This window comes from Gopherus flavomarginatus, chromosome 3 (assembly GCF_025201925.1).
Source record: "Gopherus flavomarginatus isolate rGopFla2 chromosome 3, rGopFla2.mat.asm, whole genome shotgun sequence".
Classification (NCBI taxonomy): Eukaryota; Metazoa; Chordata; order Testudines; family Testudinidae; genus Gopherus; species Gopherus flavomarginatus.
In genome coordinates, this window is record NC_066619.1 from 29,780,660 (window position 1) to 29,838,836 (window position 58,177).

At 42.4% G+C, this 58,177-nt stretch overlaps 1 protein-coding gene across 1 annotated transcript; it reads right to left on the bottom strand.

The window, feature by feature from the left end:
* Positions 1-11,472: 11,472 nt before the first annotated feature.
* On the bottom strand, positions 11,473-48,690 carry C6 (complement C6). Its single transcript, XM_050946908.1, has 17 exons — positions 48,498-48,690; positions 47,352-47,508; positions 45,244-45,388; positions 44,351-44,492; positions 43,350-43,488; positions 40,689-40,889; positions 35,141-35,381; positions 33,393-33,515; positions 31,931-32,097; positions 30,527-30,752; positions 28,270-28,441; positions 26,451-26,562; positions 25,121-25,253; positions 23,833-24,024; positions 20,058-20,148; positions 16,376-16,617; positions 11,473-12,965 (listed from the first exon to the last, which is right to left on the bottom strand). Exons 1-17 carry the CDS (start codon positions 48,638-48,640, stop codon positions 12,784-12,786), a joined length of 2,808 nt encoding a protein of 935 aa, XP_050802865.1. The 5' UTR covers positions 48,641-48,690; the 3' UTR covers positions 11,473-12,783.
* Positions 48,691-58,177: the final 9,487 nt, after the last annotated feature.

A 58,177-nucleotide genomic window follows, 5' to 3' on the forward strand; every position in this document is an offset into this window, starting at 1 on the left:
AATAACCCAGGTTGTTTATTCTTATTTTCTGTCTATTGAGCAGAAGCTATATATTACTAACAAACACCACTGCCATCATGCTCTTATATAGTGCTTTTCTTTAGTAGATCATAGTGGTGGGTGAACCTCTAAAAGACTGGAAAGTCTGGTTAGCACAGATGAGAACCCAAATACTCAGATGCTATTCTCAAACTTGTGCTCATGGGACTGCAAAACTGGGTGGAAAATGAGGGGATTACAAGGGGTTTCTGACACTACTTGCTCACATTAGGCCAGATATATTATGAAAATAGCATCACTTTCCATTCTCAAAGCTGGTAGGGCACTAGTTTACAGCCTCTTCCTTTAGGATCTCACACTATCTGCTATAGCAGGTTGGCTTTATAGCCAGCATTAAGCTATGAGATGCTAACTCTGATTAAAGGAAACATACATGATCTTTCCAATCAACCGTTTTCTGATTCCTGACCTGCTGCCATCTTTACTTTTTCCCTATTGTCACAATTTCTGAACTTACAAATCAATTTGTCATGTGCACTGCCTGACCTATTGATTGTGTGTTAAATCCCAGTTCACATTCTGTGGTTTGGCCTGGTTCTGCTTCCAGAAATATTAAAGTTATTACAAGGAACCCAATGCGCATGAAGGAGACAGTTATATTTAGGAAAGGGGTTCTGTCCTTGTACTATTTTTATTAGCACATTTAAAGTCACAAACACTCCAACCCAGCAAGGAAGATAGCAATAGTATAAAATGAGTTTCTGAGCATCCATATAGTTACATGATCCCTTACAGAAAAACCTGAAGTATTACTTCTCCTCCTCCTCCTTGTTATCATCATCGGTTAGCAACCTGGCATTTCCCAAGGCACAAGGGCCTGGATACAGCTTTTATAATGTGCTATGCTGACACCCACTATGCCTAATGCGCATTTAGTAGAGGTTTCATCCCCTTTTCCTTATCTGTATTTCCTCGCCCTACTAACGTTGGGGTGTCCTTCTACAGGGTACTAGACCTTTTACCTTGAGCTTCTTGGCATATACATCAGTTAGTTACCATGGTATTCTTGTGGCTGGATGTATGCTGATGTTCATAACTTAAAATATCTAAAGCTGGTATAAACTGGCATCCTGTGGTTTCATGACATCAGTTTAGTCATGCTAGTTTCTTACAGAATTCTATCTTGGGATATCTTATGATCCAAGATTATTCCTGGTTAGCGGCTTATGCTAAGGCTTTTGAGACCTTATGCCTCAATTAGTTTAGCTAAGTTATTATCTTCAAGGGGTTGTAGGCTTATTATGTTATGGTCTTAAATGCAAAGTAATGCACATTGGAAAACATAATCCTGACTATACACGTAAAATGATGGGATCTAAATTAGCTGTTACCACTCAAGAAAGAGATCTTGGGGTCATTGTGGATAGTTCTCTGAAAACATCCACTCAATGTGCAGTGGCAGTCAAAAAAGCTAACAGAATGTTGGGAATCATTAAAAAAGGGATAGATAATAAAATAGAAAACATCGTATTGCCTCTATATAAATCCATGGTACTCCCACTTCTTGAATATTGCATGCAGATGTGGTCACTCCATCTCACAAAAGATATATTGGAATTGGAAAAGGTTCAGAAAAGGGCACCAAAATGATTAAGGATATGGAACAGCTTCCATATGAAGAGAGATTAATAAGAGTGGGACTTTTCAGCTTGGAAAAGAGATGACTAAGGATGGATACGATAGAGGTCTATAAAATCATAACTGATGTGGAGAAAGTAAAGAAGGAAGTATTATTTACTCCTTCTCATGACACAAGAACTACAGGTCACGAAATGAAATTAATAGGCAGCAGGTTTAAAACAAATAAAAGGAAGTATTTCTTCATACAACACACAGTCAACCTGTAGAACTCTTTGTCAGAGGACATTGCAAAGGCCAAGACTCTAATAGGGTTCAAAAAAGAACTAGATAAATTCATGGAGGATAGGTCCATCAATGGCTATTATCCAGAATGGGCAGGGATGGTGTCCCTAGCCTCTGTTTGACAGAAGCTGGGAATGGGAGACAGAAGATGGATCACTTGATTACCTGTTCTGTTAATTTCCTCTGAAACACCTGTCATTGTTCACTGTTGGAAGACAGGATACTGGGCTAGATGGACCTTTGGTCTGATCAAGTATGGCCTTTCTTACGTTCTAATTTATACGTATGCCTTACCAAGCTATAGAGGGATGGCTGCCCCACTCCCACAGGTAGGGGTTAAAAGCAGCCCTGGAGAGGGCTGTGTCTGGGAAAAGCTAGGCTGATTGGAAAATCAGCCACAGCTGGAGCCACGGCCCAATCAGACCACAGCTGGCCCTCTAAGAGGGCTGAGAGCAGCAGCTGCAGGAATCTTACTCTAGCCCTGGAGTGGGAAGGGCTAGCTGCCTGAGAGAAGGTACCTGAAGGGGAGCAGTGCTGGGGAAGGGCAAAGGGAGCTGGGGAGCTCCAACCCCCAGGCTGCAGGCCTTGGTAAAGGCCCAGAAAGGTACTGGGGCTGCAGAGGGGTCGCCTGGAAATACACAGAGGCAGCTAGTCATACCGCTTGCCAGTGATGAGTGGCCATTACAGACTGCAGTCTGCCTCAGTGAGCGAGGGCTAGATTATGGCACTGAGGCAAGGTGGAGATAGAGGGCTGGGGGTTCCCCTGGCAGGGGAGAACAGACTGTGGGTTACTGCTGGGGGCAGAACCCAGAGCAAAAATGGCACGGGGGTCCGGGAGGGACAAAGGGGCCCTAAGGCAGGCGAGACAGTGGCACGGAGAGAGCACTCCAGGCTGGAGGAGCTAATTCTCAGGACAACCAGCAGGAGGCGCTGTGCCAGTGAGTCTCACCTCACTACACAAGCAAATAAACTACATGCAGTCCAGTATCAAGATATTTTCTTGACATACAGGTGACCATTCATAGTCACCATTTCTCTACAACCACCCACCCATTTTATTCTTTACCTACTTGTTTAACACACAGGTCACATTCTGACCAAGGACCAAGGTCTCCAAGTTGGTAGTTGATAAGACAAGCCTGCTAGTTGCAGGTCTGAGAGTCCCACATTGCCCACAGTCATCCACAAGAATTTTGTATCTAGTAGGTATCAGTTCTTATTTGTCAGAAAAGAGATAAGGTAGGTAGTTATGGCATTATCATCAAGTACAGTATATGTGCTTTGCTCACAGTGGGAGCCAAGATTTAAAAAAGAGCCATGTTTTGTAAACCAGCTTCATTGTTCATCAGCTTCTAAGGGAAAGACAAGGAGAAATATAACAAGTTCTTGGTGATCACGTTTAGGTCAATGTACAGATTAATATTTAATCAATCATCAATAAGTCTGCATTTGCCAACACACTTATTAATTATGTCCAACTCTAATTCTTAATTCTTTTTCATGAGAATCTATAAGTCTCTTATATGCTTTAGGGAGGATCTGAAATTTATTTGCCATCTAAGTATTATGATAAATGAACAGTTCTTTTTATCAGGAAGATTATGGAAGCAACAATTGCCAAAGGGAAAGTGAGATTTTTAGCACAGACCTCTGGTTCTTTTAGGCTTGCTTATGCCAGAACAATTACTTCCCTGGCTGTTAACTTCATTTTTCTAGAGGCCTATTATGTCTGAATACATAAAAGCAGTGGAACAGCACACACCAACCTCTCTCTGCTCTATGCTCCATTATTGCAGGTTTTTGAACAGCTTGACCCATGGACTCCATGGATAATGGTCACAGTAGGACCCCTCAGAAGGATGACGGACACTAATATAATCTTGTCCATAGGTTTGAAGGTATCCAACTACAGAATATGAATATATGTTATTTCTTGTATTCTGATATTCAGAAGCTGTTAAACATGTTAAATGCCCCCCAAATCACTTGAGATACAGTCAAGTTAAAAGCACAAACAGGCTTTTAAACTTCATTTTTGCTTGTTAACAACAGCTAAAAATGAAACGTTGCCACATTCCTTTCTCTTTATCCAATGCTGCAGCTGCAAAAAATTATTATCTGGACAAAGAGGGTAAATGGAGAGATTTGCTTCTCCCATGAACATCATGCCCTGAACAACTCTGGAGGGTGATGGGCACTCTTTCCTAAGGGAAGAGTGCCTGGTGCCCGATAGAGCTGGAACTCCTCTATCTAGTCAGAGACATGAGAATATTTATCTGATATGTGAATTATGACAGTGTGAATAAAATTATTACTACAAGTCCACTATTTCCTATGGTATCTTGGACCGGGTGCCTGGGATGGACCACACTGAGAATGCCACACTCAGGGCAGATTGCAAGAAACAGGGTAGACAATCCTCCCCAAACTGGCAGTTTATTCTATAGTTAAGAGTCCAAGCCAGTATCAAAAGAGCTTCTGTAGCACCACCCTGGTTAACAAGAAGCCAAACAGTCCCCTTAAGGCATTCTAGCCCTTGGCTCCCATCCAGACAAACAGGTCTAATATAGTGAGAGGTTACTGAAAACTCAGTTCACCATATGTGAGGTTCTATTAATTCCAAAGGATCAGACACTTACCCCCAGGTCAACATGTACTTCAGATCTTACCCATATAGCACGCTGGCAGCCAGTTCTTAGTACATTTTAATTCACTAAAGATTTTACTAATGAAAGAAGAGAAGAGATTTATTGAATGGTTAAAGAATCATACACGCAAGTGATTTTCAGTGTTCATAGGTCAGGATCATAGCCGTGATGGAACAGACTGATGGCTTGCAAAAGTCTCTCTGGTAACTTCCAAAAGATTGGAGAGTTCTCAGTCCATAGTTCAAAATACTCTTTTTAGTTGTAAATCCACAGTCCAGAAAATTGGAGCAGGAATGAGGCAAGATGGAGATGTCTTAGGAGTCTTTTATCTCTTCTGTCATGTGCATGGAAATTTACTGTCCCAAACAAAGCCCTCAGCTCCTGTGTATGGTAAGTTACTGACAAAGATGGAGTCCAAGGTCACATGTCCATATCATATGCCCTTACATGTTTTGCTGAATCACAAGGGTGGCTCCTTGCTGTCTGAAGCATCTGCAGGAAGAGATATCTGGAGACTTGATTTGTCTTAATGGCCCATCAAGCTTCAATAGTCCAGTTCATCCTGACTGGGCTGGCTAGACAGGATGTAAAACTATCTTGAGGTTGTCACTCAAGAACAAAACACATGTTTGAGATACAAATACATAGCAAATATTCATAACTTCAGATACAAAGATGATACATGCATATAAACAGGATTGTTTTTTACTTGGCAGAGTACAATTTTGCCATTGATACCTTAGCATGACATATTTTGTATAAGATTAGTTGCAACTGTAGATCAGTGATAGCAACAATGATACAAATGGTCTTCAATCATACAGAAGTAGTGCTTTCTCATGGGAGGTGTCCCATTCACACCAATGATGTGAATATGTATTGCCCAATCTGAATAAGTGTGGCAGATTCTGGCATATCACTATTCATTGTTTATTCTGTAAGTGCATGTACATAACTATATATAGTAAGTAAACCATGCCATATAAATGAGTCTTTGCCCCAAAGAGTTCACAATATAAAGGCACAAATAGCTTGGGCCAAATGCGCTATGTAGCCCTTATTTAAATAGCCTAGTCCTATCCCATTGTTCTTCCACCTCAAGCAAACCACATGGTCCAACTGTCCTATCTCAAGAAAAACCCAGTGGTCTCACCAAATTGCACCACAAGGCCCCAGCCATGCAAACCGCAGATCAGTTCTCTACTCAGGCTATCTCCGCAGGTAGAGCTCTGTTGTCCTCCTTCCCTGACAGTAGGATAAGTATTCCTAAAATAGGCTCTCTGATCTCCATCCCCTCCACCAACAAGAACAGATCTGGAGAAGGCTTGTTCTTTTCACTGTAGATCTGGTCTCCAAGATGCAATAGGCTGGGTCACTTGCCCAACAGGTGGGTGTTCTCTGTGGTTCTTTTATGCTCCTTGGAATGCAGTGACAACAAACCTTTTCCCGTTGCTGGGACTGGAGAGAGGTGGGGTTGTCAGTCCTGATACTAAAGGAAATATTTGGGGAAGCAGCATAGCAGGTTCAGTTCCTTGTTTCAAGGATAGTCGCTTCTTCCTAACCAGCTTATCCTCCATCGAGGGGACCACTAGCTTGCTAGCTTTCCTGTTCCTTTCCATGTCTACTTGAGTGGCCACGCCAGTGGCATTTCTTTTATCTATTTCTCACTATAAATAGGGAAGTCTAGTGGTAGTGGCCTCCACTCACAGCCCATTGGCCTACTCACCGAATACCTACCTCAGGTGCTCACACTGACTGGGAAAGGAGCCACATGTGAGTGAACAAACATTCAAAAGTGTTGGGGCTGTGTTGGGTCTGCCAAGTCTTCTGCAGTAGAGAAATAATTAATTGCCCTAAATGGAACACTGGGTATTTCAGCTTGTTGAGAGAGCTACAGTTTAATCAGTGTTTTCATTCTAAACTGTATTATTCTCTTCCTCTAAAAGTACCTACAGAGGAAGAAGATTTCTAATAATAGCTGGCTCTTAGCTGGCCGAAAGTCAGAATCTCCATCTGGCAGGAAAATTTGAAATTAGAAGCCCTGGGAGTCAGAAGCCTTTTAGCTTGGGAGTTGGGGCTCCCAGCTCTGTGCCAAGAACCCTAGAAACTCAAAGAGCCCCCAGGGTTTCCAGGCTTCTAGGTCTGAGGCAGAGAGCATTGAAGCCCTGGAATCCCCAACTGTGAGACAGCCCACAAAGCGAGACTGCCCTGGAGATGCAGACACGAGGAACCTGGGGCTTACCAGCAGCTCACCAGGTGAGCTAGCAGGAAACCTGGCAGGTTTCTGAAGGAACTTTGCTTGTAGCTTGTCAAAGCTGATACATGCTTCTGGTCCTGCCATGAGGGCAGGAGACTTGATGAAAACATGGGGAGTCTGATGAATCAGCATTTTCTGATTAAATCCTGTTTTGCTAGAAATTTTATGCCCAGCTTTACTTTTCAGTCTAGCAAACACAAGGCTAAACAAAATCCAGTGGCTGGAAGGTAAAGCTAGAAGAATTCAGATGAGAAACAAAGGTACAGTTTCTTAAACAGAGAGGGTAAGTAACCATTGGAACAATTTACCTAGGGATATCTGTAGTAGATTCTCCATCGCTTGAGACCTTTAAATCAAGATTAACTGTCTTCCAAAAGACATGTTCCAACTCAATCAAAATTGTTGCAGGAATTACTGGAATTACAGGAATTACCCTCCGGCCAGGTCACTCAAGCATTCCCCCTTCAGGGGTAGGAAAGTATCTCTTCACAAACAGCCTGAGGCAGTCTTCCTACTCACTGCCCTGCCGGTGCCATTTCATCAATGGCTGGTACAGGGAGGTAGGCCCAGGTTCAGGGGCCCATTCATTGGCAGCCAAGATTTGACCTGCCCCATACCTTGCTACTTTTCCCCTCAGTCTTGTCTAACTCTCTGGCTCTCCCCCTTCTCTGAGCTTGCCAAGCCACCCTCCCTCCCCTCCCAGGGAGTACGTGCAGGCTTCGTGCCTCCTGGCCCTTTTGTTGCCAACTTCCTGTCTTATTTAGGCCCCTCCAGCTGAGTCTGCTTCCAATCAATTCCCTGCTCCCTGACTTCTCCTCCAGCTACAGCCTGTGAAATTAATTGGCCTGACTGGGCATCTTAACCCCTTCCAGTCCTATGTGGGGTGGACACGCTATCATAGTGGCCTATGTAAAATTACCTGGTTGACTTGACTTCCCAATACTGAGGTTTGTGCACTGCAAGAAGCACCATCTCAACCACCACACTAGTTACTTAGAAGTCCAAGCAGAGGCCAAGGGCTGAAAAAGCCAAGACATAACCTATTTTCTCTTCCTCTGATGTGGCTCCTGCAGATCAGATGGGTAAGGTGTGGGTAAACTTGCCCTAATGCTTTCTCTATTGTACTAATCCTGTGGCCTCAGCTACTAGGTCCGGAAAACACTTTGCATAAACACCATATTCACTACAGAATGCATTGCTCTTAAATGGTTTAGTCACACTATATGAAAGCGTGTGAAAACACATGATTAACTGGGATTTTCAAAACAGACTAAGGCAGGGGGTCTCAAACATCCTTCCACTGTGACCCCCTTCTGACACAAAAATTGCCACATGACCCCAGGAGCGGGTCCTGAAGCCTGAGCCCACTTGATCTCCGCAACCCCGGGAGGGCCAAAGCTGAAGCCCAATGGTTTCAGCGCCAGACAGGGGGCCTATAACTTGAGCCCTGCCATCCAGGGCTAAAGCCCCCAGGCTTTGGCTCCAGCCCTGAGCCGTGGAGCTCATGCTTTGGCCCCAGGCCCCAGCAAGTGTAAGCCAGCCATGGTGACCCAATTAAAACAGGGTTATGACCCACTTTGGGGTCCTGATCCACAGTTTGAGAACTGCTGGACTAAGGGATGGAATTTGGGCACCTAACTCCCTTAGGCTCCATTATCCAGCACACGCACATTACATATGAATGATCCCATTTAAAAGATGCAGACTTGCCCTTGTGTTTCACACAGAGACTGTGGGAAGCCAAGGAACATCAAGTCTGCTCGACAATTTACAGAAGGAGATGACTGCCTGCCAAGCAACTGGAATGTGGTTTCACAGGCATACATAACCCTACACAGCTCTGGGAGCAGTTTGAAAACATCCCTTCAAATTAAGAAACATAACTGACCCCTCTGATCAGACGGTTTGTTTGTTTTAGTTAATTTTTAACTGAACAAAAAATATTGTTTTGTAACTTTCTTTGTCAATTTAACTCCATAAGCAATGTCAACAGTCAGCACTAAGTGAGATGCATTTTAAGCCCATATTATTTAGGCCACAAGCAGAAGTGTGCTGGACAGGGATCTATGGAAAGACATAAAAGCCATTTTTGCTGAACTGGAAGATTTAAGAAACAACTCTGGTCAACTGAATATGTAAATCTTAGCTTGTCTGGAACTGCAGCAAGTTTAAATGCCATGGACCTTGTATTTAAAAAAATAATGGAGATTCTTGAGTGCAGCTTGTAGCTTTGCATTAGAAGCTGAGTAGGCTCAAAGGGGAACAAGCTAGGACTAACGTCTACTACAGCAACAGATGTATCCCATGCAAGTAAAAAGCAGCCCTCCATTACAGCCACAGAACAGGTCTACAGCACATGCTGCAAAAGGTAACCTTGCACATCTGCACATATATTGTAGCCATCCAGCCACAATTCCTGTTCTCTCGGATATTCTTATATTGAAAACACCTACCTTCATTGTCCCATATGCAGCACTTGAAATTAAAAAGTCAGGCACTCACAATCTGAGATATTCTAGGCATACAGAAAAATCACTAACTGTGGTAACGATGTGGTGGCTTGTTGGCAAATATGCTTTTTTTTTTTTTTTTTTTTTTTTTTAAATGGTGACCATTGTATCCTCATTCCACATGATAAGATTTTAACTTATCTGGGGGACTGCTTCCTGGAGCTGTACAAAAAATAAATATTATTCAGTTCTTTCCTATGTCCTGCTAGAGAAATCTGCCATTTATGTAGAACTCAAAAATGTGAAGGACTGTGCCAATTTCCCAGTGAATTCCTCTTGTTTTAAGCAGTTAAGTTGTGATGATAACTGTATTGTATGTGTTATACCTGCTCTGTCACAATACAAATTTAGAAACAAACAAAAAGGTGTTCTGGTGAACCTACTGTAGGCTCCTTTCACTTAGTTTGGAAAATACTTTACCCTTCTTTCCTACTGAGTGATGCTCACATAGGTTTTCTCTGTGCAATGGTGAAGCTGCTGTATAGGGACAGCTACCGGTGAAGCTGCTGTATAGGGACAGCTACCCTTTTGTGAATTTCTAGGTCTCAGAATCCATTGTCATCTTGACGGATTTTTTCCTATGTGCTGTCTATCCAGGTGTTCTTCCTTGTGCCCAATTATAAGGTAGGCCCCTGGGCACCGATCCATCAAAGCAGACATTTATCTGGAGCTTACAATGACAAAGTAAATGAAGCTTCTTCTGCTACTGATTGGGAAGTAACTGCCTCTCTAGTTATTTAATCTAAAATTATTACAAAGAAAGTATTTCTTCCAAAAGAGAAGAGAGATGCCTGTTGAAGGAAACAATAAAACTGAGCACAGTGTGGCAATTGTTGAGAAAGAAAGGAAGGTCTTGTGATTAAAGCACACCACTGGAACTCAGCATGACTGGGGTGAAATCCTGACTCTATTGGAGTCAATGGTAGAACTCCCACAAACCTCAGAAGGCCAGGATTTCACCCTTGGATTCTATTCATAGCTCTTCCTCTAACTTCCTCTGTATCTCGAGGCAAGTCGCTTAACCTCTCTGTGCCTTAACGTTCCATCAGTAAATGGATTCAACAACTGTTACACAGATCAGAAAGAGAGGGTGAGACTTAACGGCTTGTCTACATCACAAAGTTGCAGCGCTGGTGAGGGGGTTACAGCGCTGCAAGTTAGGAGGTGTACACATCTGCAGGGCATCACCAGCGCTGCAACTCCCTGTTTGCAGCGCTGGCCGTACTCCCGTTTTGTCTCGGGTGTAGAGGATCCAGCGCTGGTGATCCAGCGCTGGTAATCAAGTGTAGACACTTACCAGCGCTTTTCTTGACCTCCGTGGAATAAGCAGGTATCCCAGCATACCTGAGGAAGCCTCTGGTAATCAAGCTGGTCTCCTTCCCCGGTTTGCTCTCGCGTTCCCCGAACCCCGAGCAAGCAGGTCTCCTTCCCTGCGGTTTGCAGGGTGGTTCGGGGAACGCGAGAGCAAACCGCGGCGAAGCTGGTCTCCTTCCCCGGTTTGCTCTCGCGTTCCCCGAACCCCCCTTGAAGCCGCCCAACAGCGCTGCAGTGTGGCCACATCTAACACCACTTGCAGCGCTGGTTGCTGTAAGTGTGGCCACTCTGCAGCGCAGGCCCTATACAGCTGTACTAATACAGCTGTAACAACCAGCGCTGCAAAATTGTAGATGTAGACATACCCTAACAAACGTTTGTAAAGCACTTCAAGATTCTGAGATGGAAGGTGCTAGACAAGTGAAAGATTAGCAGTGTCTGAGCTCCTAAATATTTTAGAAATGCAAAAAAATAAATGAGGCAGGTGGATTGTGTCACATAGAGCATAGAAAATAATCACAACAAAAATGCAAGATGGCATTTCACTTAAAAATGTCTTGGGTCAGATTTATATATAAAAAGGGCAGCTTTAAGATTAAAAAGGCAGAAACATAAGCAGCAGATCCTCGCTCCCTGTAGAGAGTCCAGAAGGTAGAGGCAGCAGCCCTCCTGGAGTCTGCAAAAAGCACAAACCTCTACTAAAAAAAGATCACTGGATCTGTGATCACTCTGAGAGCCAACCAGTCTTAGTAATAATAGGAAATCTGTGAAAAGTCTTGAGACTATGGAGACACCTCGGACAAACTGGAAACAGACAAGGTCAAGACATGTAAGTATTTATTTTGAATTGCCTTTATTATAAATTTTAACACCACAACAAAATATTTTGGTCTATTTTGGCATAGGAGTCCTCCCTTCCTTTCCCTGGGGTTCTACGCAGCCACTACTGGGTTAGTGGTTGCTGAGGTTCCACAGCTCCCCTGCTCTTAGGAGCCAGTGCCTCCTTGGATGCAAAACTGCCATGCCATGTTTAGCCTCAGTGGCCACTAAAATATGACTCTGTTCCTGGATTAAGTCTGGAACTCAGCCCAGCTGAATGGCCAGATATAGGAGCCATACTGCATGATGCATCAGAGTTGCAATAAAATGGTGAGAACTGGCAAGTCTCATGAAGTTAGTTGGTTTTCTCAAAGCTTCAGCTCACGGAGTCAAGCGATTATGTTAGAAACTCAGCTCTTTCTGTTTGGAAAGTAAGTTTCTAGCTCTCTTGGGTGGAAAGGAAAGCTTGAGGCTCTGAACCTTAGAGGCTAAACATAAAACAAACAAACAAAAAACCCCAGAAGGCAAATAAAGAGAACTGCACATTTATTTAAAAAAATACCTGACTGTTCAGCCAGTCTCATGATTATGGGGAGGCCTGATTCAGGATTTTGGAATGACTGCAACTGGAAGTGCTGTATACTGCTCATTTCATTGTTTAAGGTCTTCAGCACTGGGGGCAGTGTCCCTCTGTTTGACTGACCATCATTAAAGGAAAAGTAAAGGTGCTGGGCCGCCCAGAATCCCCTTCCTGTCTGAGAACTCCAGTATGGAGCTCAGCCAGTGAGAAGACAGGGGCACTGGGTGGGCAGGGACAGAGGAGACAGCCCTCTGCCATCAACAAATCCCCTCAGGATTGGGGAGGAGAGAGTCCCAAAAACTAGGGCAAAGGACACAAACAGCATCACAGTTGATAGTAGGAAAGACCCTCAGTCCCAAAGCGCAAGGTAATTTTGAACAGATAATACGACAATTGCCATCCCTCTTTCCAGGAGCCACACAAGAATCTTACTGCAGCCCATGAGAGTAATTCTTGCAGCCCAACAGGGGTGCATGCATTGCCTGCAAGGTGGAGAGAGACACAAAGGTAAAATTGGGCATAGTAGGGTGTAGGAGGTAGAGGGCTCATTTGCATGAGATCCTCACCAACCTATGAGCATGTCTGTAATCCCAGCCACAGAGCTCTGGGGCTTTTTGCTGTTTTGATTTATTTGGGTAGTCAACCAATCTTTCCTCAGGAGAGGCTGTCCTATGTTGCAAGGCCTGAAGCATAAGGCCAAGTATATTTTTGGATGCATATGGCCCGAATACATTAATTCAAACAGTTTCCCTGATGCAGTACTTCTATTTTCATGCCGGCGCATTTCATTGCTCCCAGAGCACAGAGACTGGCTGTCCTTTTTCTACTTGTAGATTCCATTTGGATGCAATAAAGCTGGCTCTCAACCTTTGGACATTGGTAGGGTATCAGGCAGAAGCACTGTGACTGAGAATCTGTGAACAGACAAGTTTCAGTTTTAGTTGCAAATACAGCAGGTGTGTATGTGTGCATGTGTATTTTACAGTCTGGCAACATTTAAAAGAACTAGAAAGAGATAATGAAATTGCAAATTGACAGTATGACAATTCCAGACACCCTTGGATATTAGTGCAGTGGGAATAGACACAACAGAAGTTTCAAGAATGTATTTTCAAAACATTGGTCCCAAGAGCAAGTAAAATGTCAACCTCGCTGATCCATCTGTCTGTCTGGCCAGTTTTTATCAGCCCATGGATGTTTTGAACAAAGACATTATGTTGACTGTATGTTTCCAATTACTTTCAAATGCAGCAATACTGTGAAATGGATGCTTAAAACTTCTGTTGTGTCTGCTTATTTGTCATTAAACCTCCTTTTATGTATCCTAGGCTCTCCACTAGAGGCATACAGGTGACTGTGATTTCATTACTCATTTTTAACAGGAACATCTTCTAATTTCTGATATTCTACCCTAGAAATTTTCCATCTAAGAAAATAGTTCCCCCTTTCCTCACTTACAAATGTAAATATTTCATTTATTCCCATTTTATTTGTTTCTATATATTATTTACATATCTTCTGTCTCTGTAGTGATTCCCAATGCTCACCCTCAAGAATACCAAAGCTGGCCTCCATCCTATGTCTATTTTATGCTCATTGGAACGTATGTGGGTAACACTCACTGTCATGTGTTAGGGTGTATCTACTTTGTAGTCGGAGGTATGAGTACAACTCGAGTAACATACTTTAATCTAGTTAGTGTCTCTAAAAATAGTTGTGAGGACACAGCACCATGAGCTGTACAAGCCTGCCCAGAACCCTTACCCCTCTACCTGCTTTCCCAGCCCACACCACACTCTATGCCACCACATCCTCCCTGCTGCTTCTAGCCACGTTAGCTAGATCAAAGCTTGGATATGCCTACACAACCTGCAATCACACCTCCGATTGCAGTGTAGATGTACCCATAGTGAAGCTGAACCTTAGAAATGCAGGGCCAGCCAAGAAGTGATTTATATAGGAAGATTGCCAAGCAAGATTGAGGGTACTGGGAGATGAGGGAAGGGGAAGAGATCGGGGGTGGGGGAGGGCAGAGAGAAGGAAGAAATATGAAGAAGATGGAGTAAAGAAAAAACTTCACATTCTGGATAGCATAAAGAGCAGAGAGGGCAGCTTTTTTAATTCCATTAAGCATTGCCTTGGATTTATTGAGCCCTTACACTGGAAACAAACACTTTTTGATTAAATTTGTTTCTCTTCCAATCTTCTCCCCCTTCTACGCTCTCTATGCTGGGCCTCTGAGAGGTGCAGCACACAGTTTATACGCCAGGGCTTAAGGGGTACTATGGGGACTTTAAGACACCTGTGTGCCCTTCTGTCCTTGGGCTACTCTGCGTGGAGAGGAGGAGTGGAGAGGTGCCTTTAGTAACATACAGTCACAGGGGCCTGTCTAAATTATAGCAGCCTCTCTAGGGCTGCCCTATGGGCTGCAGTGATGCCTAGAACCCCAGCAGAGCTGCATGCTACAGCCTCACCCCTGACACACATAACATGGCCTTTAGGACTTCCCCTTGGTGAGGGTTTGCAAGAGGATCCTCAGGAGGCAGCCTCCCAGGTGTTCTTCCCCTCCCCTAGCCAGATATGGGGCTTTGGAGTCTCTTATTTGTGCCACTCCAGTTCTTTGACCCTGCATAAAGGAGCTGGAGCACCCAGTCTCTGAAAGCGAGTGGAGGAATGAATGTGGCTGCCACCCACCCCTTTTCTGGCAAGGCTGCTCTGCATGCTGTGTTAGCCAGCAAACATTTCACAAATTTACCAGAAAATCACTGCTGCTATCGCCCTGTTACTCAGTAAAGAGCAGAGTTGTGCAATAATGTTTGTACACCAATCCTCAGAGGGATTTCACAACGAACTCTGACTCTGTTCGTTAAAGCTCTTAATAAACGTGGATTTCATGCATATTATTTTAAAATTATACCATTAAGAAGCCATTATGTAAAACAATACAGTCATGACCAAGAGAAACATTGCAGCCTAAACCTATGCTACTCAGTAGTACAGTGATCTAATGTAGCTATTCCAAAAGATTATATAATGTTGCTTATATGGCATGAAACACAACGCTAGAGGCTGTGTTATCATAAGAACAAATAGAGGATCGTATTGGTGGCTTAATTTCCATTATTAATGCTACAGGTATGAATTGCCTTAAAAGGTCAAGTTCCTGTAGGTCTTCTTGTACCCCTGTTTGGTGACCAATGGGAAATGAACTTGGTGATCTCAGTTTGAGGTGCCACTCCCCCCCCAAAATCAGCATAAATTACACTGAGACAGATTCTGATCTTAGTTCCACATAAGTGAATCTAGAGTAACTCTATTGATTACCATACCTCAAAATTATGGAATAAGGCAAGCGAAGCCAAGACAGTTACTCTGGATTACACCGGGACAACAGAAAGGGGCCCACTGTGTTCATGATGTACTGAAGTATATCCATCAACATTACTTTTAATCACTGTTTTTAAATGCAAATACACAGTAGTTACAAATGTTTTCATTGACAAGAACCGGGGGCAGGATTCTCTTTGCCCAGCAACTTAAGTAGCCATTCACAACAATGCAGAATGAGTGTAAAATAATCAGCATGGTAATGTTTTACTCCCACTTTGAACTGGCTTAAATGATCACACAAGTTGCAGTGAACAGAGAATTAAGCCCTAAATGTCTAGGTTATATGGCACCCTTCACTGGTGTACCTGACCTCCACTGGAAAGGGGTTAATTTGCTAACCTTTTATTGCTGGAGACACGGGCTCAGACCTAGTTTAGGGATGCAGGAAAATAAATGTGGCCAAATTTAGCTTTAGAGTAAGCCACTGGATCTCCTGTTGGTGTTATGGGACTTACCTCATTGATCCCTCATGATGCTTGGATACAAGGTACTGTGTAAATAATAAATACTTACAGTTTTCAAATCATTTGACCCATCTGTATACAATATTCAGAGCCTTGTAGTCTTTAATCACACAGGAACAGACCCTGTTACTCTATCTGTTTCCTTTGTTGGGGCAGCACAAAATGGATAGAAAACTGACTCAGTTTGGCAGTCCCTTTGCATGGTGGGTTCCCCAAATGGCATACAGTTGGTGTGGTCAGCTCTACACTCCCTTGAAGTGCAAGAAGTGCTGAGGAATAGACCTGCAGCTGCTCTAATTCATGCCAGGGACAGAAAGCTACCTGTGCCTCCCTGCCCTTCTTAGCTAGGAGTAGCTCAGATACACCTTAGAATGTGGACCAGAATGACTGTGAATGTCACTCCTAGAGCAGTGGTGCGGATGTTAAATGTTCTATTCTGAGTTTAAGATCTCAATAAAGCACAGTCACACCTGAACACATTTCCCAGTCGTAGCATGTGTCATATCCACAGAGCTCTTTCTTTGAGCTTTTTGTTGAAAGCTTTGTCCTTTCAATGGCCCAGTTCAGGTTGGTATCACCATGACAGGGGCCAGAATGCAAGAAATAGAGTGGCTGCTTGTTAAGGCATTTTTCAGCTAAATACTGACAGCTGGACTTTGTAGAGGGACTTTCAGAAACTGCATGTAGTACGCAGACATCTTCAGAGTAGTGGCTGCCAAGAGACAAAAACAAAAATGTTACAGGAGGCTGGAGAAAATGAAGGAGGCATATGTCAAACCCTTGAAATTCCAGCAGCATAGAATGCATTGACATTGCCACTGTGCGGTTAAGTCAGGGCCATCATTAGAACCCAAACAGCTGCATGCAGGGCCGCCTTTAGGAAGCGCGGGGCCCAATTCGAACACTTTCGGCGGGGCCCTGGCAGGGATGACTTAAAAAGAAAAAAGTGTAAAAAAAAAAAAAAGGCCTTCCATTTCTTCCATGTATTATTTACTTTCCATAAATATATAAATAATAAAATTGTATATTATGTACATTGCATCATATATGCTGTTGATTGGTTATTAATGACTGCTGTTTCACATGTGTGGGTCCCCGCCACTCCCTGGGGGCGTGCACATGTGTGGGTCCCCGCTGCTTCCTGCCCCCCTCATTGAAGCAGGTGTGCAGGTTACTGGCCTGGGAACTGCACGGCAGCAGTGGACATGGGTTTGGTTCGAGGCAGGGCAGGGGCTGACTGGAGGTAGGGTCTGGCTGCAGGCAGGGCAAGGGGTGCGGGGCTGGCTGGAGACAGGGGAGTGTGGGGCGGGCTGGCTTCAGGCAGGGCCACAGGGGGGTGCAGCAGGGGCTGGCAGGGCTGGAGACAGGAGTATGGGACTGGCTGGCTTCACGCAGGGGCGTGCAGCAGGGGTTGGCTGGAGACAGGGCAGGGCGGGCAGTGCAGGGCTGGTGCGGGCAGGGGTGTGTGGCAGAGGTTGGCTGGAGACAGGGCAGGGGGTTTGGTAGGGGCTGGCTGTGGGCAGGGGGTGCAGAGCTGGCTGCAGGCAGCGGGGGGCAGGGCTGGTGCGGGCAGGGCAGGGGGTGCAGCACAGGCAGCTGGAGCCCCGGCCCTTTAAAAAGCCCCCCGCTATTCCAGGGCTCTGGGGACTATTTAAAGGGCCCGGGACTCTCCTGCTTCTACCCCACCCCAGACTTTTTAAATAGCCGTGGGAGCCCTGGGGAATGCATGGGGGCGGCAGGGCACCGGCGGCTATTTAAAGGACCAGCATGGCAGAGGCAGCTGGAGCCCTGGCCCTTTAAATAGCCCCCAGAGCCCTCCGCTACCTCAGGGCTCTGGGGGCTATTTAAAGGGCCCGGGGCTCCAGCAGGGGGCACGGGGCTTGCTGCGCTCCAGCTGGAGCTCCAGCCAGAAGAGCAGGGCCGCAGGGCTTGCGGCGCTCCAGCCGGAGCTCTAGCCGGGGCCATGGGACTTACCGCGCTCAGCCAGAGCTCCAGCAAGGAGAGCGGGGCCACGGGGCTTGTTGTGCTCTGGCCAGAGCTCCAGCCAGGAGAGCGAGGCCGCAGGGCTTGTCGCGCTCCGGCCAGAGCTCCAGCCAGGAGAGCGGGGCCGCAGGGCTTGTCGCGCTCCGGCCAGAGCTCCAGCCAGGAGAGCGGGGCCGCAGGGCTTGTCGCGCTCCGGCCAGAGCTCCAGCCAGGAGAGCGGGGCCGCAGGGCTTGTCGCGCTCCGGCCAGAGCTCCAGCCAGGAGAGCGGGGCCGCAGGGCTTGTCGCGCTCCGGCCAGAGCTCCAGCCAGGAGAGCAGGGTCGAGGGGCTTGCAGTGCTCTGGTCAGAGCTCCAGCTGAGAAAGCGGGGCTGTGGGGCAGTAGCGCTCCCGCTGGCGCTTTGGCCAGGGGAGCGGGGCCATGGAAGACCCCGGAGCAGACTGCAGCCAGGGTAAGTAAAAAAATTTAAAAGGGGCCTAAAGCACGGGGCCCAATTCCCAGGAATCAGCCTAAAGCCGGCCCTGGCTGCATGTCTATCTTAGGTACTTATACAGCCCCCTATACCACAGTATCTGAGCACATCCCAGTCTTTGATGTAGTTTTTCCTACAACACTCCTGTGAGGTAGGGAACTGCTAGTCTCCTCATTTTACAGATGGGAAACTGAGGCACAGAAAGACTTGTCCCAAGATCACACAAGACATCTATGGCAAAGCAGGAATTGAACCCATGGTCTTCCATGGCCCTACCTACTTTTCTAACACAGATCAATCCTTCCTCTCCTAAGTGTCTCCATGCCAGTCCACCACGCAGACATCCTTAGTCTAGCTTGCAAATAATTAGATGCTAAAAATTCTCCAAGACAACAATTTGTTTCCTTGCTGCCTCTGGGGCCTGAGCAGTTGATGTTGTGTAAACAGACAGCATTTCTCTCTAAAACTAAACTAGCAGTGTTCTTGGCTTACTTTAAGCCTGGTGCTCTTCTATGCTTTTTGTGTTATGGTGATGTTCCAAAAATTAAAGCTTAGGTCTAGAGTTTAGGGGAATCCATTTTTCCTCATTTCTTTTCTAAAGTGACTGGGTCTCCATACCATCATTCCCTGATTTGTGATTCCTCTTTGGAGCTGGTAGAGGCTCCCTGTCCCTGTTTGTCCTCTCTTCCCACAGATGGCTTAACAAGCCCACAGTTATTTATATCTGGGATGACAGCACAAGTGATTTCCTCCAAATGCAAACAAATGCAGCATCAGAGTAGGTTATAAAAGGACCAGTAATTAAAAAAAACTCCTGTGACCAAACACATCGGTCTAACAAAGTTTGAGGTTGTTGCTGTTTTTTTTAGCCAGTTAGAATACGACAAACTGGATAATTAGTTACACTCAAATTAATCAGTCTGACAGAAGTGAACCATCATCACTGGGCCAGTTTCTCAGATGCTGCAAATCAATATATCTCCCTGGACTTCAGAGGAGCCAGGTCAATTCACACCAAATGTGTTTGGGAGAATCCAGAAGGAATACAGGTGTTGTATTCATATAATTGGCCCTAGGAAGATGAGGCAAACCGGTTTGGGGAGAAAAAAAAAATCAATCACCAGAAGACCCTTCACTTATCCCTGCAAAAATTCACAGGACTTCAGCAAGTCTGGCTGCTGACTTCAAACGTGGCACAACCCAGGGCTTCCCTGGAGTCTGAGGCCTTCAGTGTATTCTGCCCCACACCCACCTGATGGAAGTCCCAAACACAAGAGGCATAAAACCAAAGAGCTGACCCAATGGTAACTATCAAAACCAGACCTGGTGAGACTCCACATGGGTAACACAGGCTGATAGGAAAGCTAGGTGGCTGACCTCTTAGAAGTCAGTGGCTGGAAAGAAGTTAGGTGAGGGCGAGGGAAGAATGGAAGCTTGTGGGTCCAGACGGTGGGAGATGGCATTGTGGCATGTTGACCACTGGATGCCATTGTTGATCTGCAGAAAAACAGCTGCTAGCTATAAAAATGGCTGTATTTTGGACACCATCTTGTGCCTGTTTTGCTAATGTCTGGTGCAGGCTGCTAGAATGCCATGGCTAGTCTCATTTTTAACTTTCCCTGTTGTTTCATGTTCACAATGAATCACTCCACCGTAGTGCGACTATGGCTTTATATCCAAATACTGTATATACCTTACCCACAATCCTGTGCTGGAGACATGCAAACACACTGAGATCCAACCTGTTTTTGTCCTGGGCTGCAGTTACCTCTAACTTTAGTTTGCTCATCTGAAAAAGAAAGACGGTATTGTCAGAGCTACTTCCTGAAATAACTGATAAAAAGATGAACAGAAACTAGAAATGTGCTATCACAGCTAGAGTGGGTTTATTTTAATTTAGCCTGACCTCCCATAACAAGAGGTGATGCGCATTGTTCTTCAGTTAGCAGGGACACCCAGGTCTAATTCAAACATTTAAAAACAATCCAAGTGTGAACAGAAATCACACCACACAAAGGACAGAACTGCAAAAAGTTCAGAACATCAAGGTGAAGGGGATGGGGTGGGAGCTCTGTAGTCAGCACCTACATAGAAAACATAAAAGAGCTTTTCCACACCTAGTTGTAAAGCACAAAGTCAGTTCAGCCAAAAGATTCTTCCCCTGAGCTGAAATAGTACCCAAATCGTGGTGCCATTTTCCCTTGCTGTTATTATCTATTGGCTTATTTTACAAGACTTACGGTTATTTTTGAATATATTTATTTACATTGTTCTCATCACTTTGGTATTTTTGGAGAATTACAGAAATTAACATGCATGACTGTTGCCAACAACTGACACAAACCAAACTGCCTCTACCACTCTCGCCCCTGAACAGTTAAAGAAAGCAAAAGTTAGAGTGAACAAGTATATCTCACAAAAATCCTCAGACTCAGACTCTGATGGATTGTAGGATACAGCAAATTCTGAAATGAAAGGCTATCCACTGAAAATATCCTGCTGCTCATGTGCCGGACTTCCCCTCTGGAGAGGCACAGGAAAGGGCATTCCAGTGGAACTCAGCTGGCATAAAAAGATATAGGCAATCCCCAAGATGGCCATATCTTCAGGTCTTTATAGAAGATAACATCTTTAAGCTGTACCTAGAAGTTGTCTGGGAACAATTTCAATTAAAAGAATGCAGGTGTCATGCATCTACTCTAGTCTGCACTTCCGAAGAGGTAGGTAGGTAGGTAGGTAGATTTCTGCTGAGTTCAAGAAGCTTCCAAGTGGGTTCTTAAGTAGATTCCAATGTAAAGAGCACATTACAAAGGTCTGGCTTGGTGGTGCTGTAAGCTCGATGGATGGAAGTTGGTTAACCTTGAGGAAGGTCTTGAAATCTTGTTTCATGGCATTTCCTCAAAATGTTCAGGCCATGTCTTGACAAAGGGATAGTTAACCGTGGTGAAGCTCGCAGACAGGAAAGGTTGAAATTTTGAGGCCAGCTCTGCTGTCTGAGAACTACAAGTAGGTATGTGCAATAGTCCTCTCCTGTTTTTCTGAACACTGTAGAGCAAGAAATGCAAGAAAGAAGCATGAACTGAGAAGTAAAGGGAAAGATCCAGTTCATTTAACCACTTACTTTCAGACCTTTGCAACAGTTTCTTTGAAGCCACAGGCAACAGCAACAGTAAGTGCAGATGGTCCTTTGGAATGGAAAGAAACCATTATTCATGGCAGGCTTCCAGTCAACCATGTAACATCTTCCATAATTGCCATTTGGGATGGCTCACTCTTAGACCATTTTGCAAGAACAGGATGTGGGCCAGGGCTAGGCTTAACTTTCAAGGCTTTAACTTGATTGGAAACAAGTTTGGAAAAAACAAATGCACAACTACAAAGTGTAGAATAAGTAGCTAGGTGTAGTACTAGTGAAAAAGGATATTGGATTTATAGTGGATCACACAATGAATATGAGCCAACAAGGAAATTCAGTTATTAAAAAGGTTAATATTATTCTGGGGTGCATTAATAGGAGCGTCATATGTAAGATATGGAAGGTAATTGTCCCACTCTACTTGGTGCTGGTGAGGCCTTAGGTGGAGTTCTATGTCCAATTCTGTGTGTCACGCTTCAGGAAAAATGTGAACAAACTGGAAAGAGTACGTAGCGGTACAACAGAAATAACACAAAGTTTAGAAAACTTGATCTATGAGAAAAGGTTAATGAACTGGGCATGTTTAGTCTTGAGAAAAGAAGACTGAGGGGGGACATAATAACAGTTATCAAATATGTTAACGACTGTTATAAAGAGGACTGTGATCAATTGCTCTCCATGTCCTTTTGAGGTAGGACAAGTAGTAATGGGCTAATCTGCAGCAAGGGAGATATAGATATAGTTTAGATATTAAGAAAAAAACTTTCTAACTATATGGGTAGTTAAATTCTGGAATTGGCTTCCAAAGGAGATTGTGGAATTGCCATCATTGGAGGTTTTTCAGAACAGGTTAGACAAACATCTGTCAGGGATGGTCTAGCTTTACTTGATCCTGCCTCAGAGCAAGGGGGTGGATTTGATGACTTCTCGAGGTCCCTTCCAGCCCTACATTTCTATGTTTCTATAATTACAGGCCTTATTTTTTCTCCTTTAAAAAATGCACTTCTAAATATTAGACGTCACATGAAATACCACCCATGTTAAGTATTAAGAAGTTCAAGGCTCCTCAGCCTGCAAGGATCTGGGTTAGATGTAAAAGAACATATCCTTACAACAGGGTCAGTGGTGGTGACATTCCCTGTTTAAGAAAATAGACAAGTGCCCTTGAAGAGATGGGAGGAGCAAAATGGCGTGAAATAAAATTCACTAACACAACCCTGTTGGAGAGCGCTAAGCACCTGGCAAAGGAATTTGTCTGGCTGAGAAGAAAAGTTGTTGAGCATATAAAGAAAATGATGAGCAGTCTAGTGTAGCCAGAGAGACAAAACATAATGTGCAGCAGAGAATGGTGAACAAGACAGTAAGCAATCACCTTCATCGCACGTTTGCTTTCCAGACTAGGCAAGCTCCATAAGAACACATCTGGGGATGGGTGAGGATTAGGAGAGTACCACACATGATAATATATGAAATAGGTCAGACAATACTAACGAAACTATTGCATGGTAATGGAGACCTTGTTAGCTACAGCCCAGTCTCTAATCTCCCTTTATGAGCAAGCTAATGGAAAAGGTAGCCAAAACAGTGTCAGGTGCCAGTAACCTGTACCCATCTCAGTCAGGCTTCAGGGCAAGGCATGGTATTTAGAGAATGCATTGCTGTGGTGGATGATCTCCTCTTGTCCACAGAAGCAGTGGAAGCATGTCTTTGTGGCATTTGATATGGGCAATTGCCACATGTGCCTGTACTTTCTCCAAAAAGCTGCAAGGATGAACCCAAAAACGGCTCAGTGCTTCCTCTCATCAAAAGCAGAGGGCCATTATGAACAACTGTTCCTTTGGCTCCAAAGCCTGCATGTGCACAGTCTCACAAGGCCTGATCTATATTGATCTATATGAAGCTCCAGGGAGAACTGGTAAGATAACTCAAGCTGAGGTTTCAGCACCATGCAGGTGACATCCAGTTCTACATTTCCTTTGCTTCAAACATAAATACCACCATCTCCTAGCTTTCACAATGCCTAGTAGGTACAGTTGAAGAAAAAAGTCTATCTGCAGCCTAACAACTTCACTGCTAATAAGTGATAGGTTATAACTCAGTCATAAGTATGAACTCGATGTAGGAATAACTGTATGAAATTCTATGGCCTGTGTTATGCAGGAGGTTAGACTGGATGATTATAATAATCCTTTCTGGCTTTAAAATTTGCCACACATCATGCAATGCTCCACAGTTAGTTAAATCTGATTTGAGTTACACTGTTAAAAAAAAAGATTGATCCCACCCTGTTATCTGAAATGAAAAGATACTAGTCAGAGGCAGACCAGGGGTACTAACCTTTTTCACACGTAAGTGATCTCAGTATAGGAGGTGTCCATGATACCTCTTTCCTACAAATGTACTGCTTTCCACCAGTGACAATGAAGCCAGCTGGGCAGCGTAGCTGGATGGTTTCCCCGACCTTGTATTCATTTTTTAATGGGGAGATTGTGACACCCTCAGACACTGATGGTTTAGGGCACATTGATACTATAGTAAAGAGACAATTCAAATAAGTATATCATTTTGTGGTACTAAACACAGTAATTAAAGTGGGTAAGATATATCCATTTAAAAATGTTGTGATCATTTTCACAAACACGCTGACCTCTTTCATTTGATATTCTAAAATTTGGCTTTAAAAAAAAAAAGCCCACAATTTTGAGTTTTGAAAAATTTTGACCTGCTCTCATGGTAACATTCCATCTATTACATTTGTCTATCAGTTACTAAAAAGGAATAAGAAAAAGTGTTTATAAAGTATATATAATAGTGTAATAAAACTTGTAGAATACTGGTACAGCATGCTACAAATATTAAAAAGAGGCAATTAGAGAATCTTATCCAACTATTTACAATATGTAATTATTAATAAAGTGAATGGTGGTAGAAACGTTGTAAATATATTAAATAAGAAATTCATGCTGAAATATACAACCTGAAGATTCAAATCAATGCAAATACATTGAGTTCTTGCCAACTCTTTGAATCTCTCTCACTGATAGATTCAGAATAAGTTTTAGCTTTACTTGTTGATTACACTGTAATCACATCAGGATATGGGTTTTATGGCTGAGATTTCCAAAACAGTCTAGGGGTTTAGACACACATCCTCCACAGAAATTAATGGAAACGGAATGTGTAAGTCCCCTAGAGACTGCTTTGGAAATCTTATCCTGTGTAACTTGTGTGTCCAATCTGAGAATGCTAGTGTGTTCAATCTGATTGTCACAAAATTTACAGCTCACTTGGATGGGTCTGGAAGTGAAAGGCAAGTACTGATACTGAAGACATTTAAACTCAGACTAGAAAAGGAACTAGAAAGTATCTGTCTTCAGGTTTTCTATAGCACCCAGCAGGATAGTATCTTATTATTTATAGAATATGCTATAGGAACAATCCTGCATTGGAAAGGGAACAAATACGGTGACCCAGGAGGTCTCTGCGACCTCTGACTTCTATCAATCATTAATTTCTTCTTAAAACAAAATTACAGATTATTTTATTAAAAATGGAACCATTCTATTGCTTATTATATATTCTTCTTCTGAGTTTTGTTGAGCCTAACTGTTCTTCTCTTTCTTACATTGGCACTCAACAGGCTGCTGTGCCCAGGTATGATCTGGTAGACACCTGAGGAACGGATAGCCAATGAGATCATATCCAGTCATGCAGGCGATTTCAGCTTCTTCCCCAAATGCATAATCATTCTTTTCATTCTACAATTAAATCAAATCCTTTGTAAGTGGAACACGCACTGACATAAGAAACAGATTCTCAGGACCATAGTATTGCAATTGTCATAATTTTTTTCCTTTCTCTGATGCAAAAGCCATGCATCCCATTTGTCTGTCCATCCAGGCGCTAATATTGTCATGCATTCACCCCATTAGTATCGGCACACTGGTTACAACATTAGGGTTCACAAAGAATGCTGTGTAAATTAGGTCCTATATCCTTCACCCATCCTTTGTTTTAGTTGTTGCTGAGCTCTTTTACAGATCTGTGACTGGGAGAAAGCGCCCACAGAAAGGGAGCCTTGTAGCTTGCCCTCTATTCAGCAGTATGATTGCTAACACACCAGGGATGCAAGATATATTAGATCTCTCTCTGTGTTTATGTGCTGGTAAAAGGTTTACTGAAGAAACTGTCAGTCAACATAAAAATATTGATCCCAGAAATGTAAAAAAATTGTTTAGTGCTGCATATTGATGACTGTCTACTACCCATTTGTGGCGCATGCACGGACATGCATCAGTATCTCAGCAATAGTGCTTCCCTTGCCTTTTAAATCTCTCTCAATTTTTCACTTTGCAGTAGATTTGTATATTCAATCTCTTCTGTTAAGCTCTTACTGGAGGAAGCAGTAAGTTCTCATTAATCACTCCAACACCTAGCTGATTGTATGCTGCTCCTTGTCCTATCGCTTCCATGTAGCCAAAACCCAAAAAGTCCAAAGTGAAGATGAAATATGAATTTAGTGATTGAGAGACAGGAGAAGGGATTTTAAGGAGCAGAAAGAAAACAGTCAATGGAAAAGAAAATCAGTAGGAAAAAAGCCTCCAAATATAGAAGACTTTGGTGAAAAAAGGAGTAAAGTTGGTAAGAAAGAAAATTTAAATTAAAAAATTCTGTTTAAAAATGCACCCATTAATGCCAGCCTAGCTTTTGTGATGTTTTATATCCCAAACAGTGGTACATAATATCAGCTTCTAATCAGTTAGAAAAATGTATTTATTAAATAAAGTGGAATCATGTTGTTCAAGCTGGTGTCATGTACTAATATTTGGATACAATTAGAGGAAACAGTTTTGTGAACCCAACAAGGAGTTTGTGAGGCTTGTCAAACCTGGAGTTTCTTGAAGCTCTCCGTCCCTGCACATCACCCCTTATCCCGGGCTTTACAATCTTCTCACCCTGAGAAATCCATTTTCTGGTGGGGATGGCTTAAGACATCCAGACTCTGGTTCACCAATGAAAATGTCCACTTCCTTTCTTGCTTCATTGTCATTTACACAGGGAGCCCCTCTGAAAAATAAGAGTTTGTAGTTAAGGATGCAAACTAAGGAGTGATTAAAGTAGATTGAAGCAGGAGGGAGAGTTCTCACAACATAAGCCGAAGGGGAGGAGAAGGTGGCAGGGAATACTGCTTCTGCAAACCAGAGAAAGCAAGGGGGAGCTTGGCTTTCTTTCCTCCTCCATTCCCCTACTATAACCCATTGAAACTAAGGAAAAGAGTACCGTGTGCTGACCAGAGCCAGATTAGCCGAAAGCAGCCCAGGGAACAGAGGAGCAGATATTGGGCCAAATTCTCTGCTGACATGATAACTTTCCTGGACTAGCAGAGAATTTTACCTATTTAATTTTCTTGAATTAGGAGAAACAGGGCAAGGAGGACAAAAGATGGTGCTGAACCTCTAGGAAGTGACTGTGAGCTCAAGTGGTTTGGTCAGTGTTGGGGTTTATCATCCGTCAGCTGGGTCATACCGAAGGTAGTCAAAAGTCTATTCCCTGACTACCTAGTTCAGGCAAGGACTAAGGAGACCCCCAGTGCGTGGATATGAGTAGGCTTGGCAGAACTCGATTGTAAATATTTTTTACAATTTGGTGAATATCATGTTTATTTTAAGCACTTTTTAATTTTTATTGACTAAATTTTCATAGTTGTGGAAAACTATCGGGGGGGGAGACACCTGATGACTATTTAATGGCAGTCATTGAGATTTAAAATTTAAAGCTTTATAACTGTTAAAACACAAACTGTCAGCATCACATTTCAAAATAAATATCCTTAAATCAAACTCTAATAAGTTCTCACATAGAACTTTACTTTGCCTAAGTGTAAATTTTGATTATCACTGATGAGAATTTTTGTCACGTTGGGTGTATACGGTGAAATAAACCTTTACTGACATTTACCAATACAAATCTAATCCCTCCAAGCCTAGCTATGAGGGAGCACATGCTATGTTACCTTACTTACTGATGGAGCTAGGTAGCCAAGGAGAACTAAAGGGTCTGTACGTGTCCAATAGCCTCAGTAAAGGAGCTCCTATATAGTCATTACAACAGAGACAGTACAACTCCCAGTCCCACCTCTGCAGCTTCCACTGATTGCTACCAGGGTTGTGACCACCAGAGAAGATGCACCAGTGGTGAACTATGGTTATGAAGTTTACTCTTCAAGACTCAGTCTTTGAATGAGAAACTAAACCCATTGAAACCTTGCAAAATTCATGTTTTGCAGATTCAAAGCAGAACCAGGTGGACCTCAGTAGTTTTGGTAATGTTTCTCTTTGAGATTTTGAATTCAAACCTAAAAACAAGTAAATGAACAAGCAAGCAAGCGAGTAAACAAAGCAAACAAACAAGTAAACAAAGAGAAGCTTGTGGGAATAGGAGGCAACATCCAAATTAATGTAGCTCGGAAGACAGGAATGTGTTTGCATAAAGACCCATGAAAAGAAACTGCAGAGTTCTGTATGATTTCAGACAGAGTCATACAAAACATTTAAAAATAACATATTGGTAACGCTATTGGAATTCTCTGGGAAGCAACAACAAAACAAAACCAAATTTGTATCAATTTTCAGACATTTTCCTCTAACAGACCCATCCACAGAAACACAGGCAGGAAATTCCTCTCCACTATTCCCTATCCTTACTAGTCACCAAACAGGCATCTTCAATCCCAACCCATCAGGAAGTGGAAATTCCAGTCTACCATCTTCTTACTTGTCCACAAACATTGAGATGTAACAGTCCTCCTCCTGCTCACGTTCACCTTGGCATGGCTTCCCTCCATTCAGCGGTGCAGGGTTATTACACTCACGGGTCCTTCTTCTCTTGAAAGCAGCATCGCAGGAGCTCCAGGCAGACCAGCAACTCCAGTAACCATCTACTGCAACTAGAACAGTTGAAACAAAACTCCAGTCACTTGACAAATCCACTCTACCTGCATTATTTTCCTTACTCTGTATACAACAGGAAATCTGGTTGATTAACAGTCACATTTTAAAACTATTTGCATTGTTTCCTAGCAGAGAAACATGTTATTTATGGGGTTACATTTTAAACAGAGATGGGCCAAACCCAAATTTGAACTTTGAATTTCAGGGGAGTCTAAATATTCCTTTCTTTACACAGTTTTGGTCCCAGGTCATATCCAAAACCAGAGGATGCCTATTTTCTAGTTCCACCATATATGCAGCTATTTGGTGATTCCATTTTCAGACAGTTCATGAGATGTTAGTGTCTTGAAATCCAATTCCTGACCTGAATTCCAGAGCCAAGATATCCCTAATCCCAAATTTACTCCAGATCCAAATTGGAATTAAATTGCCATCACCTTCGCACATCTTCTGTTTAATTCTTTTAGTTTGCTTTTCCTTGAAACACGTTTTATATGAATTACTTAATCTACAGATATCTCCACAGGCAGTACATGAGGTTAATATCTTTTGGCTTCTGTATACCTAGCTTCTAATCCTCATGTGGTCAAGAATGAAAAATAAATAAGTAGTACCTTGCTAAACCCTTCTACGCATTTGTCCTTGTCACAAACCCCAAACCCAACTAAGCCCTGCCCAAAAAGGCTGAGTATTGGAATAGCAGAGTTGCAATCAGCACTAAACTGAATTTGCAGGTGGGGTTCATAAGTAGTAATTCTTAGATCTAGCCAGGTATCTTAAGTTTTCACTTGTACAAGGACCATATTTTAAAAATATTAGAAATACAGATTCATTTTGGACACCAGATTATTAGACACTATAATAAACAGGAGTTTGCACACATATATACACATATATATATGTCATAATATAGATTTTCACTTTCAAAATGCATCTTCACAATATGGATATGATTAAATCAGTACATAGATAGAAGTACTTTCTACTAGCCTGGTAGAAAATTTCCTGTTGGAATAGTTTTCTACTAGAAAATGCTGATATGATACAATCAAAACATTTCACTTCTGATGGAAGCCAGGCAAGCAGCCAGGCTAGCAGGCTGCCTGCTTGATTTCCTACCTGTCCACCCACCCACCTGCGATGGAGATGGGAGAGAGAAGGCTGTCCACATGCCCACCTAGTAGGGTCCTTGGCTAGTCAGCTGCCAGGCTGCTAAATTCCTGGGCAGCAAACTCTATGGTAAGCAGCCTCCCTGGGTGGCTGGCTCCCTGGGCTTCCCGGCTTCCCAAATGGCTGGTTCCCCAGACTGCCCTAGCTGCCCACCCAGCTCCCATGGTTCCCTGGGCTCCCCACCTGGTTCCCTGACTGGCTTGCCACTGGCTGACTGCCTGTCTTGCCTGATTTATTTTTATTTTGAAATTGGTAATTGGTATTCTAATTAGTGGAGTAACTGGTCATTTGTAATGGTCTAGTAATTGGCAACTTCCTATTGTAATACGTATAATAAAAATACAGAATAAAAATAATCTGTGTATTTTTTTTATTATGCACATTACATTAGGAAATACCAAACCACTTCAACACTTATCATTAAGATTATCACTTACTAATTAAAGAATGCCAATTTATAATCAATTGCCAATTTACAAAATAAAATACAAAATATAATTTAATAATATAAAAGTTGAAATGTTTCAACTGTTCTGACATGGCATGAAAAATGTAACATGAAATTAGGAAATGTCTCAACTTTTATGTTACATTATAAATTATGAAAGTCAAGCCAACAAAGTCCAAATGAAATGTTTCAATCTTATCAAAATGAAACTACTTCCACCTATCAAAATTAAACATTTAATAAACTAAATATCATTTTGATTTGTTTGAAATGAAATTGTGGAACTTTCCTTGGTGGGAAACTTTGAAATTTCAATATTTTGTTCTGATGCAATGGAAATGTGAAAGTCTGGAATTTCATGGAATGGGAACTCCAGATTCCAACCAGCTTTAACTTTTAACATTAAATTGTTCAGCTATAAAGAAGAAGCATATTTGCATCATTATGGTATTACTGTAAATACCTGATTTGTAATCTGGTGCACGTTTCTCACAGTTATCGCCGTAGGTTCCAGCCTGACACACACACAGACACTCTGTTCCAGACAACACAGGTCTGCCATTATTGGGACAGGGGATACATTTACAAGGGTCAAATATGTCCATGTATTCAATAAGAGCTCTTCTGAGGTTGCGCCGTTTAGTCACTGCACAGGGGAAGTTCTTCACCAAATCCAGGATGGGGGCCAGCTAAAAGACAAGCACATAGCAGAGGATCATATAATGAACAATGAAGTGAAAATTTCATTGCAGTACAGAGTTAGTTGTATTGACTTCTTGCTATGGATCGCTGCAGGGCATCAACATAGCCCAAACAGCTAAAAAGATATCCATCTTTTTTAAAGACATCAGAGCCTACAAAGCTATGTGCATAAGATATTGGGAGTGTGGTGCATGGTGCAATTTCTTGGTATTTAACTGGACATGAAAACTCCACACATCTAGATCACCCATATATATATTTTCCTCTTCACAGAGGTGACGGCCTAGCGGGCAAGTGGCAAAGAATTAGCAATATACATTTTAAAAATCACACCAGATAAGATGGTGTAAACAAAGACATGGAGGTCATGTACACTCATGGGAGATGCAGTAATATACAGGGGTGAGCAATGTGATGGGACCGATATTACATTTACTGTTTAGTCACAGTCTATGTTTTCCAAACTAGGACTGGTTGTGGAGTTTGCACAATGAGGAAGGCAGCTAACTTTCTGCACACAACTAGTGCATTGCTTTCCTTCTTCCCCAAAACAACCAGCCCCTTCCTACTACCAAGCTCCAGGGGACTCCTCCTTCCCAATGATGTCTGAAAATAGGCCCAGCGACTCCCCTCACTCCCTGTGGCTGTCCAGTACCCTTCAATCTGGACGCCCAGTACTAAGGAGAGTTAATTTAACAAACTGAGGGATACAAAAAGTAGTTCTAGTAAATGTTTACAAAACTCTCTAAAATATTTTGTGTATGTAAAATAATCCCAGTCTCCTTCCAGGGAACAAGAGGAAAACGAATGAAGGATCTAGTCCAGTGGTTCACAAACTGTGGGCTGCAGGGCTGGCTTACACTTCCTGGGGCCTGGGCGGCGGGAGTCAGGTTACAGGTCTCCTGCCTGGGGCTGAAACTCTTGGGCTTTGGCCCCCACTCCTGGGGTAGTGGAGCTCGGGCTTTGGTTTCTATCCCGACCCCCCCAGGGCAGCAAGGCTCAGGCAGGCTCAGGCTTGGGTCCTCCCTCCTGGGGTCCTATTGTAATTTTTGTTGTCAGAAGGGGTCACGGTGCAATGAAGTTTGAGAACCCCATATCTAGTCTCTGATCCCCTAATGGATGATGGGCTTTATTTTCTTGCTAGCATTTTTCTTTCTTTTCTTACCTCAAAATCAATCACAATAGGATTGTCCTTTGTTGATTCCACCCAGTCTGTGAATACTGTATGCTCTGGAAAAGCCCCCTTTTTCTCCCAGGCCAAAGCTGCAGCGTATTCTGCTCTTCCTCCTTTTACCAGTGAAATAGACCGTTCAGCTGACTGCAAAAATGATCCTAAAATGAGATTAAAATTAAGGTTTTTTAAAACATAACCACAACTTTTCTATTGTATACAATGCAAACTCCAAGGATTGGATTTTTTTTTAAAAGCCAATAGGATTTGATGGTGACACAGGGGCACGAAATTATAGGGTAGGGAGATGGCCATCCCTCTCGCTCTCTCGCATTCCCATTCCCACTGAAGTCAATGGAAAGTTTGCCATTGACAGTGGCAGTCTGATTGGCATTTATGTGACTCTGGCAAGACTGACCAAGGGATCCTTTGTAAATTTCTAATAATAAATAATAATAACTAACAAATACTACTAAGGTGTAAACAACTCAGTGCAGAGGAACTTTTCATCCAGGTCCAAGGAGCATAACAGGAGTAATGTTATGAAATTAAGAAAGAAAAATGTAGTCTGAATATGAAGAAAAATGGGGAAATTTAGTAGATTGTGGAATAATCTCGAGGACTTCTTGTAAAAGAAGGGGATGAAAGCCTCATTCCTGGAGACATTTAAAACTAGAAAGGACATTGTACAATATGAATAGAAAATATATCATATGGAATTGGCAAGAGAATGGGCTGGGACAGGATTTCCTTACACATCTCAATAGTTTGGTTGTCTTTCATATGGCACTACCCACATGAGAGAGGGAAGGCATATTTAGCCTGAGAGGATCAAAGAGTTCTTTCCATTTATGCTGGATGCATGACTACCTGACACTTTGTAGAAAATAAACTGTTCTTTGAATATACCTGAATATACCTAGGGTAGAGCCTCCATTGCACCAGAGCTTTGCTTGGTACAGCAGAGAAGAGGGGGATGTTGAAGAGTTAGTCAGGGATTCCTGATTCTCTGTCTGATTTTGTGCCACCTTCAGCCACAGAAAAGTTGAGAGCAGCTTGGGGGCTGCTTTAGTCTCTGCCAGCTGGTAATAGTCCTCAAATGATTGTCCACCAGGCAGGCTTCCCAGAGCAGTCCTGACATGTCACCTTCCCAGCTCCAGCATGGCCTTACATTGAAAATGTGGAGATAGGTAGCATAGGAGATGGCTATACTAGTTTTGTGAGATAGGATTCCTCAGCTGGGAAAACATGCCAGGATGGAACAGGGAAGAGGATCTGGGCCACAATGCTCATAATGCTTGACTTGGGAGACAAAAGGTGAAAAACTGGCCCCACTGAAATTGAAGGGAGTTTTGCCATTGACTCCAATGAAGTTAGGGTTTCACCCCAATAACTGTCAGATACTATCGCCCATGGTAAATAACAGTACACAGTGCTTAGTTCTCATCACAATGACCTTCATGGTGTTCAGTCAGTTTATTTGTGGTGCACGTCGTATGTACTTTCTTTTTCTTTCTGAAAAACACTCGCCTAGTTGTTTCTACGCGGACACATTCCGTTGATTCTTGTTGTGTCAAGCCTGGGAAATATTAAACAGCAATGATGGCATTAAGCGCCAAATATTAAACACAAAACACTAAACAGCATCCCTAGTTTCCACATGGTGCCCCTTTTGTCTACATCTATTTCATGGCATTCCTCACCTAGAACACCTCACTAGTTTCCTCCATGTCTGAGATTCTCATCCCCACCAGTTACATCCTGAAGATGACTTAGGTGTTGTGGATTACTTCATTCACCTCACTGTTGTTTCATGAGATATCCTGCTATTCCCCCATGTACCAACAATGTCAGACAGAGCCATATGTACCATACCTGTCTAAGTATGTACTGATGTTGCTGGTACTTCCTTGACGCACTCGACTATACTTTATTAACCAGCAGTGGCCACACAAGTTAACCATAACTCAGGAGCACAGCCTTTAATCTGAGAAGTTAGGTTTTTAGCTTTTGTAGAATGCTCTCTCCATTTTAATGATTTGATGATCTTTCTAAGGAATTTACTGCCAACAGTCATTGCTAATACTTTTCATAGGTTTATAGCTTTTAGGTCTAGAAGGAATCATTAGTTCATCTGGTCTGACATCCTGTATCACACAAGCCATAGAATTTCATCCATTTACTCCTGTATGGAGAACAATAAGTTGGGTTTGACTAAAGCATCTGTTCTAGAAGACATCAAGAAAAGGAGAATCCATCACTTCCCTTGGTAAAGCCTAGACCTACATAAGTTTGTGAGGTTAGACATTATTTTGTGTGAGAGCCATATAGGATTACTGAGTTGTGTATGCTAAAACATGAAAATATTAAGCAGTGCTTTTCTCACAGGCACTATTAGTGGAATGATAGGAAAATATATATATATATATATATATATATATACACACACACACACACACATTATATATATATATATATATATATATATATATATATGTGCTACTTGTGACAAAGTTCCTCCTCTTCCTTGGTGGGTCCTGTGCTTGTTGGCGGATTTGCTCACCTCAGAGATCTTCCCCTCTGGTGGAACCCACAGTCCGGGTCAACTCCTCCTGTCTCTGATCAGGAGTTGGGAGGTTTGGGGGGAACCCGGGCCTACCCTCTACTCCGGGTTCCAGCCCAGGGCCCTATGGATTGCAGCTGTCTATAGTGCCTCCTGTAACAGCTGCATGACAGCTACAACTCCCTAGGCTACTTCCCCATGGCCTCCTCCAAACACTTCCTTTATCATCACCACAGGACCTTCCTCCTGGTCTCTGATAATGCTTGTACTCCTCAGTCCTCCAGCAGCACACCTTCTCACTCTCAGCTCCTTGCGCCTCTTGCTCCCAGCTCCTCACACACACACCACAAACTGAAGTGAGCTCCTTTTTAAATCCAGGTGCCCTGATTAGCCTGCCTTAATTGATTCTAGCAGCTTCTTGATTGGCTGCAGGTGTTCTAATCAGCCTGTCTGCCTTAATTGTTTCCAGAAAGTTCCTGATAGTTCTGGAACCTTCCCTGTTACTTTACCCAGGGAAAGGGGACCTATTTAAGCTGGGGCTAATATATCTGCCTTCTATCACTTTCCTGTAGACATCTGGCCTGATCCTGTCACATACTAAATAGATCATATGTTTTTTTTCCTCACCAAAGATTACATACCTGAATTCTTCAGTTCTTCAGCACTGTATTGATAAAGAAGGTCATATGTGCCACCCATTGATCCAGAAGTGTAGTAATGAGTCCCAAAGTCATCAAAAATTCTGCTATATAAAGCAAAGTTGTACTCCAAAGGCAGGTGGTTAAGTGCCTTTAGAAAGATATTTGAAAGCTGCAGATCTGACTGTTTCATTGTGAAGTTTGAAACTGCAATCACTTTATGGACCCTAATAAAGTTGGAATTCTAGAAAGAAAGAAAAAATGAGACACTAAATACCTTTATTCTCTGGTTCACTAAAGATGCAAAAAAGCTGAGAATATGTTCATTTCCCTTTGTATATTGTAAAAAGGGGCAAATACATTCTATTTTATGTTTCTTTTGTCATGGGTAAACTAGCACAAATGAAACCAGAGATCAATCCACTTGAGACTACAAGCACTTGGTTACATTCATACAATGCATGATAGACAAATAGACAAAAAGTATTCTTATTAATATTACTTTTATGATGTTAGTGTGTAGGGACCACAACTGAGCTCAGGACCCTTTCATTCATTTTGTACAAACACAGAATAAGTGGCAGTCCTTGTTCTGAAGAATGTACAGCCCATAAACAAAGCAAACAGAGCTCAGAGGAAGGAATGTAACATGCAAGCAGAATGATAGGTGCTATGGTTTGCAACTATCATGTTAGTTCCGTGATTAATTTTAATTTTAATTTTTTCAGGGTAGTTTTTGGAGGTAGAGGATTCGGTCAGTGTTGCCAATTCCCATGATTTTACCATGAGTCTCACAGTATTACAGTCACAGCTGGAATCAAGACATTGCATCAGAATCTTGGCTTTCAAGTTTCTAGCCTGCATGGTGGCAGAGAAAAAGCTTGAAATCACAAAGCAAGTGCACCCATTGGGATCAGAAACCAGAAGGCAAAGAAAAAGAAAACAAAACTGTGTTTTGAAAATTTCATGATTCCAAAACCAGTCTCACGATTTCAGGGCACCTGACTCACATTTTCTGCATGCTTGGGATTTTGTTAGCTAAATAGAAAGACAAAGGGAGGGAGAGAGGAAGGGATAGGAAAGCAGGTGGATGAGGCTGAAAAGAAGAGACTTTGAGGGAGGGCACAGAATGATGCTGGTGCCAACAACAAATCAGTAGATGGGAGAGAATGTCCAGAGTAAAAAAAAACAAAAAAACCCCATGAAAAGTGGCACTGATGACATAATCAGAAGCTGCAGCTTCCTGCTTCAGCTGCTTCTCTCTGCTGCTAATTTTCCCTCTCAGTAGTTTCTTTTATCCCTGAGCTCACAAGGCTTGTGATGGGTGTTGTGGGGAAGGGAGATGCGTGGGCTCTGATGGCTCCAGATTGAGTTTCCCTAGATCAAGAGATGCTGGGAAACGAAGGGTAACCCCGGCTGGATCTCAGATTCCCCTTTCCCCACAGTTGTCCAGTCACAATTTTATTACAATATTAGCTCCCGTTATAAAGTTTGCATCGAATTCCAGGATGCCCATTTAACGTTTCACATTGCAGTCACAGGGAGATTTGAAATAAACGACCTAAGAGATACCTCTTGTATTTCTCCTAAGGACATATTGAGATATTCAAACTGACCCTTGGTAGCACAAGTTCCAGTTGAAGTTGGAACTGATCCTGTACCCACTGAATTCAATGGGAACTCATGTCAGCAACTCTGATAATAAGATGTCTCAAGCAGGGCACCCAAAATGAGTGGCCACTTCTGAAAATATTGGCCTAAATGCTTAGTCAGGTGAAATGTGCATTAATTTCAAGGGGAATTTTGTATGATTTAGAACATCAGGATTTAGTCAAAAGTTTCATTTTCCTAGCATTTCTTAGGATTTTCTCTATGGCTTTGTACCTATCCACCCATGAACAGCATAGGTACTTTTCACGTTTCCACTGAATGTTTGCATCCTTGTTCTTACCTTCACTTGGCTCAGAAAGCGTATTTTTTCTAATTGTGTCCAATTCAGCTGTCTTTTGTATTGTACATGTGATACACATATTTGCATTTTCTACTGGTAAATGTATTTCTAAATGCCTGTGACAAGCAATTCTTTGCAGAACAATTTCCCAGAAATTTAATATCTGCTCAATAATTACTACATTCAAATACAGAAAGGCTCAGAATCTTTGGCACTATAAGATATTTAATCATTCTAGCAACTTGGAAATCTTAAATCTAATTATCTTTGGGCAGATGCTTCCCCTATAAAACTATAGTGATCCTCATGACATCAGTAAAACCTACGTATGCCAGTAGTAAACTTATCCCTTAGAGTACTAAATATCATCACAAATATTTGTCTTGGTCAGGGTAGACTATTTAATAAGATATTGCGCCAAATTCTTCTCAGTTACATGAAAAAAACATCAATGACTTCAATTAAAGTATACGCAATATACTTACTTGACCGTGGTGTAACCCAAGGAAAGCACAATTGGCCAGTGTGAAACTTGGCAGTTTTGACTGAGAAGGGGATATACAATTAATTTATGTGGATATTTTCTCTAATTTCAAGCAATACTGTTTCATCCCCCTGAGTTTTAAATAAGGACAAACTCAAAGTGAAGTCAAAATGAGTGTGTTTCACCTGGTGTACATTGAACCCATGAGATTCACATGATTTTAGCCAGAGACTCCAGCTGGTAGGATCAGAAGCAACCAAAGCAGGGGGAAAAATGGGTCCAAGTTGGGGCCACCGCTGTCCCCATTGCTTTCTTTGGATCAACAATAGTACAGAGGTGACCCCCTGCACTCTGGGGGCACTAGAACCCAGGTGGTGCCTCTCCCTCCCCCCAGTTCCCAGTTTGGGCATAGGAGAAAACTGCAGAGAGGAGCTGGCCAGAGACTCCAACTGGTTGGAGCAGAAGCAACCAAAGCAGGGGCCTTCAGACATCCAGAGAACTTGCTACAGTTTTGACTGGGCTTTCTGTGTCCCATACCTGACTGGCTGTTTGCTCCAATGCCTCTGCTCGCCTCCATCATGCCAAACCTTCTGCCTCCCTCCCAGTCTATTCACCAGAGCTTCACTCCACTCCTCCCCTCATATGCTCTTCTCCCCTGCCCTGTCGTCCTAATTCCTTCCTTTCCCAAATATCCTGGAATTAACATGACATTGTTGTCACCATCACATTGTTCACTGTGCTTGCGTGTTTTACCCCTTTCCTCCCGCTACATCTGTCTTATCTACTAGACTGCAAGCTTATTGGGACGGGGACTGTCTACTGCTTTGTGCAATGAGGCCCCACTCTTACTGACCCTTAGGAACTACCATACCACACATGTTAAATTTTTTTTTAAAAAAGATTCCATTGTGAAACAAACTGGCTAGGATTTTTCAAACTAGGTTAAATTTTAAAACTTATGTTAACACTCATGAATGTTAGACAATCTTCTGACCATCCTGTAAGGAAACTAGAAAGCCAGGTAGGTTTCTAGATCCATTGCTAGCATTTTGCACCACCCTAATCATGATTAGAAGCAGCAGCTACTGTGGCATATATAACTATGCTCTGTTTTCTCTGTTGTGTACTGCCCTGTTAAATTTCTAAGGTGTCTCTGGTCTGCAGAGGCCAGCAGTCATTTTGCATTCAGTTCAATACAGACTGTCAGAGATGGTAAACACACACTGTGTACTCCCTGTGAGGACTTTACTTCTGTTCTTTCTTGGTCTGTGGTTCTTAACCTAAGATTACAGCCATTCTGGCTGAAAAGAAGTGCCTGTTTACTCTTTACGCATGAAAAACCATACAGATATATTCTTATTAAAAACTCTTCCCTCTCCACTCAACAGGATTCTTGGCAGCTGCTAAAATATGAAAAAATAATAGTTTTTGGAAGAAGCTTATCGCTTCACTGCAGACATTAAAAACAACTATGATTTTTTTTTCATATTGGGGGGAAATTATTCTTTTATTAAAAACATCATAAGCCACATGTTTTATTTGATATGCTAATGTCAGCATTTTTGTGATTTTGTGTTCATTCATTTTGGATTCAAATACATATATAAGTAGCAAAGAAAAATGCTACATATTGAAAACTACCCTGTTTTTGTGGAGAATGGTTTCTTAAATTAAGTAGTTCAGACTCAATCTTAACCAATTTACTGTTGCCCAGTGTATTAGGATCACCTATCAAAGCAAACGGGCTTAATCCAAAATCCATTAAAATCTGAACGAGCCTCTCTGCTGATTTCAATGGACTTTAGAACAGGCAGTTATTGACCTGCCAAATACTTCTGGTATATCCTGACAATCAATTGGTCTCAAAGCAATGTTCCTTTTCATGGCAGGGTAGGAGTTCAGTAAGAAGAAATAATGGCAATACTTTGCATTGTATAGCACTTTGAACCAAAGAACTGTGCAGTTATTAACCAATTAATTCACAAGGAATGGTTTTAAAGATATTCTGCTTGTGCCTTTGAAAACTAGATAACTTTATCACAGCTCTTCCTAAATTTAACATACAGAATAGGACAAGTAATACATGTTATGTAATTTGAGAAGGGTCAGAGAAGAGTCATGAATATGATTAAAAGATTTGAAAAATGCTTTATAGAAAGACCTTCAAGGAGCTTAATCTAGTTAATTTATCAGCAAGAAGGTCAAGGGGTGACTTTATTGCTGTCTGTAAGTGTATACACAGGAAACAGAAATTTGATAGTATCAGGCTGTTCAATTTAGCCAACAAATATATAACAAGATCCCATTGCTAGAAAGTGAAACTGGACAAATTCAGATTAGATATAAGGTGCTATTTAAAAAACAACAACAACAGTGAGGGTGATTAACCATTGGACAATTTACCAGGGATTCTGTATCACTGGAAATCTTTGAATCAAGGTATGCTCTAGTTCAATAACTATTGGATAGACTACCAATAACTTGACAGTTCCAAGACTCCGGTATTATAAGGCGAGAGTAACCAGAGGTGAAAAATAATGTGGATTTATTCCCATATTTATAGAATCATAAATCCTGGTTGAACTTTATTTCATCTAGGCCATTTTCTCAACCGACTGTCCGGGCTTGGAGGGTAGGGTTACCTGACCTGTTAGTCTCAGCTCTGATGTACTCTTAGAAGAGAGGTAACCTATGATGTGTTGATGGTACTTTTCCACACAGTCGTATGCGTTTAAAGGTATATTATAGGTATCTCTTGTGGCATAAGGAAGAAAAAATTCTTATTTATATGCAAGTCCAATGAAATTTTATGGGTATAAAATGTGGTTCTATCTCCTAGAAGTCATTTAAGGGCAAGGTGATAACCCATGTGTGAAAAAACAAAGTTTATATTTCACTCAAGTGAACAAAATTGCCTATTCTTAAAGTAAGAGGTAATCTGGGTTTGACAATCATTTCAGCCCTGAGTACCCATTTTCCTTTCTCTCATTTAGCATAGAATAAATTTTTGTGCTAGCTTGATTATAAAATGTAATCTTTTGAAGATCTGCCATTCCTGGAATTGAACAAATGGAGAATGAAAGAAATAATAAAATATGAGATCTAGTTTATTATACCTTTTTATATGAGGCTTCAATGGCTTCCTTGAAGGAGGAAGATGATGTGATTTTTACACGTCTCTTTTTTGAGAAGAAACCTGGGATCCCAGAAGAGCTTCTTCCAGAGCCAGTGTTTGAAGCATTACTAGCAGATTCTGTGTGCAGAGGAATTATATCCTGATAGAAATCCGATGCCACATCATCCTCTTCATTTTCCACCTAGAGAAGCAGAAATGGGTTGTTCATTGGAATATTGTTAAATAATGAAGTTCTAAAATTTTCTGGGAGCAACACATTTGAATGACAAAATGACAAAAAAGGTCCATTCATTACATGAGGGACTGTTTTTAGAAGCTGATGGTTGAAATGTGCAAAAGGTATATGCACAGAAAGGCATTTGGATATGAAAATAGGTGAAATGGGTGTTTTTGCATGCAGTTATTCATTTATATATCAAATACATATTTGAATGTACAAAGTTTCAAGTGCAACTGACATGTCAGACTTTGAAAATGTGTCTGAAAAGCCTTAATATTTCCCACTTTCAACATGCTTTTCAAAGCTGTTGATATTCAAAGGAGCTCAGCCCTTCTGCAGTTGCATGTACTAAGTTACTTGCAAGGGATGAGACAACTGATTTGCAAAAAACAAGAAATGTTTGGGCACATTTTCAGCCCAAACTCAAGCAAATTCAAAATAAAACATTTTGGGAAATTTGAAAAAGTTCAGTTCATGTTAGTTTGATTGGGCTTTTGTCCATTTCTTGTTCTGCACACTGCTTCACTCTTTGATTTAAGCTGGGAGCAGGACGGAAATAACTGAAATACTATGAGCAAGGCTATTCTCATAGAATCTCTAGCCTATTTCAAACTACAAAGCACTGGAACGTAAGAGGGAGATTCTGGTCCAATGACCTTTCCAGCCCAAAGCATGTTGTATACATGTATATACAGATCCAGATGCACATACAGCACAAACCTCAAAACCTTCTGTAATTTGCTAATCTCTATTGGTGGATGAAAATTCACTATGTCATGAGGGCAGCTTTGCAGAGACATGGAGCAAAACAATTTGCTTCTCCCATATTTAAACATTTCTTCACTCTTCTACACTTGAACCTGGATGGCTACAAAATCTACAAGCTGTGTACATGCAAATCCAGTTAAACTCTTTACAAAGCGCCTTTGGAAGTGCGGTCTTTGTGCAATCACACCTCTTGTGTCACTGATAAAAAATATGGCTGCAGTTAGGACAATCTGCAATGTGGACCTCATCCATAGCATGGACCTTGTTGCACACTTTGCCCTTATTGCATCAACAGAGCTGCCATTGACATTGTGGAAGTAGAGAAAGAACTGACAGGGATTTATAGGGGATCTTAATGCAAGACAGTCTCCGTTAGCAAGAGTTAGGCTAGCTGTAACCCTAATAATGCGAGATTTGTAGAAGCAAGTGGGAAAGAACTGTGGAAGAAGTAGTTGCAATCTTGTGTCGCTGGGATTGTGTGAAGCGAGTGGGAAAGAACTGTGGGAGAAGTCGTTGTGACCTTGTGTCGATAATGAGGAATGTAAATTGGTGTCTGAATAGAATTGAGAAAAATAAGATAACAAGATGGCCTATGCATAAATAAAATGCAGCTGTTGCTCATTATTGTAGGTAACAAAAAAGTATAAATGCTTGCTGTAACTGTTTACTAGTGGAGAGACCTGACTAGGAGGGGGAAACCCTGTGTCCTAGGGCACTCCCTCCCTCTTTGCAATGGCTTGAGAATAAATAAAGTATTTGATTTTGCTGCCCTCAACCAAAGAATGAGAACCGAATTTTTCTCCGACATCATCAATAAAGATCTGTGGCGATCTGTCTCCAAAGTGATGTAAAGTAACTCCTCACTTAACGTCCTCCTGCTTAACATTGTTTCAAAGTTACATCGCTGCTCATTTAGGGAACATGCTCGTTTAAAGTTGTGCAATGCTCCCTTATAACATCGTTTGGCTGCCTGCTCTGTCTACTGCTTGTAAGATTCTGTGGAAGAGCAGCGACTTTACAAGGGAACATTGCACAAGTTCCTCTTCTCTGCCTCCTCTGCCTCCTTCCCAGCGCTTCCCCCACCACCAAACAGCTGTTTGGCAGCGCTTAGGACTTCGGAGGGGGGGAAGGAGTGGGGATGCGGCTGCTCCAGAGAGGAAGTGGAGTGAGGATGAGAAGAGCTGGGCCTGGAGTGGAGCGAGGACAGGAAAAGGCGGGCCTGGAGAATTCCCCGGCAAAGTCAGAGCCTGTTCTTCTCCGGGGAAGCTGCCACTGCAAAGGTATCCTTGCCTGCAGCAAGCTGTGCCTGTGTGGGGTAAGCCAGGGGCACTTCCCAACCACAGTACTGTACTGTACAGTACATAATGCCTTTTGTCTACCCCCCAAAAATTTCTTTGGAAGCTAACCCCCCCCCCGTTTACATTAAATATTAAAGAAAAACTGGATTCGTTTAACATCGTTTCACTTAAAGTTGCATTTTTCAGGAACGTAACTACAACGTTAAGTGAGGAGTTACTGTACCCTGGTCATAGCCCTTAGGTACTATTCTTGAGTCATAATCTAGAATATATCACTGCGTAACACATCCATCTCTCTCATATGGACATCTCATAGCAGAGCTGTTGTTTAGTGGCTTTACTCCTCAGACAGTACCTGAAAGCGGATAGTCTCAAGATTTGCAGGAACACGAAATGATTTCCTTGTGTCATTGCCTTTTACAGTTGTGCATTTTCCTCCGTTGAATGAGTTATCAAGGATTTCTCCTCGGCTCTCTCCAGCCAGAAGATGAAAACTAGAAAGAAAGTAATTTTCAGAAGTTAAAAAGACATGGAAAAATAATAGGGCTAAAACCTGGTGTAAATCAACATAGCTGAAGAGAATATAGGTTAACATCAACTAAGGATCTAATCAAAGGATTTTATGTTGATGCTTTGAAAGAAATTCTTCCTACAAGAGTTCCGAACTCATGAAGAATGCATCTCAAAAATGCACCTATACTTTCCCGCTTTTCTGTCTCTATTGATCCAGAACCCTATGTCACACTCATCACTGGGGAACTGGAGTACCTAGAGCTGTAATGTTTGAAGAGGCTGCACATATATCACCTCTGTGCTATGCTTTGGGTCTTTGGGGTTAATTCTGGATTAGAAGCACTCTGTGGCAGAAGAGCGAGTTGCATACAGTCACCCAGTAAAATTCTTCTTTTCATTTGACTGTAGCAAACAAAACAACTTTAAAATGATTTTGGGTAAAAATCTAATCAAAGAAATTCACATGTAGTGCAGAATAAAAGAAGTTTAGGGAAACATTCTCCAACCGACAGAAGGGCTCAGACACATCAGAAATGTGCAGTTACATTGTGAGGAGACCAGGCTGCCAAGAGGGCCCATGGGTTGGGGCCCAACTCCCCAGAGACTAGTGCTTGGATGGCTCTCTCTATTGCATCCTGTATAAGAAACAAGCGAGTGCTGTGCCTCTGTGCTTAATTATATTCTTATAATTTTTTGATATTCTTAATAAAAAGATACCAGGTATTTGGTGCAGTTGGATTCACTAATGTACCAGTGCAGCCTTCAGAGACTAAACCTCATTTACGTAAATGTTAATGAGATAAAAACACCATAACCTGAAAAGGGCAAGCAAAAGCAACATACCCATTTCCCATTAACTGTACACTGGGGATATTCTCATATCTCCTGTTGCACACGGTCTTTTTGCGTCGACAGTCCCTTTCATCCGAGTTGTCCCCACAGTCGTTCTCTCCATTGCATTCCAAACTTTTGGCAATGCAGCGACCTGTTCCAGAGAAACCACAGAAGCCAAAATATTTTTCATACGATAGGTCTGTCCATTAGAATGAGGGTAAGACAGAGATGCTTCTAATGCTTCAATAATTGGGGGGTATGAGACTGCAGGAAGAAAAGAACTCTAAGGAAATAACAGAAATGCTTTCATTGTTCTAGCTGGGAGCAGATTCTCTTGTTCTAATGGTTGGCCACATGCAGAATTGCCCTGGTTTAACTTAAGATTTGCCAAAAGCCTATGTGAACATACTTTCTTTGGTTTAACTCGGGCTTATTTTGATTGAGGAACAGGCCAAAGCTAAACCTATATAAGCCACCTTTAAATCTACTTAAGAATATCCACCCAGAACTTTGCACTAGTTCAGTTAAACTGATACAAAACAAGTCCTAAAACTGTACAGAGCCATGTACACACACAGAAGAACCCATGCAAAGAATCTCTTCTTGTTAGAGCACTGCTGTTCTTCAGTAAACAGAGCTCACCGGACAATCTGCCCGGCTCAAGTGTCTTGCAGACACAATGAAGACAGAAGGAAGCAGCACAAAGATAATAAAGCTCCTATTTTGCACACAAATGCCTTGGCAATCCATTCTCTTTAACGTCTTTCCAAAACTCCACCAATGCGTATGAAGGATTTGGAGAGTACACACAGCATGGCATTTTTCAAATAAGCAGCCTATTACCTCTATTATTCTGATTTGAACATCTGATTTAGTGGTTATGGAGTGAATAGCACTATTACCATTTTCACACTGGAACTTATTCCTGCAGTCAACTTCCTCTATGTTGCAAAGTTTAGTTGGGAAGCACCTCCGGGAATCCACCAATTGTTCAGTACAGGCCTGTCCCCTGAACTGAGATGGGCGCCGCAAGGACCTGACACGAAACTGAAAGGAAACAGAGGAAAAACAGAGGGGTTATTTTTGTGTTTACCTATTCACTAGTAGGACAGTATTAATGAGCAGTGGGCAGAGCTATACACAGCTGGTTGCTGCTGACTAGAACTGGAGTTGCATGAATTGCGTGGGTGTAACTCCAGGGTTAGGCAGAGCAGAATCAGACCCACTATGTATCTTTGTTTGCAGTCACGATCATGTTTCCTTCTAGACTTCATTGTTTGTGATTATTTGTGATCCAGAACTGCATTACTATATTAACTATGCTGAGTTCTATGCACCATCTCTCGGCCCATGTCATCCTTTCCAATAATTTGGAATTTATTTAGTCTTATCTTTGTATTTGTTTTGAAAAAATCACACCCTTCTGTCTTCAAGGTCATTTATATAAAGCTGCCAAGCATCATCCAGAGCCCAGAGACAAATTTGTACAAGGCTGGAGGGGAATGTGTATGAGGGTGGAGTGGAGCAGATTACCAATGCAAGCCAATTTTTCAGCTTGAAACAGAAAAATACACTGCATCACTATCTATGTGATTAAAAACAAGGCAGTATTTCATATACATGTGTCTAAACACAAACTGAGTAAACAAGAGGGGCTGAGGGTTCTGTACCATAGGTGCTGGAACTAGAGATACCAGGGGTGCTGCTGCACCCGTTGGCTTGAAGTGGTTTCCAACATATACAGGCTTTACAGCTTGGTTCAGTGGTTCTGGAAACCCCCACTATACAAATTATTACAGTACCCCTTTTCTGTAAAGTTTAAAAAATGCACCATGAATATATGAGTTATTGCTCCCTGAAGCTCTTGGTGTTTGCATGTGGGGCTGCTGCTGTTTCTCGATTTCTGCTGTCCCTTTCTGTACCAGCTCTGCCTGGCTCTAGAGAAAAGATGGTGCAGGATGATGGCAGAGCACCTTCTCCACACAAATGCCACGTGAGCTAAATCACCTCTTAAGGAAAACATCCATGCTTCCCCACACATCCCACTTGGGCGGAGCAGTTTGGTAGCCTGCGTTGCTGCAGGAAGCATGATTATCTAAGCACATAGATGTCTGAAGTTCCACAGAACATACCAATTGCCTAACTGGATCAGCCCCATGGCCCATCTAACCCAATATCCCGTCTCAGACAATGGTAGCACCAGATAATTCAGAGAAAGGTATAAAATGCCACAATGGGATAATCTGCTTTCCATGAGGGAAATCCGACATGGCTCAGGGCATCCATGAGATGGGCAAGCCATTATATGCTTCTTTCTGGATTCATGCTGCATTTTGGTGGCATGGCTCTCTTAAGAATTAGCTACCTGGACTGGTCTCATCGGATTCTGAAATACCTTTGAAAATCTGATCTTAAATATTTAATTAGGTGCCTAAATACTTTTGAAACTCTTGCCTTTAGATGCAGAGTTGGAATGAAAGTTGAAAGAAGAAGTCTTAATTTCCACTGCCAGACTAGGACAGTATTTGCATCCTTTTTATCTTTTTTTTTTAATCCCATTAAAGTGGATGATCTGACCCCATCAATGTAATTATTCCCCACTTAAGAATGTATTGACAAATACTATGAAATATTCATACAGCTCTGTCATTTTGGGGTGACCCAAAGAGACTTGTTACTTTGATGGCAGAATTTACTACATTTACGGGAGACTTGTTCCTAGTAATGACACTACCCCTTGAGAAAGGACACTTGGCAGATTTGATGCCTTTTTGTATGAACGTGTGCGTGACAATGATTTGTGGTATCCCAGCATGTTACCTCTCTCTCTATTCTGAGCTGTTTCTTTTAACTGACTCCCTCCTATTCCTGCCCTGATGCCAATTTATTATTGATTTCCCCTATTCCCTTGGGCTGTGCGAATCAGTTTGCCATGTGGTTCAGTATCTGAAATGCAAATAAAACAGTCACATTTCCTCACACTCACCCATCAAATTTATTTTCCACCTACTTGTTTTTTAACACACGGGTCACATTCCGACCAAGGACCAAAGTCTCCAAGCTGACAGTTGATAGGACATGCCTGCTCATTACATGCCCGGGATTCCTGCTTTGTGCACAATCGGTCACAGAAGTTTTTTCTATAATAATCGTCCACTTTTATTTGCCTAAAATGTAAAAAGTTAAAATTAATTTAGTTAGAGCCCCGTTAAAAAGTGGGAACTGGCTGCAAAGTTTGGATCCAGAGGCGAGCTTCTTCCAGCTTTGGGGTGGGAGATGTTCACTTCTGAGGTTTTTGGGTTCCGATCACTATAATGATAACAGACAGTTGTGAATTTGGATGGATCCAATCCATCCAAACTTCCTCCATGTTCGAGGTTTAATGGAACAGGAGTCTTGATTCAGGTCCATCTCTATGGCAAGGTGCCAGCAGATGCGAACAGAAAAAGATCAGATTTTAATAACCAGATAAGGAGCGGCTTCCGTGCATGAAAGAAAGAAGAATCCAGTTGGATGATGTACCAATGTAACAAGGAAACCTGTACCTCCGAAGGTAGACTTGATTTACCTTCTGTTGAAGAATTAAAACACTGTTGCAGAATTCAATATTTACGAGACAAGCTTTTTTGAGACTGCCAAGTTTGACTCCTTGATACCTGTTCAAAGGCAGTGCATTGCAACGGCCGGACCTTCCAGCCAAGGAGCGCAGCACTCTGACGCTCATCAATATCACTCCTGAGTTGGCTTGGATGATGGTGGGTCACTCACAGATCTACTGCTTACCGGAGCAATGCAGGACTGAACCCATCATTACCAGAATAAATTAATATTGGGCTGTTCTATGTCCTCACTACAAGGTTCGTGAGCAAGGAAGATTCACTTGGAGACATCTCAATTTTTTTTAAATGTATTTTGTGATGAGAATTTAAAATTTTCGTATCTAATCATCGTCTAAGCACTGGGACAGGCCAACTGTTCTCTTTTCCTTATAGGTTATGGATGCAACAACTTCCAAAAGAAAAATAAGATTTGTACACAGTATACTGCAAGTCCTTGGGTACTTTTAGATTTGCCAGCCCCAAAGTGATAGTTTCCTAACAGTCCACCAGAAACAGAAAAGTGAAGAGGTAAAATCAATATGGTCGTTCACACCTACCTTTGTCTGGTCTGGGTTCCATAATTGCAAGTTTTTGAACAGCTTGACCATGATCCCCAGGGGTAATGTTCACAGTAGCATCCCTGGCTGCTCTGAATTGCCATACCCAGGAGAATAAAGCACATGAATATACTCTTGTCCATAGTTTGAAGGTGTCCAGCTACACAAAATATGAATATTCAGCACAAGAGCAACATACCTTGAAACATACACATTTTTTGTGCCCTTCTCTTAATAATAATTTGTTTTTCATTATCTTAATTTTGAAAGTACGGTAAGGCAGAGATCTCATTCAAAATATCATGTAGCTGACTGAGATTTCTGGAAAGTGATTATTGTTCGAGGGATTTATCTGTTAATATTTTAAGAACCAACCCTGTGTCACACAAATCAATAGGGACTATTGACTAGAATGGGAGTAGGATTGAACCCTAAATGAATATTTGTAACACCATTTCGGATTAAGAAATTGTCTAAATCTTCATGTATGTGACCAAGAATAATTTGACCCTGTTATCCTTACTCAGGAGTATTCCCAATAGGTATTTTGCTTGAATAAAAACAGGATTAGGAACAATATTTGTTTCAAATTAAGCCTGAAAAAACAGAACACTATCCCCCAACGAACCAACATCAGATACATTTTGACCCTAATCGTTCGATGGGACTAGTCACAGGCTTAAAATGAACCATTGTGCTTAAGTGCTTTGCTGCATGGGGCCACTGTTTCTACAGTTTTTCCTTGCTACCTTGAGCACCATTAAATACATTTCAATTCCTGTTTTATTTCACTGCCTGTCCAAGCTACAAACTCCCACTCTCCCAGGCTCAGCAGAGAAGGAAGCCAGGGATGAATGCTGGCCCACTACTAATTCTTGCATATCAATTAATATGTATTTGATGAGTGATCACATTACAGAATGGTCCTTAGAAAAGAATATTTAGAAAATATACATCTCTCTTCAAAGTGTTATATCAATGACTAATCCCCGGAAGGAAGGATGATTTTTGATAAAAGTATTATTCACATTTAACAACTGAACACAGAAGTTAAGTGATTTGCTAGTGCGTAAGTAGCAGAGGAGAAATTAGAACTTCTGGCTTTCCTGGAGTTCCTGCTTCCCAGTTCCCTACTAAATCCAGTTATGGTACTTCCCACCTAAAAATGACCAAACTCTACTGAAATTCTTTTCATATTATTTTGTTCATGCCTTACCTGTGTGCAGATAAAGGCTCATTTGTTCTGATCTGCTAGAGTATCTATAATAAATACACTGACAATTACCAAACTTATATACAGTTTACGCACACTGTAAAAGTGAATTAATCTATTGAAAAGAAGTAGACTTACCCTGGTGCTTCACATACACTGAAATCAAAAGCAAAAAAGCCCACTTGGCTAATTTACCACAAGATGGTTGGCTGCAAAGTCAGTCAGTTTCAGTTTTATGTAACCTCAGCCTGGTTTGAAAGGTTTTTCAAAGCCTTTTCAAGAGGTGCAGAGGTTCTGTTTGTTGTAGTTACAGTTTAATCAAAGATCCGCTGGTGGTATTATAGCTTTCAGACAAGCCGGCTGACTGTCAGCACCTCTGTGATTACCTTTAAAAATATATCTTATGCTTTGGTGTTGTGCTAGGAATTCCTCTTCATACTATGTAGACCTTCGGGAATAAGCAATTATTTTAAAGTGGTTGTTCAGAAACACACACGTGCCCATGGATACAAACACACACTTTTCCTACAACGTAGGAGGCTGAGTAATGCTTATTTGCATAATATTGTGCATATACAGCAAGGAATGAACTTTATCTTGCAGTATTGATACATTACCATGTCTGTGGGAAGGCTGACGGGGCATGGCCATCTTTAACATTATCAGCAAAACCCAGGGAAAAGCAGACATAGGATGATTTATTTAAACAGTTGGTCAGACATAACAAGGAAGAAAATATGGCCAAGTGTAAATATATATATTTTCCTTTACAGAGTCACTTTAAACCTGTCTGCTTAGGTTCTCAGCTGCTCTGAACTGGCATAAGCCTAATACCAATTATGCCAGTTTACACCAGCTGAGAATCTGGTCCATCATTTTTTATAATGAGATAGTTTTAGGCAGATTTGGTAAAACTTATATTTCACCAGTGGCAAAATAAAGCCTACTGTGTGCACTTTTCTCTGGATTTTGATAAAGCAGCATTGAATATTAAAGTTAGCAAGACACAATCTTCCCCATCCCTCTTCCCATAAGAAGACGGTCATCCATTAAATAAACACGGTAACAGAATTACTGGGAGTTAAAGTCTGCTCTTTTCTTTACACAGAGTTATGCAATGAAACAATCAACCTCCACATCTCAGAAAAATATCTCACTGTATAGGAATGGGGTAGTAACGAATACTCCTGCCCATACATGACAGAATAGCTACTACTCCTCTTTGGTATTCCTGGACTGCCGCTTCTGTCATGAGGATGTCAGTTCCTGATTCCTACTTAAGTCAAATTAATGCCAAGTGTTGCAGATCTCCTTGATATGCCTGATAATATCTCAATACAATTCAGCTCCCAATTTGAAAACAATTAGTTTAGGTAGGAAGCTAGTGAAATTCCACTAAGGTGTGACAAGTTCCATAACAAATTGTATTAGTAGACAAATTATAATACATAGGGTCCAATCCAGCACAGAATATCAAACCTGTATATTCTCCAGAAGGCCTTGGAGGGAAAGTTGATCTCCCAAAAAAGCCAAAGACCAAACAGGCAAACTGCTCCAGGACTGAAGATTATTCAAACTGCTTCTTTGCATCTGGTCCTGAACTGGGCCTTCGGTGGACACAAAGACTAATGAGGGAAGTACGAGGTGTGGGTAATTCTCCTTCATGACTACATCCAAGGGAAGGGTAGACTGATGAATTTTACGGTGGAGCTCTCTATCTGGTTTGTTTAAAGCATAATTTCCTGAGGGAGGGTGTGATGGCTGCTCTGAACACACTGAAGACATAGGGATTGCTGCTAGTGAACCAGCAGTAACCTTCATTCCACACACCACAAACAATAGCTATGTCCTCTCTAGTAGAACCATCACACTCTAGCAGTCACTTAGGGCCAGATTTACAAAGGCACCGAAAGATGCACACATACCTAGTGGGATTTTCAGTAGCCACCCTAGGTGCTTAATGCCTGTGAATTTAAGTGCTTAACCTGTTTACGCACTTTTGTAAATCCCATTGAGTGCCTAGCTGCATCTTTAGGGGCCTTAGTACCTTTGTAAATCTGGTCATCACAGACTAGATCCTTCCAGGTCCGAGGACTATGCTAGATTATAAACAATTTTGGGCAAGGACAGTCCTTTTGTCCTGTATTGTACAGCTCTAGGGGTCCTGGCTCATGACTGGGGCTCATAGGTGCCTGGATAATAGAACTAATAATATAGAAGTGTTGAATAGTTGAGGTGAGTGTGTCCCATCACCACCAAGTGCTCATTTTCCATGGCTCCCTTTCTTGCCAACCCAAGTTAAACTCTAGAATTGAGCTGTACGCTAGAAAAAAGTGTAATTTTATTGCTACAACCCCTTTGTTGTTTTTTATATGACAGTAGTGCCTAGACACCCTAGTTAAGATTGAGGCTCCATTGTGTTAGGCACTATACGTACATAGTCACAGATAGCCCCTACCCTGAAGAACTGTCTGTATGAATAGACAAAACAGGCAAAGGGTGGGAGGGGAAACAGGGGTCCAAGATCACTAAGAAAAGCGAGGAAGAGAAATGAAATCTCTTGGCTTCCACTCCAGTGCCTTACCAACGAGAGAAACTGGGAGTGAAGGAAGCTTGGATAGCAGCAGAGTAGCAAGAAACTCCCCTCACATTAAAGATTACAATGCAGTGTAGGCCATTGACACATATTTCCAAGAAACTGGCAAAATTAAACCCCAGAGTCTCACATGTATTTGGGGAAAAAAAACCCACCACTTGGACAGTTTGCTGCATTTCATTATTTTTCAGTTATGGTTACAGCTTTTTTTTGTTTTGCCTCTGGTCTGGAGCAGTCTTGTTACAGAATTCGAGGATACCATTAGCAAACTGATGTTCTGTTGCCTTTTGCCATATCATTATTGCACTGAATAAACTGTCATAAGAAATCAGAATAATTACCAGTCAGCCTGACTACTGACTGGGTGGGAATTGTGAAGCTCTCTGAAAAACACTTGGCTATTAATTTCACAGTGTATCCTTGACTGATACCAGTTTACTGAGGATAAATATTTGGGTGGCCTACACTGCATTGTAAATATAATCTAAGCGTACATTAGGTATAGGTAAAACCCCACAAATTGTGAGTCTTGGTTATAACAGCATAATATTTGATGGATAAACCAACACTTTTCGTGACTGACTGGGAAACTGCTTTTTGTGTTCTTTTATAATATGAGAACAAGGAGTCACTCCAGATCTAATTTAAAATAACTGAAATAGCACCTCAGGCAGTCATCTAAATACCTTTAAAACTCTGGGCCATAGTCAGTAGAGATGGGAATATGCAGCAGGCCATTTAGTCCACCTTCTGTCATTGAAAGATTGTTCCTTGCAGTGTATTTTCTAGTACTTTAGATTAGAATCTGTCTTAATTTTAATAATTATGATGGATTGGAGCCCCCTTCTGTGGTGCCCCCTGATGTGCTGGGTCCCACGGATCCCGATCATTCCACCAGCCAGGGCTCCCGCACCTTGTTCTACTGTGCCAGGCTCTCAAGCCTTCTCCAGCACACACACACAGGTAGGGAAATACCCAGCTGCAAATGGACATAGAGACACTGAGATCAGCTCTGTGTGGGACGAATCAGCTTGGGTATTGCCTAGCACTCAAGTGCATACCTCCTTGTGGATGCAAACCCAAAATTATATGGTCTTGCACTGTATAGAGATTGATATAGTGTAAGATCATTAAAATCACCCCCTCCCTCAATGTGGAGGAAGAGATGCACAGCTTTTTGCTGCCCTACCTTATGAATTGCACAAACCAGGTTTTGGAATAAACAAAGAACAAGTTTATTAACTGCAAAAGGTAAATTTTAAGTGACGATAAGCAGATTACTGAGCAAATACAACAAAAACACGCAAACGAGGCTGGATACATTAAAGAAATTGGCTACAAATGGTAATTTCTCACCCTAAATGTTGTTTCAAGCAGGTTGCAGAGTTTCCTGAAGTGAAGCTGCAAGCAGTTCAGTTTACATGTTCAGGGATTCCTTTTACAGGCTGCCCTTTCTTGCCTGGACTCAGTTCCTGTCTCCCCCAGCTTAGTTCCTTTGTTTCTTCGGGTGTTTTCAGCAGTCTTCCTTCTTCAGCAGGGAGGCAGTGGAGAACAGTCAAGATTAACTTACTCCTCAGCCTTAAATAGGCTATACATATGCCAGGAAACTTGTTTCCTAGCCCGCCCCCTTCTAGTGGAAAAATATCAGCTCAGGATGGGACCCTGTACCAGATGACATGATCACATGACCATGTAGTGTCAAAGCAGCATCCCAGGAAGCTTCTTAAGAAGGTAGGATATTAGTATCTTCAAAGTTCTAATGTCCTTCTGTCATAAACAGATAGCTAAGGGTTAATGTCTCTTTCACCTGAAGCACCTGACCAGAGGACCAATCAGGAAACCGGATTTTTTCAACTCTGGGTGGAGGGAAGTTTGTGTCTGAGTCTTTGTTTTCTGTCTGCCTGCTGTCTCTGAGCTTTGGAGAAGTAGTTTTACTTTCTAATCTTCTATTTCTAAGTGTAAGGACAAAGAGATAAGATAGTAAGTTATATGGTTTCTTTTCTTTGGTATTTGCATGAATATAAGTGCTGGAGTGCTTTGATTTGTATTCTTTTTGAATAAGGCTGTTTATTCAATATTCTTTTAAGCAATTGACCCTGTATTTTGTCACCTTAATACAGAGAGACCATTTGTATGTATTTTTCCTTTCTTTTTTATATAAAGCTTTCTTTTAAGACCTGTTGGAGTTTTCTTTTCTGGGAAATTTCAGGGAAATTGAGTCTGTACTCACCAGGGAATTGGTGGGAGGAAGAAATCAGGGGGAGATCTGTGTGTGTTGAATTTGCTAGCCTGATTTTGCATTTCCTCTGGGTGAAGAGGAAAGTGCTTTTGTTTCCAGGACTGGGAACGGAGAGGGGGAGTCACTCTGTTTGGATTCACAGAGCTTGTGTCTGTGTAACTCTCCAGGAGCACCTGGAGGGGGGAAGGGAAAAAGGATTATTTCCCTTTGTTGTGAGACTCAAGGGATTTGGGTCTTGGGGTCCCCAGGGAAGGTTTTTCAGGGGGACCAGAGTGCCCTAAAACACTCTAATTTTTTGGGTGGTGGCAGCAAGTACCAGGTCCAAGCTGGTAACTAAGCTTGGAGGTTTTCATGCTAACCCCCATATTTTGGACGCTAAGGTCCAAATCTGGGACTAAGGTTATGATATGGTGGCAGCGGTGGGATAGACAAAATCCAGAAGCCAGTAGGAATATTATATTTTTCTTTTCTCTGCTAAGGGCTTTTTAGCAGAGAGAAACAGTTTGGTTTTAAAAGGGAACCAAAGAGAATTTTTTTTTCTGCTCTCTCTGGCAGTTTGTGGCTTGCATGTTAAGCAAGAAGCTATTACCAGACTGTTAAGGGTCTTTTGTCATGCAATAGCTCTCCCATTGAGAGTCATTACCAGCACTATATACATGCAAATAAAGTGGTTTTTCAGGTTTACTTAACATTGAAGATTAGCTAAAGGCACTGTTGCTAGGCAGACTTCAGGAGGCAACAGAGAACCTGCAGTTCAGAAGATAAACACCGGAGGGCACCCCAACACAAGAAAACAGGAATCATGACTTCTAAGGCAAAAATTGAGGCCGAAGAGCAATTCAAAGAAGCTGAACACAGGCGACAACTGGAGCTGAAAGAAAAGGAAGAAAGCATCAAACTGGCAGCCTTCCAAAGAGAACAGGCAGCCAAAGAGGCAGCACACAAAAGAAAACTAGAAGAAGAAGAGGTGGCCCAGCGAAGGAAACAAGCAGAAGAAGAGTTGGCCCACAGAAGGAAGCAAGAAGAAGAAGAGGTGGCCCACCGCCGAGAAATGGAAAAACAACAAAAAGAAAATGAAGAGAAGGAAAAACAAAGAAAACATGAACTGGACTTGGCAAAAGCTGGGCTGCATGTGCCAGCCAACCCTAACAACCCAGCGCCAATTATTGCTCCACAGCACAGGAAATTTCCCACCTACAAGGCAGGGGATGACACCGAGGCCTTCTTGGAAAATTTTGAAAGAGCCTGTCTTGGGTACAGCATCCCCGAAGACCAGTACATGGTAGAATTAAGGTCATAGCTCAGTGGACCTTTAGCAGAGGTGGCAGCTGAAATGCCTAAGCAGCAAATGAATGACTATAAACTTTTTCAAACCAAGGCCAGATACAGAATGGGGATAACCCCAGATCATGCCCGTCGGCGCTTCAGAACCCAAAAGTGGAAACCAGAGGTGTCATTTCCCAAACACGCCTACTACGTTGCAAAAAACTATGAGGCCTGGATAACAGGACACAACGTTCAAACCTTGGAAGAACTGCACCTCCTCATACAAATGGAGCAGTTCTTGGATGGTGTTCCTGAAGACATCACACGGTACATACAAGATGGAAAACCCAAAGATCTCGCTGAGGCGGGGGAGATTGGAGCCAAATGGATGGAAGTGGCAGAAAGCAAGAAAGCTACTGTCAAGGGGAACGATTACCCCAGGGGGCACACCGACCATAAACCTTACAACCGAGGACAGCCAAAGACCCCACATACAACCCAAGTAAAGCCACAGACGCCCTATTCGTCCACCTCACCAGTCTCCAGTAACTCACCTCGGCCCACTGACCCATCAGATGGAAGATGCTTTTAAGTGTAATGAACTGGGACATATCAAGGCCAACTGTCCAAAGAACACCATGCGAGTGCAATTCATTACACCACCATCACACCAAAGATCCCCAGGCCCGGATGCCTCTCTACCCTTGGAGCAAAGGGAAAATTTGAGAGTGGGCGGAAAGAAGGTTACTGCGTGGAGAGACACGGGGGCACAAGTGTCAGCTATCCACCAATCCTTCGTTGATCCCAAATTCATCAACCCAAAGTCCAAAGTTACAATTTACCCCTTCATGTCACAAGCTGTAGACTTGCCTACAGCTCAACTGCCTGCCCAGTACAAAGGCTGGTCAGGAATGTGGACTTTTGCAGTCTATGACAATTATCCTATCCCCATGCTACTGGGGGAAGACTTGGCCAACCAGGTGAAGCGGGCCAAGAGAGAGTGGGAATGGTTACACGTAGCCAAACCAGGCAAGCTTCCAGACCCATTCCTGTTCCTGAGCCGTCCACAGAAGCCCCGTCTGTGTTACCAGAGACCCAGACAGAGGTAGTGGACCCAGATTCCATGCCAACCACTGAAACAGCCACAGCACCACCAGTCCCAGGCCCAGAACTGGAACAGCAACCAGCACCAGCAATTGCAACCCCATCTTCAAACTCAACGCCAGAGGGCGCCAGCGAGCCAAAACTGGCAGAAGCAACAGACAGCCATACCCAAAAGGCTCATCCAGAGCCTGAAATAACCTCAGGTGCACCAGCGGAGAGCGGTACACCAGCAACGGAAACAACCCCATCATCTACATTGCTTCCAGAGGGACCAAGCCCAAGTCCACAGTCTGAGGAAGAACTGGTGACCCCAGCCTCAAGGGAACAGTTCCAGGCTGAGCAGGAAGCGGATGACAGCCTTCAGAAAGCTTGGGCGGCGGCAAGGAGCACCCCACCGCCTCTCAGCTCTTCTAATCGATCCCGGTTTGTTATAGACCAAGGACTTTTATACAACGAAATTCTTTCTGGTGGACACCGGGAAGAATGGCAGCCGCAAAAACAGTTGGTGGTTCCAACTAAGTACCGGGGGAAGCTCTTAAGCTTAGCCCATGATCATCCCAGTGGCCATGCTGGGGTGAACAGAACTAAGGACCGGTTGGGGAAGTCCTTCCACTGGGAGGGGATGGGCAAGGACGTTGCCAAGTATGTCCGGTCTTGTGAGGTATGCCAAAGAGTGGGAAAGCCTCAAGACCAGGTCAAGGCCCCTCTCCAGCCACTCCCCATAATTGAGGTCCCATTTCAGCGAGTAGCTGTGGATATTTGGGGTCCTTTCCCAAAAAAGACACCCAGAGGAAAGCAGTACGTACTGACTTTAGTGGACTTTGCTACCCGATGGCCAGAAGCAGTCGCTCTAGGCAACACCAGGGCTAACACTGTGTGCCTGGCCCTAACAGACATCTTTGCCAGGGTAGGTTGGCCCTCCGACATCCTTACAGATTCAGGGTCTAATTTCCTGGCAGGGACCATGGAAAAACTGTGGGAAACTCATGGGGTGAATCACTTGGTTGCCACTCCATACCACCATCAAACCAATGGCCTGGTGGAAAGGTTCAATGGAACTTTGGGGGCCATGATACGAAAATTCATCAACGAATTCTCCAATAATTGGGACCTAGTGTTGCAGCAGTTGCTGTTTGCCTACAGGGCTGTATCACATCCCAGTTTAGAGTTTTCACCATATGAACTTGTGTATGGTCACGAGGTTAAGGGACCATTACAGTTGGTAAAGCAGCAATGGGAGGGGTTTACGCCTTCTCCAGGAA

Excerpts from the sequence above, each read along its gene's own strand:
- C6 (XM_050946908.1), bottom strand. The coding sequence starts at position 48,640 with ATGGACAAGAGTATATTCATGTGCTTTATTCTCCTGGGTATGGCAATT. Across the intron at positions 20,149-23,832 it reads ATCACTTACGTGTGAAAAAG|ATGAGCAAACTAAAGTTAGA; the intron begins GTTAGTACCCCT and ends TTTCTTTTTCAG. Across the intron at positions 16,618-20,057 it reads TCTCCAGCACAGGATTGTGG|CCACTACTCTGAAGATGTCT; the intron begins GTAAGGTATATA and ends GTCTCTTGGCAG.